The following is a 72,089-nucleotide window of genomic DNA, read 5'->3' as shown; positions in this document are numbered from 1 at the left end:
ATGAATGTTGTTGGACTCCATGTTAATAACCAAAGGGATTTCTCAACTGAAGTCTATGTCAGATGGGAATGTCCTGATACAGATTATTATAAAGTTAATTGTGATGAAGCTGCTAACAATCTTAATTTTGTAGTAACTGGTAGATTCATTCATCAAGACCATGGACAATTTAAAGCATGTTTTTCCAAACACATATTCAGGAATACAAGTAACACAGTTGAAGTCTGGGCTATCCGAGATGGACTTACTTTGGCTGTAAATTTGGATATCGGGAAGTTGGTGATCGAAAGTGATTCTACCTTCGCAATTCAATTGTGCAAATACGAAATTTTGTCCCCTTGGAACCTACGTGGATTAGTCAATGATATTAAAAGAATAATTGAGGAGTTTGATGATATGAAGTTTCAACAAAGGTTTAGAGAAGCAAATATTCTCCTAAGGAAATAAGAAGATATATATACTGACTTTTACTCGTTTATACTATTGGAGGCGTCATTATATGATAGATAACTGTACAAATCCTTGTCGGATTGCACTTGGGTTTGAGGCAGATAAAGTAACATTCTCCTAAAGAAATAAGAAGCTGGAAATCAAGCCACATTCAAGTTGTAAGCCACATATCCCAACATCTTTACAATTCAGCGCATAAATTGAGAATCTCGTGGTTTGATGCAGCGGCTATGTTAACGAAAGCGATATAAGGAAAATGTACATAAATGCCAGATACAAACCAAAGAAGGCTTAAAGAAGTACTGTGCCAAGTTATCCATTAAATGGTTGGTCTTTCACCGAGTTACCTAAGAAGAAAAATAAATAAATAAAAGGTTACAGAAAGTCAGATAACTTGGGGAGTAACTACACAAAATGACTCCTCTGTAGCAAGTTTGCTCATGAGTAGGCACTTTCCCAGAATACAAGATAGGTGTGAAAACGCGGGGGTATAACAACCACACCCAATATTTCGTTCGGCAATCTGTATGGACAAAACTCCAATATAATTCTGAAAGCACCAACTTAAAAGTGAGACTCAATAAACAAAGATACCACAGAGCTTTATCTCCTTCTCAATACAATCATTAAATCAACTAGATAGAAATCCATGAGACTGATTGATATGAGAATAACTCGGATGGTACCAAAGACCAATGACCGAGTGTCAATCAAGTTTTATCCGACAATCAAGGTCGGATTTATCAACTGATTGAACTACGCATAATCTGTGATATTTCAATTATATAAACAAATATAATGCAGAAAAGAAATAACACAGACACCATAAATTTTGTTAACGAGGAAACTGCAAATGCAGAAAAACCCCGGGACCTAGTCCAGATTTGAACACCAAATTGTATTAAGCCGGTACAAACACTAGCCTACTACATGTTAACTTCAGACTGGAATGTAGTTGAGCCCTAACCAAGTCTCACACCGATTAAGGTACAATCGCTTTCCTTAGCCTCTTGAATCCCAGCAGAACTCTGCGCACTGGATTTCCTTAGCCGATCTCATCCAAAACTAAGAGTTGCTACGACCCAAAGTCGAAGACTTCTAAACAAATATGTCTCCCACAGATATGTTTATCCTTTATTCTTTTTGTTTCGTCCTTTGATACAAAGATCAAGGTGAACATGAACCATCTAATAATCCGGTCTTATACTCCCGAATAGCAGCCTAGAAATATTAGTCACCTCGCGATAACCTAACTGATTAACAAAAGAAGTTATTGCGGAATCACAAGAGTCTGAGACGAAGAACTGTTGTGATTACTTTTTATATCTTACCTATCATAGATAATTGTCGAGTAAATCTTAGAGAAGATAAAACTCAATACAATAAAACAAGTAAGATCAAAATAAACAACTACAGAGAAAATAGTTGGATCTGGCTTCACGAATCCCAAATGAAGTTTTCAAGTCGTTAACCTAATAATGGTTTTGGAAAAACCTAAGTTAAAGGAGAATCGACTCTAGTTTACAACTAGGACACACGAGCGTGTCGGGATTAGGTTTCCCAGCTGCTAGAGTTCTCCCTTATATAGCCTTTCAAATCAGTGTTGCTTACAATCAAAGATAAGAAAGCTTAGTAACAAAGCAATTGATATCCACCGTTAGATGAACTCCTGATGTAAGATTCAATCTAAGTCTGCTTAGAAACTAACCAATCAATCTCCACCGTTAGATGGTATTAGATTGAAATACACAAATGAAATATACCTATATTTATATATGGTTGAACCGTACCCAAACGTGTATACCTTTTTGGCTCAATAACAGTTAACCGAAGTTAGCCATATTAACACTTATAACTTAGCCATATTCATCTAACACTTCTAGATCAAATATGATGATCAATCAATTATGATAGATAATTAAATGAATCAAAATGTGTTTCAAGAAAGTTATTCAAATGTTCATCATCTTATACGAATATGTATATGAAAACTGAGTTCGCAAACGAACCTGAGTTCATGAGTATGAAAATCACACTTTACCGATTTTAGAACCCGACCACTGTGTTCGCGAACTGAGTACGCGAACAACAGTTCCAGACTTTGGCTTTGTCCACCAGTTTGCAAACAGGGTACGCGAACAATAGTTTCGTACTTGGCCTTTATCTTGTCGTTCGCAAACAGGGTACGCGAACAACAGGTCCGGACCTTTTGGTGTGGTTTTAAAAGAACCTACAACTTAGACCTGCAAGTATACAAGGTCAGTTGTAGTGAGTGAGGTAAGAAGGGGTTTGTCCTCAGGGAAAAGGAGGGTGTAATGCTATTTCTTTGTGTTTTCCTAACTAATTTCCTAAAGTGGCAGTGACAAGAGCTAAACAATGGGAAGTATACTAGGGCCTTTGAGTCCACCACTAATTTACATTACTTGTTCTGATCCTAACACTAACCTTGTCCTTATAACTGATAATGAAAGGGATATCAATCCTCTACATATCTAAGGTCAATCTGATATAGATGATTCAATCACAACTAAGATAATCCTCTTAAGCATTAACTGTCTTTTCAAGGTACAGCTAATCAAAAGGTTCATATATACTGTTAAGTATGAGTTGCAGTTCTACAACACATAATAAATCTAACTACAATGGATGCATTACATACACTGTGAAAGTTAAGTGTTGAAGTCCTAAGACTAAATTCCATCCTAAACAATTAAGCATAACAAGGTTATTATCATGAACATGAACAACAAATAGCAAATTAGGGTTTCATCTAACCCTAGCAGAACAACTTAGAACATGAACTGTGAATTAAAATTAGAATTGAAACAAAAAAAGTAAAAACCTAAAACTAACACTATTGGTGCTCTGGCTAGCCCAGGCATACCCACACACACACGATACCATCTTCTATTTATAGTTTTACATGAAATCCCTAATTTCTAAACCCTAATTTTGAAAGAACCCGAATTTTGAAAATCGAGAATTCACTCATTGATTATCTGAATTTGTCTCCTCTGATCTCTTGCTCGTCCTTCCTTTCCTCTTCTGATACGAACCCATGCCTTCTTGGTCTTCTCTGCGCTCCTAGTTAACCCTAGCTTCTCACTGCCTAATTCATAGCATCCATGAACGATGTTAGGAATGAGAGATAAGGAAACTAGGGAGATGGGTTTTTGTCGGGTGGTTGTGGTGGTGGAACTCGAGGGATGGGAGATGGTGGAGCAGACGCTGGTGGTGTCAGGGAGAGGGATTTGCAGGCTCTGCAATTTTTGGGAAGAAGGGGAAGAAGAGATCGAGAGAAGAATGGGTTAGGGGCTGTTTGTTTTGGGGTATAGGTATTCTAGGTTATGGTGTTGAGCGGTCTCATCAAATTTTGATGTCAGCGAAGGGAAGATGTTGGATGAAAAGATGAGAGAATGATCCAACGGCGCGATGGAAGTGGATGTGGAGCGACCGTTGGATATGGAATACATCAAAACTGACGGTCCAAGATGGAGTTAGGTGCTATAGTGTTAGACAGGAACATCAAAGCTCGATGTACTCTGATGAAGTGACCGTTAGATGATGGAATGGATCCAATCTGACGGCTAAGGAGAGAAGCGGGTTTGGGTTTGGATTTTGGGTTTAGGATATGGGTTTGGGTTTAGGTAATCTTGAGCCCACTTCTTCTTTAAGAACAATTTCTTCCTTGTTAATCCCATTTTCATCCTTGAGTCTTCCATACCGCATTCTTCACTTCTTTTCCGCTAGAGTTTCCTTCGGCTTTTCCCCGTGTCTTTGCTCTTTTCGCTCCGTGAGTTAACCAGACTTTATTTAGTACCTAAAAATGCAAAATTAATTTAGAAAAGTATTTATTCTTGAAAACAACGAAAACACAGAATATGGGATAAAATGGAGTGTTAGTGCACAAATGATGAGTTAAATGCCAATAAAAAGGTGCAAATATATACAATATTTGGCACTCATCAAATACCCCCAAACCTGAATTTTACTTGTCCTCAAGTAAAACAAAACTAAGGAAATCCTACCTATACCACTGTCGCTGGTCTCTCGATTGCATTTAGCGAATGCAATAAGCCTTTTAAACCACTAAGTGTCCCTAGTGGACGAGTTGAAGTCTCGTGAAGGTTTGCTTAGAACGTACCTACAAATTTTTAGGACAAAATATAAGCCCAGATTCCATGAAATGTGACATGTGCAAGACAGTAGAAGCTCACAGCAAAATGGAGATGTCAATCTAGCTATCAAAGGCACAATCCTAGCCCTGATAACAAATAAAGACATGTGATAAGAGTGTAAAGTGTATCTACACATGTGTAAAGAAAGATCGGATGTTATGACTACTAATCACCAAGAGATAGTTTCTCAGGCTAAGAACCGAGGTCGAAATCTAGCTAGTTGTCCGGACTTTGCGAGAAATGTGAATGAGTTGGAGGTATTTCACAATTACTCGCGTTGTACATCACTGGCATACACCCTTCCTTGCTTATAACACAAAAACACAAAAGATGACTCTTTATATGACTCTTATTTACATTAACTACTCTCTTTTATTTTTGGAACAAGAGAGGATGGAATTGATAAATACTTGATTTTTTTTTTTTTTTTGATTTGATTTGATTTTTTTTTGATTTTTTTTTTTTTTTTTTTTGAAACAAAAATTACAACATGGTAACTCTTTTGATACATAAGCAAAAAGAAACAAAAAATTACATGACACTTTGCAAGAGGTAGCCCTTTTTGATGTACCCAGTTAAATTCGATGGTTGTCTTTCTTAATGTAACCTCCACCTTCTATCCCAACCAACCAAAGAACAAGCTAGTCAAGTCTCGTTAAGTATTCTAAAGTGATTGGCAATCGTGACTTCCGATAGAACACCTCAAGGATGAGGCTATACATGTATTGGTAGATCGTGCGCGTGCAAGTTTCTTATCACTATGTGAATTGTGCTAGAATCAGGGTGCCTAAATATCTAGACTAAGAATCCTTATGTTTACATACATGCACAAGAGTCAACATTTCAAGGTAAATGAGCTCAATTTTTATGTTTTTTTTTCCGAATTTTTTAATTTTTTATTTTTTATTTTGATTTTTTTATTTTTTTTTCAAAAAGAAAGAGTTATGTTTTTCAATTATAGCATGTTATCAAAGTATCTACTTTTCACCCCCAAACCTAAACTAAACATTGTCCTCAATGTTTCAAAAGATAAACATGATTATAACACATACCATGAGAACGATGCTAAGTGTAGAAAAAGGAAAGAGATTACCGGATATTGGCGAAAGCAAGTTTTGAACTCCATTATTCAAGGCAAAACCCAACAGTAACTCAACTGAATTCACATTGGGTTAGCACAATATATACAAGAAACATATGATTCCACTAAACATTACCTACCAGATTATATACAAACAATTCACTATATACATACAGTCTAAAGAGTTGAGGATCAACCCAAAAGACAAAGTGTTGAAACATAGACAGTTTCAAACAACTATAGTTGGACTGAAATGGGAGCGAGAGTGAACAACCGAATGAATCACCCCTAAACCTGAATTTTTCAACAGATTTATTTTTAAGCACAAAATCTAGCAATTTTGGGGTTTCGGGATTCACCAGGTCTAACTCAAAATGGACTTTTTGCGGGATGGGCAAAGAAATGTATTCCAATTGTGGCTCCTTAAAAGTATTGTATTTTGCTGCAAAATAGTCCAAAAGGACTTGGGAGGCACACAGTTCCAGGCCTAGATTAGGTATTCTCAGAAAAGTTGGTTTTACAATATTGTCACAAACCAAATCTAGGTTGGGTGGAAGGCTATCAGATTGTGACTTAAGTAGGAAGGTGACATCTAAGTTTCTCACATGCATGAGATCAAGAGTACCAATATTATCAGTCACATCAGCATTTTCTAAGTCATAATCAAGTTGTGTAACATGGTTATCATCACAAAACAATTGCACAAGTCCAAATTCAGAATCATGGTTATCCGAAATATCCAAATCAGCATCAAAAGAAGCAATATATTGTGGCTTAAGTATGAAATCAGACACATCAACTATATTTTCATGCATAGGATCATTAGTGTCAACAGAAGATTCAACAATACCTAAGTCATGCTCTTCACAGGATAACTGCACAATATCTAAATCAGTAGCCTCATCACATGTATATGGAATACTAGAAGAAACATCATTCATGAAGGTCGGGGTAGAAAAGCCTAATGTATTTGAACCCAAAGGTTCCATAACATTTTCAGCATAGACATGTTCTTCTAACATAACATCATCATCATCATCATCATCATCATCATCACAAATACATGAAAATCATACTTTGTCAAAACCATTAGTGTTTTTCGTCCATACATCTGCCTCTAAAATAGGTGAATATGGATTGACATTTTCAGCAATAGGGTATGAAACACTATATCCAGAATTAAGCTCATTGGGAAAATCGACATCTGACTCATGGTGATTACCCATATCATGTGGCATGGTCCTAGTTTCCCTATAGGTTTCCCACTGATGGGTTTTCTCTGCAACTTCAGCTAGAAATGACCATGCATCGTCCACGGTTTTATCAATGAACTCACCATTACACATAGATTCAACCAAGGATCGAGACTTAAAGTCTAGTCCTTCATAAAGAATGACCACCAGTCTCCACTTCTCAAGGCCATGATGAGGACACTCAAACAACAAATCATTAAACCGTTCAAAATAATGAAAAAGTGTCTCTCCATCTAACTGGACAAAAAAATTAATACTTTGACGAATAGAGATGGTCCTATGATGTGGAAAGAACTTTTTGACAAATTGATTTATGAGTTGGTCCCAAGTGGTGATTGATTGCGGTCTCAGATTGTAAAACCATGTTTTAGCCCTTTCCTTTAAAGAAAATGTAAACAAGCGCAATTTCAAAGAGTCTTCGGATATATGGTCAGGTTGTAAATCCCAGACAATTTGTTCAAACTCTCTTACATGATTATAGGGATTCTCAGAATCGAACCCTCGAAATATAGGAAGTATTTGTATCATGCTTGCGTTTAGTTCAAATGGGTCATCAGTCTGGGGTAAGACGATACATGATAACTGACTTATTCTGTTAGAGTACACGTATTCATGGAGACTACGGGGTTTATTCACATACTCGCCCATTGTTTTCAGAAAAAATTGGTTTTGATGGGTTTTGAAAAGAAAATTTGGTTTGAATGTGGGAGAAAATTTTTGGTTATTGGGAGCAAATTTGGTTTTAAAATTGGGAGCAATCCCACATTAGTGGGAGAATGCACAACCCACTAGGCAGTTTGAAAAACAGCCTACAACTGTGAATTTGGATGAAGTTTGAACAGGCCCAGTTGGTATTTTAACAGGTCCCAAAGCATAGCCCAGTAGTCTTCAGGAGGCCCAACAGGTTATTTGGAAAGTGAGGAGCCCAACAAGAGTTTTTGAAATTGGAAAACTTGATAGATTTTCAAAGATTTTAAGCCCACTGTTCTCAAAGTTCCAAAGTTGCTGTTTTGAGTACAAGGCCCAGTTGATGTTCAAAGTTATGAGCCCATAGTCCAATTAAAATTACAATCCCAAAAATCCAAAAGCACAAGCCCACTATTGGGTTTAAAATAATATTACAAGCCCGGAAAAAAATATAAACCCAACAGACAATAAAGAAGGCCCAGTTGGGCTTTGCTAATGGGTTCAGGCTTACTTGTTTTTGGAGGAAGCCCAGTTGGGCTTTTATCCCCTTTTCTTTTGTTGCACAACCCAGTTGGGCCTTGTTCAATCTTTCAACTCCAACAGCAGCAGGATAACCTCTTCAGTGGCAGTAAGCTAGCTCACAGCCCACAGCAGCAACAGGTCATGGTCTTTGGCCCACCAATGCAGCACCACAATTCAGAATTTCTTCAGCTCTTTTCTTCACAGCACCACACCACCTGTTTGAGGCACTAGAACAGTTTTGTTCTGCTTCTCCTTCTCCTTGTTTTGCACAGCAGTTGCAGGTACCTGGTGGTTTTCAGGATAGAGAATTAGTTCTCACAGCAGCAAATTTCATGCATTCAAGATGACACTTCTAACTCAGCATACAACTCAGGCATTCACAACATTAAATTTCAGCAAATTTCACAGTTGACAGCACCACACCACATTCACAGCAACAGATTTCAGGCATTCAAGATGACAGCAGCACATTCAAGCATTCACAGTATGTTAAACTTCACAGTTGCACTTGTTATAGAACCAAAAATGACCCAATGGTCAATATGCAGACTTAATGCTCAAGTACTCCAAGAAAATGCAGTAACAGATGCAGTTGTGGCAAGGCCAAGACTGGGACGCAGGCAGTTACAGGGCAGGGCAAAGCTACAGACGATGAAAAAATGAGCAAAGCCACAGATAATGGGAAAAGCCACAGATGCAGTGATGCTTTGAAGGTATGCAGGTGACAGAACAAAGAGAAAGATAACACATATATACACAAGGTTACTGTTTGCTAAGTATGCAAATGAGGCAGACTATGTTACATGGCAGACTAAGCTAACACATGGCAGACTAAGCTAACATATATATACAAACAATAAGCCAAGATGAAGTGGAATGCAGGGAAAATGAAAGTGCAATGAAAATGAAAATGCAGTGATGCTAAGTTAACAACTACAAAATGGCAGATAAACTACAGCTAAGATGAAGTGGAATGATGATGTTATTAAACTATTACAAAATGACAGATCAAATAAACTAGTTACATCTAACACTATTAACAACAGAAAAACCAAAAATCTAACACATATGTACAAGCAGTATATTAAAAATCAGTAAAGTGGAAGAAAAGAAACAATCACACCGCTACCGATTCCCCGGCAACGGCGCCAAAAACTTGGTGTGGTTTTAAAAGAACCTACAACTTAGACCTGCAAGTATACAGGGTCAGTTGTAGTGAGTGAGGTAAGAAGGGGTTTGTCCTCAGGGAAAAGGAGGGTGTAATGCTATTTCTTTGTGTTTTCCTAACTAATTTCCTAAAGTGAAAGTGACAAGAGCTAAACAATGGGAAGTATACTAGGGCCTTTGAGTCCACCACTAATTTACATTACTTGTTCTGATCCTAACACTAACCTTGTCCTTATAACTGATAATGAAAGGGATATCAATCCTCTACATATATAAGGTCAATCTGATATGGATGATTCAGTCACAACTAAGATAATCCTCCTAAGTATTAACTGTCTTTTCAAGGTACAGCTAATCAAAAGGTTCATATATACTGTTAAGCATGAGTTGCAGTTCTACAACACAGAATAAATCTAACTACAATGGATGCATTACATACACTGTGAAAGTTAAGTATTGAAGTCCTAAGACTAAATTCCATCCTAAACAATTAAGCATAACAAGGTTATTATCATGAACATGAACAACAAATAGCAAATTAGGGTTTCATCTAACCCTAGCAGAACAACTTAGAACATGAACTGTGAATTAAAATTAGAATTGAAACAAAAAAAGTAAAAACCTAAAACTAACACTATTGGTGCTCTGGCTAGCCCAGGCATACCCCCACACACACGATACCATCTTCTATTTATAGTTTTACATGAAATCCCTAATTTCTAAACCCTAATTTTGAAAGAACCCGAATTTTGAAAATCGAGAATTCACTCATTGATTCTCTGAATTTGTCTCCTCTGCTCTCTTGCTCGTCCTTGCTTTCCTCTTCTGCTACGAACTCATGCCTTCTTGGTCTTCTCTGCGCTCCTAGTTAACCCTAGCTTCTCACTGCCTAATTCATAGCATCCAGGAATGATGCTAGGAATGAGAGAGGGGGAAACTAGGGAGATGGGTTTTTTTTCGGGTGGTTGTGGTGGTGGAACCCGAGGGATGGGAGATGGTGGAGCAGACGCTTGTGGTGTCAGGGAGAGGGATTTGCAGGCTCTGCAATTTTTGGGAAGAAGGGGAAGAAGAGCTCGAGAGAAGAATGGGTTAGGGGCTGTTTGTTTTGGGGTATAGGTATTCTAGGTTATGGTGTTGAGGGGGCTCATCAAATTTTGATGTCAGCGAAGGGAAGATGTTGGATGAAAAGATGAGAGAATGATCCAACGGCGCGATGGAAGTGGATGTGGAGCGACCGTTGGATATGGAATACATCAAAACTGACGGTCCAAGATGGAGTTAGGTGCTATAGTGTTAGACAGGAACATCAAAGCTCGATGTACTCTGATGAAGCGACCGTTAGATGATGGAATGGATCCAATCTGACAGCTAAGGAGAGAAGCGGGTTTGGGTTTGGATTTTGGGTTTAGGATATGGGTTTGGGTTTAGGTAATCTTGAGCCCACTTCTTCTTTAAGAACAATTTCTTCCTTGTTAAGCCCATTTTCATCCTTGAGTCTTCCATACCGCATTCTTCACTTCTTTTCCGCTAGAGTTTCCTTCGGCTTTTTCCCGTGTCTTTGCTCTTTTCGCTCCGTAAGTTAACCAGGCTTTATTTAGTACCTAAAAATGCAAAATTAATTGAGAAAAGTATTTATTCTTGAAAACAATGAAAACACAGAATATGGGATAAAATGGAGCTTTAGTGCACAAATGATGAGTTAAATGCCAATAAAAAGGTGCAAATATATACAATATTTGGCACTCATCACCTTTTCACAAGTAAACCAGTTCGCAAACTATAGTTCCAGACCTGAACTAGACTTCCACAGTGCAATACAAAGTATACATACTGTGATATATCTAGGTATTGGTAATCGTTCTAAACTCTCATTTAATCATTGAAACATTCTTAGAAGATGACAACGGTAATCTTACACATACCACTAGCTTCAAGCAATTTTCAAGTGATTAATCGATCAATACGAAACTTCCCAAGTTAACATCAAATGATTATCTCACACAAATCATGTAAGATGTTCAAGGTAATTTTCACATGACCATCTTTGACTTAATATTTAGTTTCCAACTAAACTCATCAAGTATATGATGAACTTAGTTAAAGCTAAAAGCTTCCAACACATATTTCAAAAAATAGATAACCGAGATAAACTCGGTTCGAAATATCAAATGTGTATAATGTAAAAGTATATATAGTTATACGACTTAGTCTCTTTAGAAGATAGAATAGAATAGACTTCTGAGTGATAGATAAGTTTTAATCTCCACATACCTTTTGTTGATGAAGTTCCTCCAAGCTCTTCAATAGATCTTCCTCTTCAATTAGTGAACGACGTGAAGTCTAAAGCTCGACTACACACTTCTATCCTGGTCCGAGACATAGCTATAAGTAGAATAGAAATCAAGTATATAGTTTTGATCAACTAAACTTGACAAACAAGCTTGAGATAGCAACACTGCGAGTTCGACCGAGCAGTGCTCTAACAAGGTGGTCGAACAAGTTTTTAAGAAATTAATTAGCTCCAAAAAAATTGTTGTCTCTGGCATCGGATTGAGCGTACTGGTGTGGATAGTAAAGGCTGCAGACAAAGCTCCATGTGCTCTCCCCTGACTTATAAACCTACAAATCAGTTCAGCGATCCTTTGTTTAGACCTATTCAAAATGCTCATCACGATGGATAGTCAAATAAGTTGGATATGTCAAGCAATAATACCGGATGCATCTGGATACATCCAGCGTTGCTATTGTTGTTCTTATTTCAATTTCGGTAACCAACATATGATGTAACTGGATTTATCAAACAATACATAAATCTTAGTTATTCCAGATTCAACTCAATCTAAAGTATGATGAAACCAATTTCTTCCTAGCTTAAACATGGAGGAAAACCAATTCAACCAAATCTAAAACAGGATGAAAATGATTTCATCCTAGTTTAAATATGGATGAGACAAGTTAAGCCAAACCTAAAACATGATGATACCAGTTTCATCCTAGTTTAAACATGGATGAAAACAAACTCAGCCAAATCTAAAACATAATGATACCATTTTCATACTAGTTTAACATGGATGAAATCAAAACCATCCAGGATGATACTAGTTTAATATCAGTTTAAACATGGATGAGAACAAATTCAACCAAATCTAAAACACGATGATATCAATTTCATCTAACTGAACGATACCAGTTTCATCCTACTTTAAACATGGCGGAAAAAAATTCAACAGAATCTGAAACAGGATAACACCAGTTTCATCCATGTTTATGCAAGAAAAAAATATTAGAATTTCATCCATCTCATAAATTTTAGGTCTAATACAGGATCATACTAGTTTCATCCACGTTTACCCACACAAAAAAAAAACTAAAATTTCACTCATATATAAAATGATTCATCTCATAAAATTAAGGTAATTAAGGTTAATACATGTAAAATTGATGAATTCAGATAATACAATCAAGAAAAAAAAAAACTTAGGATTAGGAACTTAGGATATATTGTGAAATTGATGGCAAAATATCTTAGTTTCAATGATTTTGAGAAATCTTCGTTTCAATCTCAATGATGTTGTAGGTATTTTTTGTGGTGGAGGAAGACGTTGGTGTTGGTTGTAGTTGTTGTAGATGATGATAGAGGAGTAGTGGTGGTGGTTATAATTAATGACGGTGGTGGTGGTGGTTATAGTTAATGACGGTGGTAGTGGTTATAGTTAATGACGGTGGTGATTGTGGTTAACCGTGTGGAGAAAGAGAAGATCGAGATTGTGGAGGGAATATTTCGACAATGGTACTTGTGGTTTTGATGTGTTTTGGAGATGATGAAGAAAAAAAAAAATGTTATTTGTCATTTCTTTACGTAATGTAAAAAGAAAGAAAAACTAAGGTATATTTTTTATTAGTTTCACATTAACTTATTTGCTGGGCATTTGACCCAGACGAAATTTTACTCGTCCATTACAACCGAAATTTAGAGATTTCTGGACATTTGACCCATTTTATGAATATTTGCATTCCCAAATGCAAAGAAGCATTCTCTCTTATATTTTATAGTTCTTTACACTTTTCGATGCCAATGATTGGCCCTTATCTTGTGCATCCATGCACAAGATAACAAAATCCATATTATAAAATGTTACGCGTTACAAAAAATTATTTGAAACTGCTCAAAGTCTTAAGGTCCAAGTATGGGAATTGCTGGTATTGGTGGTTTCTGGGATTGCCCTCCACCTGATCCCGAACCGATCCCCGAATCGTTCAACATTAGTTTTTCACTTAAACTATGCTCATTTTGATCAATTAAAGACTTTTCTGGAATCCGGATAACAAATTTAATTAAGGCTCTTTCAAGAAATAGCCAATTTTATAATCATATCAATAACCAATTTGGTGATTAATAAACTAAATATACTAATCAAAATTTTAAAATACAATATTCATTTTACGAATCTATGTTATGAACTTCATTAATTAGTTTGCTCAATTTAGGTTAGTTGAATATAGAAGGTTCTAGGAAAAAACTGAACTAAGCAAAAATTGACACGTAGGCCGATAAACAGTACCCTTTCCACTGTGTTATACCCAAGGTAGTTAATTTCGGATTCCGGTTCATCTCGGTTCCGAGCGAGACACTGGTACAACGTTGTCTCGGGGAGATTTCGTTTTCAAATTTCGGTTCCAACTTTTATAATAAGAAATGTTTGTTGACAGATTTAATTAATTCCAATCCTAGTTTGAGTCAGACTAGAAGATTGAGGGAGTATTGACCCACTTAAAAGAAACATAATATTAGTAAATCTGGTTGTTCACCTTCCTCATCATCAACACCAAATGATAATTTTAGGTCAAGAAATTCAAACACAACAACAAGCAATAATACTAGTGAGTGAATTAATCTGTTTAATTTTTGTACTTGAGATTAATACACTCAATTTTAAAAAAATTTATATATATATATTCCGGCCGAAATTCCGACCGAAAAACGCGTTTCCGGCCGAAATTTTCACAAAGATTTCGTCCGGCCGAAATTAACAAAATCTCGTCTTCATGGACCTTACAGCAAAACGTCCACTAAGAGAAAACCATTATCGGTCGCTAAACCTTACAGCAAAACGTCTGTTCATCTGTGTTCATCTTGCTAATTAATTATCAATAATCCATTAACTAAGTATATAAAAGTATACCATTTAACTTTTAATCTTCATTACTTTAGTTCTCATGTAAAGGAATACACCAACAATTACACACTAAGAAATCAGAAAATGTTTAGTCCATCACAAAAAATTAAACCACTAACTGTTTAAGAAGATAAAAAAGTTTTTGTTAAAAAAGGAGAAATTATTGAGTGTCTTCCCAACAGATATTCTAACAACCCCTAATTTTCTCTGACTGTCACGTAAAGAATCATACAGATGTGCATGCGCATACATCCTGGCCTCTCATGGGTATCCATCCCCACGTGTGTGTATGTACATACATCTTTTGTCTTGTTTGTTTTCTGTCCTTTTGCATTTGCATTACCTGTCTTATTCTTCTCAACACCGTATTCGTGTGCATGATAAAGCGTACTTTTAGATTCCCTTTTCTAGCTAGCTCGGCTCGCTATATTCTCCTTACCAACTCACCTCCACCCAACTCATGAACAACACCTCAGACTTGATAATAATACTGCCGGCCCTATCTAATGATCGGAAACTTGAAAGTCAATCCTGACAGTCGACGTTGACCGTTCATTCTATAGTTGAGATTCATTTTTTATGTAGAATTATGGGTCATGTTAGGCGATAAAGCAAGTCTGGACTAGTTTAAAGGGAACATTAGGGGACAATAAAGGATCGATAATATTTTTCTCAACTGCTTTTTACCCAGTAGATTAGAAAGACACGTCTACTTTCAAGACCAACTCAATTACAGATAGTGGGGATGGCCCATAAATGTTGATCAGGCTTTAAGGTTAGTGCAGATTAGAGTCACAATCTCACGTGTCACAAACAAGAAGTTGGATAATTACCGTACTCCTAGCTGTACAAAAGTAAAGCTCCATTGAGATATATAAACCCCAAAACTAGATACGAAAATCTCTCATTACTCATCTTCTCCATTTCTCTCCTTCTCTCTAAATTTGGGCTGTCTCTCTAATGGCGACGGAGACCACGAAATCGATGGTGAAACTCGACCTAAAAAATCTGACTGTAGTCAGAGTTCTGGGTAAAGGAGCTATGGGGACGGTTTTGTTGGTCGTCGATCTTCTAAATGATCCATCTGCTCGTTCCCCATTTGCTCTAAAAGTAGTCGAGAAATCAACATTCCATTCAAAATTCGATGCTGACCGCCGTGCTCGATGGGAAATGACGGTACTTTCTCGTCTATCTGATCCTTTCCTTCCTACTTTATTAGGAACCTTAGAAACAGATGAATTCTTAGCTTGGGCAGTTCCTTATTGTCATGGAGGTGATCTTAACATTCTTCGTTACCGTCAGACGGATCAAATTTTTTCACCAACTTCTATACGTTTCTACATAGCTGAAATCGTTTGTGCTCTTGAATCTCTACATCGTATGAATATCGTATATCGTGATTTGAAACCAGAAAACATTCTTATTCAAAATTCGGGTCACGTCACCCTTACAGATTTTGATCTTTCTCGGGTTCTGACACCAATTTCATCTAAAACGACAAAGCCACCAGAGATTCCTACTGCAAAACCGGTGCCTCGTCGGAAACATCGTCGGAGTCTATCACGATTTATGTTGGTCGTCGCTGAGAAAGGCTTACCTAAAGCCAAGTCGGCACGGGTTTCGCCAGTGAGCCGGAAAAGACCAAGTTTCTCAAATGGTGAGCGATCTGACTCGTTTGTTGGAACGGAAGAGTATGTTTCTCCTGAGGTTGTACGCGGCGATGGACATGAATTTGCAGTCGACTGGTGGGCCCTGGGCATTTTGATATACGAAATGATGTATGGGGAAACACCGTTTCGTGGTAAAAATCGGAAAGAAACGTTTCGTAATGTTGTGATGAAGTCACCGGAATTCATTGGGAAGAAGACGGCTTTGACAGATTTAGTCCAACGATTATTAGAGAAAGATCCAAGGAAGAGATTAGGTCATAAAAGGGGTGCAGCTGAGATTAAAGAACATGCTTTTTTTAATGGGCTGAGATGGGATTTATTAACAGAAGTTTCACGACCACCCTTTCTTACGATGGTAGAGGAAGAAGAAACCGTTCAGGAAAGAATAAAGTCAAGTGGAGTCAACGTTAAGGGTTATTTCCAAAATCTGAGAAAACATACGACGCCCATTCCACCAAGGCCGTCAAGCTCCACATTCAGTTCTCCGTTATCCGAACATTGTCGGAGAAATGTGTCGTTTGAGGAATTCTAATTCTAACTTACTTTAGGTAGTCATTTTAGGGGAGCTTTTAGTAGTTTAAAATGTAAGCTGATTGTTGTATATAGGGAAAACATATCAATAAGTTTGTGATAACGAGCATAATCAAACTTAAGAGGTTGACAAATTGTACGAATAAAATAAATCTTTAAGTTTCTAACTCTATTTTTCGATTGGGAAATTTTGTACAACAAGTTTTTGATACAGCTAGCATATGGTTTATATGTCAATGAGTCAAACCAGTTAGCTTAAAGTCACTCAAGTTTCTTTGACTTGTTTTGCTTTTCAAAAGCAGGCATTGGCGATTGAGTCTAACTATAGTGATATTAGTTTCAACTAAAAAAAATATATATAAAAGACCCGAAGAAAATCGAAGTTTTTTTTTCCTTTTTTTTTCCTTTTTTTTGTGTATTTGTTATATTCCCGGAAATGATTAACTTACCGTAAGTTAATCCCGCAAAAAAATCCCGCCTTAGATATAGGATAGGGTCCACTTGAAATCCTTTCTAATCCCAATGTAGAGAGGTGATTCTTGGACCGCACGATCCCCTCGCGGGATGCATTGTGGGATTTTTTTGCGGTGAGTGTATCACTACTGTTATATTTCTGGAAAACAATGGTACAAGGAGGAAATAAAGTTCGTTCATGGGAAGACAAATGAAATGTTGTTGGTGTCCAGAATTTTTGAGTCCTGATTTTTGTTAAGTAGGTCCAAAAACATTTGGATTGAGGAAACATATTGTGCGAAGTTTGTTGGTTTCTCTTGGAATTTTGGACACACTCGTACAAGATTTACTGATATTGAAATAATGGACTTTTCAACGCTCGATTTTATAATATTTTATTCTGAAGAAGAAGAATGTTTGGTTTGAGTTTGTTATAAGTGTGAAACTTTTTTTCGTCAACTCTGCTTACAACAAAGTTTGCTAATGCTACATCTGCACCTTTCCCTTACGTGCTAGCCTGGTCTAAGGATTGTCCTCACAAAGTTGGATTCTTTTTATAGCAATTCAGCTTTTGTCACTTGCATGCTTCCTATGTTAGACAATCTCTTCATTCAGAGCTTATCACTGCAAGTGACGTTGTTATAGTGAAATTTTATTGTCTTTACAAGTTCAATATTGAGTCTAACGGCCATGTATTCCTACATTGTTTTTGTTCGAGGAAATTTTGGTTTTATTTTGAAAAATGTCGCCTCCAGACCGGTTACTCTTTCAGTATTTACTGAGGATTTTATTATCAATTGGATAACATCTTGGTAAGAAAATCGGAAAGTGTTTTTATACTGCAACTTTCAGGGTCCTTTGGCTAGTGTAACTATTGTATTCTCAGTAACAAAGGACGCAAAGTCGAAGATCTGATCAATGATATAACACTTATGATATTTTAATGAGTAGCTTTATCTCCAATAGTTGCTGGTATTTTTACTGTGATAATTCTAAGCGGGAAGGGTTATTTTTAACCCTCGTTAATTGTCTTTTCTCCTTTTTTGGGGTTTTTCCTAGTTTGGCTTAGTCTATTTCTTTTATATGTTTTTGCTTCGTTAGTTGGGTGCCTCTTTAACATTCCTTTATTTTTTGATAAAGGGCTCTTTTGTTTCCTTCCCTATAAAGATAGCTAATTTGCGTTTCCTCCCCAAAAAGATTAAAGTTAGCGTTTCCTCCCATCGTTACTTTTTCCATCCAAGCTTCTGTTAGCTGAGTCAACACCTATGCACGCGTGGCATAAATTGTACAGTGTAAATGGAAGTACCAGAAACACCCTCCCATATTAATTTAATCTAACGGTGGTTGATAAAGTGAAATAATGAATGGTGGAGATTTAACTAAGAATAAATCAAAACAAATGTTAAATCTAAACAGCCCTCTTCTCCGAACGAATGGTGTTGATCATGGTAAGATAAGTAATAGAATTTGGATGTCTATTGTATTCGGAGAGACCAGCTAATGGAAATTAATGGGTTTGCTGCTATTCAGAGTCGTTGGCAGCAAAGAACAAATAAGAAATTTATGAGGGTTCGAAATTACAGTGGATTTGGCTGATTTACAAAGAGGAGGAGATTAATGAAGTAACTGGAGAGATGGGTTCAACGGATTTTAAGGGTTTTAGATCGAGAGCAACATGGCAGAGCTAGGGTTTGTAGTGGATTTGAGTTTTCAAGAAAGAAGAGATGAAATAGGGATTGTTTCTGAATAGATGAAAAGGAGGATGTTAGGTTTGATCTTGATTTGAAGATGAAGGAGATCTGTTGATGCTGCCGATTTGAAAAAGAAATTTAAAAAATGATGGTCACCAACAGACTCCAACCTTCCGTGTTCTTCATCAATTTAAGACAACAATCTTCTTCTGCGCCTTTGTTTGCTTAAATCCTTTCCTGACCCATCGAAACAACATCGATTTGACCATCAACTACATCGATTCTTACTTCTGATTCGTGATTCAGACTTGATCTAAACTGAAACAGATGAATAGGATTAAGCTGGATATGGGAGGGAATTATTGGGGTTCTTCTTCGTCATTACTCCAATTCATATAAAAAAAGGTTTTAATTAATTCGTAAAAAAAAATTCTTATGGTTCTGCACTTTTAATTGATTTCATGTTACATCAATATCGAATGAATTTGAACAGATTATCTCTATGGTTTCTATTTGGTTGATTATTAATTGGTACAATCTAGTGATTATGTGTGTTTGTATTAGATAGAAACAACAAATTAGAATGATAAGTGTATTTTTGGTAAATTAAATTGAGTTGTGGAATTTGGGTATTTTGTTCTGTTGTTGCAGGTGATATACCGGCAGGATCAACTGAAGAAATTTCAGATAAACTATCGATTAAGAAGACGAGGGTGTTTTAGGAAATTTAGTAAAATAATTCTTATATATGCCACATGTAAAGTAGTGCTGACTCAGCTAACTGGAAGTTGGATGGAAAAGGTAACGATGGGAGGAAACACTAATTTTAATCTTTTTGGGGAAGAAACGCAAATTAGCTATCTTTACAGGGGAGGAAACACAAAATAACCCTTTGATAAATTTATCTTTATCGAACAACAATAAAGAAAAAGAAAAGATCATGAAAAATTAGATAGGTTGCCCCTCCAATAGATAGGTTTTCGTCAACTCGCCTTCATTATGTGAAATGACGAGGGTACCAAGTATACCACATTCTTTTCGATATCAACCTATGCAAGACCCACCTTGTGTAATCTATTACATACAAGAACTGCCAAGGAGATTACTTAAACAAGATATATATTTGGTATAACCGAATCAATCTATGGGATTAAACCAAGTGTTTGATTATACTTTAACTATAGATACGAATAAATATTGTAATACCCCGATATCCGGCAGTGGTTGGCCGAATGGAATATAAGTAATGGTTTTTCCTTTCCTAACACCGAGGCCTTTTCAACACAATTGGAGTTGGCAGAAAACTCTACAGTTAAGCGTGCTCGGGCGGGAGCAATCCAAGGACGGGTGACCTCCCGGGAAGTTGCTGCTGGATTATCGCATAAATTCCCGTCGAAAACACCACACTGCCGAATAACCGCAGTGGCTAAGTGGGTGATAGTAAAGGACGAGTCATTACAAATATAATGAGGAAGTAAAGTAAACCACACAACACACAAGATTTTGTCAACGAGGAAAACTGTAAGGCAGGAAAACCCCGGGGCTTGGTCTAGTTCTGAATACTCTTAGAATTAAGATGCTATATAAAGGCTACTACAACTTCGTATATTTGAAACCAAGTAAACTAACTCTAAGTTACTCAATTCCCTCAGTATCCCTGCGCCTACATTCAATATGGTCTTTTCATGTGAATCCTAAGATAAAATCCATTATCTTAATTCGTTTCACCTGCTGTGAATACTTCAACCTCTCAACTCCTTTGGATCGTATTCTGAAACAGTAAAAAACTAATCTGTTTCAGTAACCACTCTACAAATATCCCAGATCAACAAGCTAATCAGAGATGTAGTTGAATACAAATGTTCTTATGTTTAATCAATATAAAATCCTTTGTATCGGTTAGATCAACTAAGATCAAGATTACCGAAATAATCAATCTTAGTTACAAACTATAAAGTAGATCTCAAAGAGAAACACAAAGACAGATTGATGATCTACACAACTCTCTTAAGAAGTCTATACAAGATAAACAAGCTTGTCGGATCCCAGTCAATAAAATGTGCACGAAGTTATCACAAAAATCAAAATACCAAAAAGAAAACTTTTACTCTTTAATCTTCAGTGTTAAAAATGCTTGCACAAACAACTCGATTCCACAAATAATCGATCACAAACAGAATAAAGTCTGTTAATATGGATTATCAAAAGTCCTATCTTCAGATCTAGATACAATAAAGCAGATCTGAAATCGTTGATCCTTGAACTAGTTCGAGTGACCTTATATCAGAAGAGAAAGATCACAGAATAAACAAACTAGATCTATCAAGGTTCAACTTTACCGTTAATTAATCAAATCAATAATCGAAAACTAAATAACATCACGATTTATCAGTTTCCCGCAAACAATACTACTAGAGCTTCTTTGATCCACATAAGTATTTGATGAGGCACACATAAGAGATTTCTCCTAATTAGGATACTCTCGTCTCGAACGAGTATTTTAAGAATGCTCTAGTGGGCTTCCCACACCAAAAATTAAGTAGCTTGTTCAAGGGATGAGTTTATGAGAATACAAGCTCCACTATTTATAATGACCAAGCCTATTTGGATAACAAGGAATTATCAAAACCGAAAATCCTAAAGATTTGCAATAAATGTAAATTTTTGGTTTTGTTTTCTCCCAACTTGTAATCCAACATATGTACCAAAATCTCTCTTGGATGACAACTAATATTAGTTAGCATACAACATATAATTTATTAATATAGCTACGAGAGATATGTTTATTGTTAGAGCAATACTCGGTTGAATCCACAAGTTTCGCTATTTCAAGCTTGTTTTCAATGTAGTTGAAATAAACTATATCTTGATTTCTAGTATATTAAGTCAAGTCTCGGACGAGGATATGATTTGGTAGTTGAGTATCAGACATCACCCTCAAAGACTGAAGATCGACGAAGACATTTGAAGAACTTCATCAATAAGGTATGTGAAGACTGAACCATTTTATTTTACTAACTATCTTACATTCTATCCTATGAGACTTATTGCAAATAAGAAATTTCAAGTCATGTTTGTCTTGTTAAACATCTCGAAATATGATTCAAACATTGGATGTTCAAAGGTTCTTAATAATATTAGTTCGAAACAATTTATTGTTCAAGAATTAATTAGCTGATCATTGAAATTTTTCCAAGCAATGATTCCATCATTTTGTATTGTTTCAAACATCACGAGAGAAATACAGAACTTTTGTTATTTCGGCTCAGGGTGGTTAACCAACCATCTCGCAAACCATAGATATCCGAGTTTCTGAAATACAGGGAAGGTTGGCGAACCAGTTTGCAAACCGCAAGTTCATAATAGTGCAGCTCACAAACCATGGTGATCTGAATTTTTAATATTGAAGTACAAGGATAGCAGTTGGGGAACCTGGTTCACGAACCGTGTCCATTGATGAGACATTTTAATCGCAGATCGCAAGAGCACGGATGTCGATTGGACAGTATGCAGGCACAGGTTGTTTCCGGAGACTAAACAATTGTTACTTCTAATTCTCAATTAAATTATAGGCTAAAATAGTAATAAAAGCAAATACATTAAAACTAATGAAATAAATAAATAAATATCCAAACTAAAGGGAACTTGGTTTTCCGATTCCACTAATTTAATTAAGTAAACTACTCATGTAATCTCTAGAAAATATTCATATAATAACTCAAGACTATCAAGACCAAACCGATACATCTCGGATGATATAACAATTAAAAACTAATATACAACTTATGTTGTACCAAAATAGTATAACTTCCTTCGCCTATAAAATCTCAATAATCGGAGATTATTCAGAACCAATAAAGAACAAAGCAATTAATGAAGAGAAATTTGTAAACAATCAAACCTCAAAGAATATTTATTATAAAAGAGTACCCGAGTCTTTTACATATTAGAGCTGGTTTCATCTTCAACCCAGTGAAGAGGGTTAACTCTCCATTATTATAAAGAACAAAAAGAAGAAAATAAATAAAAGAAGAGAATAAATAAAAGAAGAGAAAATCCTAAAACTATAGCTCTCGGTACTGGATACCGGCATTTAAATATTCACCTCCTTTTCCATCTCCTTCCACCATTATTTATATAAACAAGTCTACCAAATATGCCCACAATATTCTCTTTTAAACGGTATGATATAAAACTTATGTGACTTATGTGGATTTCCAACTAATGTCTTTATTTTCTTTTTTATTTATGAGATTGTCTCTTCTTTCTTTCGATGAGTAGAATATATTATATTAATCCTCCAAATGATGTCGACATAATTATCCATAGTTGTGAATAAATGGGATCCAAACTTTCTACAATGCCTTGGCATATTTACCACACACCTTGACATGTTTACCACACGCCCATATCCAAATAATTGGACCAATGAAATAATTCTCCATGTTCGTTCTATTGGGTTACCCCATTCAATCATAAATCACTTCATTTTCTCCATTTATGACCACAATTTCGCATTTAATCCACCGAGCTTTATTTTCTAAAAACTGCAGAACTAAACAAAAACCATTAAATATGTACAAAATAAAGAACTAAATAAATATAAATCAATACGTAAAATGACGTGTTTGCACCCTCATCAAGTACCCCGAAACCTGCATATTGCTAGTCCTCGAGCAAAATTAAAAATGAAATAAAAATCCCAACTCACTTTGGCAGGAATTGCAAATATATTTGGCATATGCAACAATCCTTTAAACCCCTAGGTGACCCTAGTGGTGGAGTTATAGTCTCAGGAGGGTTTACAAGAGGTGTACCCACAAAATCTTTACTCTGAACTCTAGCTACCTTCAAATAATTTAGGAACAAAAATAAACAATCCCCTTAATTGGCATGATACTCATTGGTTATGGGATGAATTAGAACATACACAGGCTTAAGGAGTTTAGTTGATGGTTACATGACACTCTTATCGATCTTTAACTTAGATTCATCAAATTGATATCTCCGTTTACTGTATATATTGTTTCATAAACATCAGTGTATATTAGCAATGTCATATTTCATAAAGATGATTGAAACACAGTAACGTGCAATGTAATTTGATATCCCATCTAGATGTGACAATTGATTGAGATCGGTATGAACTACCTTTACCTTAACATACCCTTCATTTTTGGATATTTGCAGTCTTTTGGTTCATCAATTATTTTAAGCCACTTTCAAGGTTAGTAAGTTCGCCTGTATTTCCGCCACGCCAACAAATAACCACTTGCGCAATATTTCCATCCAATAAGAATAAACTTGTGAAGACAACAAAGTTTAATTTTTACTTTAGACCCACATACGCTTAAAAATGTGACAAGTTGTGGTGTTTGGCATAAGTTTTAAAAATTTTATATGATTTTCAACAATACTTCTAATTGTTAGAGCACTGCTCGGTCGAACTTGCAAGCGTTGTTATCTCAAGCTTGTTTGTCAAGTTTAGTTGCCAGAACTATAAGTCTTGATTATAAGACTATAAGTCTACTTATATCTATGTCTCGGATTAGGATAGAATGTGTAGTTGAGCATTAGACTTCACGGCGTTCATCGATTGAAAACGAAGAACTACTAAGGGGAGCTTGTGGAACTTCATCAACAAAAGGTATTTGGAGTCTTGAACTCATCTATCAATCAGAAGTATATTTATATTCTATCTCCTATTGAGACAAAAGTCGTATAGCTATATAGACTTTATATTATATAGATTTGATTTTTCGAGCTGAATTTAACTCGCTTACATATTTCTTGAAATATATTTCGGTAAGCTTTCACTTTAACCAAGTTCATATTTATTCTTGACGAAAGTCAAAAGATGATCATGTGAAAATCGCTTGGTAACATCTTACATGATTTATGTGAGACAGTAATTTGATGTAGACTCGGAATTCTTCGTATTGATATATTGATCACTTGAAAAGTGCTTTGAAGCTAATAGTTTGTGTGAGACAGCTATTCTCATCTTCTAAGAATGTTTCAATGATTAACATGGAGTTTAGGACAATTAACTATTGATTGGATATAACACAATATGCGAACTTGTATGCTAACTGTTGCAAGTTATTCAAAGTCCGGGAACCATAGTATGCATACCCGTATGCGTATTGGTTCGGTAGTTGAAGTCCGGGAACTTAGTATGCATACCCGTATGCGTACCGTCTTAACAGTCCAAGTCCGGGAATTCAACTGAGGTTGGTCATGTACGACAGTATGCGTACCCGTTCGCATACTGGCGAACCCAGACCAAGTCTGAAGCTCTAAGTATGCGTAACCGTTTGCATACTTGAGTGGGTTAAGTTCTAAAATCGGTTTGTTCATGAACAAACACATTTATATAATAAAGAATGCAATCTTTTGCAAACCGTGGATATAATGTTCATGAATTGATTCGAGTGAATCAAAATCGATTTTGCTTCAATTGTGTCTTGTTTAATTCTATGAGAATATAAACAATTGAACAACTCTAGACTAGTTTCATTTGAGTCATTTGAACTAGTTGTGATTAAGATGAACAAGGTTGATATGAAAGTGTTCATATGGCTAACTTCGGTTAACTATTGTTGACCAACCATGTGCACAGGTTTGGGTACGGTTACTCATACCTAAATGAAGTCACATTTCATTTGTGTATAACAAGCTAAGTTCGATCTAACGGTTGAAAGATATTAACTTGACTCTAATCAGGTTTTCATCTAATGATGAATATTGAATGCTTTGTTACCAAGGTAACATTGATTACAAACCTTGTTTTGAAGACTATATAAGGGAGAACTCTAGCAACTGGGAAACCTAATCCCCACACCTCATGTGTGATACTAGTTGCGACTAAAGTCGATTTTCTTTTAACCTAGGTTTTTCCTTAAACCGTTATAGGTTAACGACTTGAAGACTGCATTGGGATTCTGAAGACAGACCCAACTATTTTCCATGTAGTTGCGTGTTCTGATAATAAATCCCCAGCTTTTGATCTAGTTTGCTTTTTGGAAGAAAAAAATCCCCAGTGAGTCATACGAGTCTGCGTTTTACTAATCTGACTAGTTTTGTTTCCAATATTCCAATTTTGAATTCTTGAATTTTGAAATTCGCCATCTGTCTCCTTTACGAATATTCCTTGATCAATGGTGTTGTTCCATGCCGGATAGAAACGTCACATTTTATTAGCCAAAGTGATGAGTTTCTCGTTCAATTCCATCTCCATTGTGAATGCTATTTTCAAGAATTTTTCATCCTACAAAATATATGATTTCTGCTAAGAGTTCCTATAACAATTCACTTAAGCTTCCTGAGTTTGAAATTTTTCTTGGACCACAAATACATCAGTTGTCGCTTGATTTTTATCCATGAAGAATAAGGATTTAATGGGAGGTGAAATGCGACTGATTCTCACGTCTCCACATGTTGGCCTTTATGGAAGTACCCCATACCATCCATATATTTGCTAATTTACTTGTAAATTGCATTGTATTACATATATTTTCTATTTTGTAGATCATATTAGATGAATTACCCCAAGAAGAGTGAAAATGGTTATACGAGAGCTAGGAAGTGAAGTATTTCAAGTATCTAAATGCCTAGAGACGGTAAAAAAATGCGATAAAAAAGAGAGCAAAGGAAACAAACAAAAAAAATTGCTACCGAAGTATAATGATATGAACATTAAAAGTCGTAAGTTTTTAAACCTATTTTGATGAGAATGAAAAGACAGATCCAACACGGAAAGAATGAGGTCATTCCGTGGTCGTACCAAGAAGTTATGAATATTTTTATATTATTACTCGGTCAACAAAAAATTGTATTAAAAAAAAAAAACTTTATTGCTTTCATTGAGAGTTGAACTCAAGACCTCCCGCTTACTAAACGGGTGCTCTGACCAACTGAGCTATGAAAGCTTATTGTATTGTTATTTGCAGAGAGAATTTGTTGTTAGGATCAAAGGAGAGAAACAAAAACCATTTTATCAATAAAAAAACTAGCCCTTAACCCGTGTCGTAACGGCACGGGCCTTGATGTTGGTTCGTTTTTAATGTCGTATAAAATGTATCTCGAATACTTATCAACTCCTTCTGGTCCGATGTATGTTAAATCTGGCTTGGTTATTGATGTCGTAGGGATATCCCCTGTTTTATTTTCTCTATTCTATCAGGTAAATAACTAATGTTACTAACACACTCCATTAAATCAGAAATGCTTTCTAAAATTATACGCGTTGTCGCCATATAAAATTCAGAAAAATATATACTACAAATAATTTTAAAGGGAGTTTGTATGCGTTTATTATCTTAAATTAAGAAAATGAGTTCACCTACGTGATTTTCTACTTCCTTCCCCATTTCCGATTTTAAAAATCCGTACATAATATGTACTTTCTCTGATCTTTTTTTTTACTTATTGGAATACATGCTACTGAAATTTTACTTCTGGAAATATATCTCTTGATCTGTAGGACTATATATACTCTTATGTTGCGAGGTTTCTTTGGAAGATAAGTGGATATGGTCACCTCCAGAATCGTCAGCCTCTTTGGCAGCCGTTTTCCGTAACCAGCATGGCCTTTTATGATCGAGGAGTATGCGGCTTCATTGCAATATGTATTTTTTTGGAGAGAAAGAAATTTCAAAACCGACTAATATGTAATTGGGGAGGCAAGATCGAAGTTCCCTTATTGTCATTCATCTTTCAATGATCGAGTACATATTTTTTTGTTACTGATCTGTTTAATAAGACCATATACTTACCTTGCAAAGTCGTTCATACAATCCGGTCATCTCTTACACCTGACAATAGGTTCCCATTGTCTCCTTTAGAATCATCAACCTCTTTGCTAGGCGTATGGCATAGCAATTTTTTGTCTTTTCAATGTGGAGCAGTCAGGTGACCAATTGGCGCGGTTTCGCTTCTTTTAATTTATACTACCTCCGGTATTTTTGTACACTCAAAAAGAAAAAATTATAAATAACTTGATCTGCCAGCATTCGTGATGGTCATCGTAATGACATTGTTTGATTTTTCATTCCTTATCGCATATCAATCCGGAGAATTGCAATCAATAAGAAGAGTAGAACACGGAGACGTTATAACCTATTCAAGAAAACCGAACAATTGTAGAGTAAAACACATAATAAGTCAGGGTGCATTATCCGAAACCATAACATTTGCTGGCGTCTTTGATTTTTTTTTTTCCAAAAGTGCAACCTTTAATGATTTAATTTTTGCCAAAAGTGAAATCATCTTCTTAGTAAGTTGAAATATGCTAGCTTGGTGATGCCATTGTCAGAACCACTATGGATTAAGATCAAGATTGAGAACATAAATTAGATTATCATATCAGCACGGTTACGCAGGGGATAAATCAGATCCACCAATGCCCATTGTAGATCATGACAAAGGGACTCATACTGAAATGCAAAAAAATAAATAAGAGGAAATTACACGTCAATAAAATGCAGTAAGGGAAACACACCGAAATAAAATGCAGAAAGGGAAACACAAAAAAAAGAAAAAAAATGCAGACCTACAAAGAAACACGATATACTATTCCCAGGTATTGTTTTATTTGGTGCAAGGCTTCATAATGCTTAATCTTCGGCAATGGTAGATGCCGAGAAACCTTCAGGCATCTTCTGAATCCAGGGTTTCTTGCGAGGTGGATCATTATCGGCCACAGTCTCATCTTCAGCGCGGATGATTCCGGTATTCTGGAAAAATATGGTTGGAGTTGGCGCAGCAGGGAGTAAAGGCAGCTTTGCTACAGTGAAGATTTTGGGTATCAAGATTTCTAGGATAAAGGATTTTGGGTACCTGTACAAACCGATTGAGCACCAACGGTGACTCATCCATCTCCCTAAAACCTAACGCACACGTGCAGAAAATGGGTGTGGTCTGGATAATCATGGTCATTGATTTATCTTTCCCCAGGACAAATCTGTACCACCACTAACACATGCAAAATTAGCCAAATTATGGTTTTTAGTATATTAAAATAAAGGGCTATTTTGAGTTTCCTCCCCTCCCAAGATCGCTAATTAGCGTTTCCTCCCCAAAAGGATCAAAATTAGTGTTTCCTCCTATCGTTAGTTTTTCCATCCATTGCTCGGTTAGCTGAGTCAGCACCTGTGCATGCGTGATAAAAATTGTCCACGTGTAAATAGAAGTACCTGAAATACCCTTTCATACTAATTTGATCTAACGGTTGTAAATAAACTGAAGTAATGAATGGTGGAGATTTACCCATCTTCCCTTCACATTTGCAAATTCACTACGACCAACACCATTTTTGTTCATAGTTGTTCACTTTTCTTCATTGAAAATTAATCCATAAACCAGACAGGCTAACAACTCTATCAATCAACCGATACGTCTTTGTGGTAAGCTCATGCTCGATTCACATCGAAAACCCCCAAATCGTCGATAACAACGACTGCATCTCCATCAATTTACGACCACCAACGGACTCCAACCTGTTGGTTCAGGGTCAATCAAAATTTAATTTCATAAATCATTATTCAACATTCTACAGTTCAATTATCACTGCACAACATCACCATTAATCCCTTCTTAACCATTCAATTAATTAAACCTAAACCCGTACCAAAATTCAATTTCCACCACTGAGCTCATCAATTCATCTCAACTTCGACATTCCTGAATCAATTTCAGTACTCTAATTCATCTGAGATCCATCAAACCCCATCAATTTCTCTAAACCCCTAACAGTTCTCTGTCTTCCTCATCTCAAATTCATACTCATAACCATTTTGATTTCAGCTTTCTTCATGAGAACATCAATTTCTTTTCTGAATTACAGCCGCATCTTTGATAGAGAAGATTTGGGTTTGGCTATAGGGCATCTGAATTACAACCGCATCGTTTTGATTACAGTCGCATCTTTGACTAGGGCATCTGTCAAATTTGGTTTGAATTGAGATTGAGATTGTTTTGGATTTCACGGTATTGGTTTCAAGATAAGATTTTGGTTTAATTACTCGAAGAAGGAAGGGACATTTTGGGTAATATACGCAACACGCATACAGCTTTTGCCACGGGTGCACAACAACTGACTCAGCTAACCAAGCAGTGGACGGAATCCCTAACGATGGGAGGATTCACTAATTTCAATTTTTTTTGGGAGGAAACACTAATTAGCGATCTTGACAGGGGAGGAAACACAAAATAGCCCTAAAATAAAATATATTAGATTTCAATATAAAAGAGAATATAACAACAACAAAAAATAAATAAAAATATTTATTGAAGACTTAAGTTTGTTCGATCTAAGCTTTATACATGACGTTTGTGATTAAAAATTAAAAGCACGCCCAACTGCAGAGGGTGGAAACAATGGTATCATGTGATTTTGTTGTGGTGGCGTGTGACAACCCGGATTTTCGGACTTCTCGGCCACAAGTTCGACCTTGTGGGTTGGGTCCAATCTAGCTAGCAAGTCCAAATTTCCGGAGCCACTCGTGTATGACCAGATTTTTCGTTTTAAAATATTTCAATAATTCAAGTTCAATTAAATTTACTGAATGAAATGTAATCTTACTTTTAAAATAAGAAAACTTTCAAATAATAATTATAAAATAAAAAGTATCAAATTAAAAAAAAATAACACTTCGATTAAATTTAAAACGCGATACCCAAATCTCCGTGATATATAATAATTTCTTGGCTGGTAGTCTTTCTTCGTTCTCTGTGGAAAGGGAGGAAAAGGGATGAGCAACCACAACCTAGTAGGAAGTTTTCAAAAATAATATAGTGCAAGAAAAACAAACAAATGTAACAGATACAATAACTAAAACCATGCACGGAAGTTCACAACACTATTTAAGCCATTCTCAAAAACAAATACTTAAAATTTTCTTACTCAAAATGTTCAATTTTAAATTCTAGAGCCTTAATCTAAAAATATTTATTAATAGAGATACAAATTATTAATTTAATTAAGAGAAAATTTATAATGAAAAAAATTAATAAATCATTTATTATGAGTAATTAGTGAAAAAAAATTATTATGAGAAATTAACAAATTATTTATTATCAACAATTAGTGTGAAACACTAATTAGTTAGGCATTTCTTATATTAATCATTTATTATATTAGATTTTCTTAATGGGCTATTAAATGATAGTCTAATAGGAGAGTTTATGTATTGAGAGAGTAAATCTCAACCACCACTTACATAGGCTAACTTAGCCAAACTGTGCTTTATATTCTTGACAAGCGAGACAAGCAAAACGTCGGCAAGATTGCAACCATGACACTATATCGGATTAATAATTTGGTTATTGTCCCTAAAGTCGGCATTGTACATTGGGAATCGACCATGCCAATAGTAGCAACTTTTGAGCTAAATAATTTGAGCTATTTTGGTCCTAAAGTCGGCATGGCTCATAGGAATCGACCATGCCGACTGTGAAAACTTATGTGGTCTGTTTTGACGCATTTAGACTTCTAACTTGCGGGAGCTTAGTCCCAGTGAGACAATAATACTAGATTTCGTGGAATCTTATTAAGAAAACCTCCTAAATTCTTAGGAATAGTACAAACACTCTACAACAACAAAGAGAACGAGTAGCTAGTGTTTGGAGTACGATTGATCATAACAATCTCTAGGATTTACTTACTTGCTTTCTTGTACATTTGTCATGGATTTGAGAAATTCATGATGAACTAAACCTCTCTTATCAATTTAAATGTAGTCTGAAGTTTGAAAATACATTATTAATTGAAGTAACCATTCTCAAATGTTCATGATTTCTTTTATATTATTTATGTTCCACCATTAATATCACCATGCATAATTGAATGCTAGGAATGTTTAAGTCGAGAATTTGATAAACATGTTAACATATCTATACCGAAACTAGGTTTAGAGATCATGGATAGTCGAAAAATCCTTGTTCGACTAACATAATATAGTTGTTCACTACGGGATGTTGCCATACAACGATGTATAGAAGCGTAAACTAGGTCAAATCGGTGTGGATATTGCGGCGGATTGATTAGAATAACCTCAACTCACAGAGATCATTTCTATCATCGGCTTAAACTTGAGTGACTTTTGTGCCAAGTTATTTAGCGAAAAGGATTTAGAGAGTGTTTCTTAATCCTTTGATGATAACGAGAGTTTTGCCGGAGTAATTCTGCGATTGAATACTTTAGGGTAATTAATATTGGAGAGAATGAATGTTGAGTATGGTTCGGTTAATAACATGTTGGAAGATGAAATCTCTAGTCAGAATTCCTTACTTCTGATTAATCGTATTATTTACTTGCTTTAGTTTAATTTAGTTTTAATCACAGTCAAAACCCTATAATTACATAAGCGATAAAAATATTCCGAATGTAGTTTGTTTCTACTACTACACTCTAATCTATATTTTTGAAGAAAGGAACTTGAAAACAATATTACTTGGCTGACAACCGACCAATCAAAGTATCAAACTATTCATCATCATTAATGGGGTAGAACAATGCCATAATCTTGTGAGTGACATTTGATTTCAGAAACGTGTTCACCCTAGTTTAAGAATAATCGATTTTGCCGCTATGTTCCGCGAAAGAGTATCATTATTGGATGCTTAGTTGTATTAGTTAATTTTGATGGAAAGCATTTACATGTTTCCATCTATTTTAAATAACAACCAGAAATCTTTTCATAGGCTCATTCTTGACTAATTCACATTGGTCCGGTATACAGATACTCACACTCCTAATACTTTTCTTTGAACATTTGAGCAATTCCCATGTTAAGTACATGAAAAATCAGAACCTTGTCAAAAATTCTTAAATTTCTCAGTCCCTCTGGCTCTGGACGTGAACACCCTGACATTTTGGATTTTTGTGGAAATCTTTTGTTACACTATTTTTTTAACGCTAATTTATGTTATTTTACTTCTTGATCCGTAACTAGCATTTATCATGGAAGGTTTTGCAACTCTCTACTTTCTTTCTCACTCCTCCTTATCTGCTTAGGCATGATCTTTTTGTATGAGTTTTTTTTTCTTTTGAAGCATGTATCTTTTTTATAGTATTATTTTATTAGTTTTTACTTTTTATTTTTGTTCTTAAATTCATCGTAACCTCGAATCATATTAATGAAAATGCTCTTTATTTATCTCGAAAAAACAACAACTAGAAGGTTTGCAACTAAATTGGTGCACGCTATCGGTCTCCCCACTAGTTTGTCAGGAAGAGTGTTTTTGTTTGCAAGTAAAAAATGAGAGTGACTAACATAAAATCGCACTTAAAGCAAACCTCGCTCTTTGCAAAATGAGAGTGACCAACATAAAATCGCACTTAAAGCAAACCTCACTCTCATCTTTGTTTCCTGTTTCAGTTCATCTGTCACCTTCACAATCCACCATGGGGCTTTCTTGCGTTTCCGGATATCAATTGCAAATGGCAACCCTAACCGAATGCTTCTTAGTCGAGGAAGGGCTACAACAATCGATCTATTACTAGTAAGTAGATTAAACAAACCCTTGATGAATGATAGCTGTTTTATCTATTTCCAAAACTTTTTTATTGATATTTATCTCAAAGTTGGTGAAGTATGTTATGATTCTAGTGAAGTTTGGAGAGATGGGAAAAATCAACATCATGATTCTGACAAACATACAACAAATGGAAAGGAATAGTATCAGCACTCCACACTCGGCAGTACCAATTTTACACTGCTTACTGTCATTTCCTTTATTATTGTTGTGGAAATTTTCGAAGGCAAACAAGAAACAACTACCGCTTTTCATTGCATTTCTAAACTTTTATTATCAATTGATGAATTTCGATGAATTGGTTAAATTGTAATTTTGTATTTCTATCTGAGAGCCAAGCCAAACTCCAACTGATCCTTGTTTGTTTTTTTTTGTCTATAAATATAGTCCAAATTTGTTTGCTCTTCACATTCTCACTTCATACACCCCCATAAACAAAATGGAAAATTATTTTAATTCGTTGAAGTTGTTCTTGATTTTAATATCAGTGTTTTCTAGTACTGTTTTCGTTGTTGGAAAAGAATGTACGAATAAACAACTATCTTCGCACTCTTTGAGACATCAGCTATTATCTTCAAAAAATGAATCATGGAGAGAAGAGATGTTTTCTCATTATCATTTAACACCAACTGATGATTCTGCATGGTCTAATTTATTTCCCAGAAAGATTTTAAAAGAAGAAGAAAAAATGGATTGGGAAATGATGTATAGGAGTTTGAAAGGTCCTGATGGTTTTAAGAAGGGAAACAGTTTCCTTAAAGAAGTTTCATTACATGATGTGAGATTGAATTCAAATTCATTTCATTTTCGAGCACAACAAACAAATTTAGAGTATTTGTTAATGTTGGATGCGGATAGTTTGGTATGGAGTTTTAGAAAAACTGCAAATCTGTCTACTCCTGGAAAACCGTATGGAGGGTGGGAGGCTCCAACTGAAGAACTTCGAGGTCATTTCGTTGGTAGGTTTTTTCAGATTATATTTTGAAGTTCCTTTTACTTTTTATTACAACGGTGTTTGCTTTAGTAATTAAGTGTAAGTATTTGAGCTGAAATTATAGTATTTGCAGAATAGGAATTCATATTGGTTACTTGATGAAGCTTGCAAGATCAGCGCTAAGTGCTTTGTATCTTTGTTTGCCAATAGTTATAAACTAAATGTTACTAAAGATAGCTGTTCCTTCTCGAGCAGTGAGCACCATGTTTGGCAATAGTTATAATTCACTGCTGACAGCACCATGTTTAGCTACACAGTCTGCATAAGCATTTCCTTGTCGAGTTCTATTTTTTTTTTTGGAATATTTCATGATCAAAGTGATTCCAGTTCGATGACAGTATTTTCATGCCACATAACTTTCAGATTGTCTAAGTAGATGAGGTTATGGTTTTGAAGTTAAGACATTTTAAATACAAAATCATCTCTTGTTATCTTTGAAGGGCATTACTTAAGCGCTACTGCACAAATGTGGGCTAGTACTCACAACTATACTCTTCATGAGAAAATGTCTGGTGTGGTATCTGCACTCGGAGCCTGTCAGACAGAAATGGGTACAGGATATCTCTCTGCATTTCCATCTGAGTTCTTCGACCGATTTGAATCAATGAAGGAAGTTTGGGCACCATATTACACCATTCACAAGGTAGAATCTACACCCAGGTGTCATTTTTACCGGGCTTTTATCTTTCCAGTGAAATAATTTTACTAGGCGTTAACTTATGTCCTTTAACAGATCTTGGCTGGACTTTTGGATCAATATACGTTGGCCAACAACAACAAAGCATTGAGAATGATGATTTGGATGGTTGATTATTTCAGCAATAGAGTGCAGAACGTTATAGCAAAGTACAGTATTGAAAGGCATTGGATGTCACTTAATGACGAAACTGGTGGCATGAACAAAGTCCTTTATAATCTCTACAGTATCACGGTACATCTTTTCCGTCTAGTCAGATAAGGCACTAATATCGGATGCGTTAAATCTTGTACTTTTACTTATTATACATAAGCTTCTGTTACCACTCTAATTTATTCATGAGTTTTGTTTGAACTCATACAGGGAGATCTGAAGCATTTAGTATTAGCACACCTCTTTGACAAACCGTGTTTTCTAGGTTTGCTCGCAGTGCAGGTAAATAAAAAACGACTCTTCTTTTTACTCTGCTATTATTTGAGGATACCATACAAATTGTGAATATATGCTAAAGCAACCGTGAAATAATTTCTGGAATAAAATTTTGCTTCTAAAAATATTGATGCGCAAGTAAACTACATTCATCAGCTGTATATTCTTCACCCTAAGCTATACTCCGTTAACATGGTTTGACAAGATCTCTCTTAATTTGTTATAGGCTGATAGCCTTTCTGGTTTCCATGCCAATACACATATCCCTATTGTCATTGGAGCTCAGATGCGATATGAGGTTACTGGTGATCCACTATATAAGGTAAAATGCTTCAGGATGATTTCTTTACCTTCATTTATCAGACCCTCATTCACGCTCATCTTTTGTTCTGTAAAGTTCCTTACTCGTTCTAATTTTTTTGTGAAGGCAATTGGAACATATTTTATGGACGTTGTTAATTCTTCTCATACCTATGCAACAGGAGGAACATCAGTGGGTGAATTTTGGTATTGGACTTGGGGATTTTTTTTCTTCTGAACTTTGTATTACTTTTCTTAGATCAATGAAGTATTTTTTTTCTTTCTACCTGGTTACCTCTCTTTGTTTTACTATGTACTTTGATATTTCAACTATAAGAACTTGTTGTCCGCATATTTATGTTGACCTTCCTTTCATAATCTATGTGCAGGTCTGACCCAAAACATTTGGCAAGCAGTCTAGCGAGAGACACTGAAGAATCGTGTACTACATACAACATGCTAAAGGTCTCTTGCTATCTAGCTTCACACTTTAAATATGAGAATGAGTTATATTTTCTAGGTTGTTTGCTCTATCCACGATTTTTACGTAAAGCTCTTTCACTTGATGTAGGTCTCTCGCAATTTATTCAGATGGACCAAAGAAACGGTGTATGCAGATTATTATGAGCGAGCCTTAACAAACGGGGTGCTTAGTATTCAGAGAGGAACTGATCCTGGAATTATGATTTACATGCTTCCCCTCGGTCCTGGAGGATCGAAATCCCGGGCCCTTCATGGGTGGGAACAAAGTTCCAATCATTCTGGTGTTGTTATGGAACAGGTCTGTGCTAAAACCTTTATTATCACGCTGAATGTTAATGCTGACACTTCTTGTTTGTTAATTTTATGTTAGTGTTTTTATGTATTATTTTCCGGGTCATATTTTGTTTCTCCAGGAATCGAGTCCTTCTCAAAGTTGGGAGATTCTATTTACTTTGAAGATGGGGGAAATATTCCTGGTCTATATATCATACAGTTCATATCAAGTTCACTCAATTGGAAATCTGGAGGGTTTATCATAAATCAAAAAGTAGAACCTGTTGCTTCATGGGATCCTTACCTTAAAGTGACATTCACATTTTCTGCTATCGAGGTTTGTTCCTTCTTCTGTAATATTGAAACGGATAGTGAATGAGACTGCCTTCTAACATTTTGTAGATTGAGAGTTTATGTTTTTATTACCTATTCCAAAATACAAAACCTATACAGTCTAGAAGGACTATACATATCATCATGCTCATCAAATGAGTGTAACGTCTATCAAATTTAAACACATGTTACAAGTTCTATGTCTGCTTTTATCCTTGGTATCAGTGAAATCACAAAGGCGACTGCATGACATCAACCCATGCATTACTAATTTTAGAATAATACGGTTCCTCACAGATCCTAGGAGGGTTATTAGTGTTTTGCATGGTTAAACAGAAGTTTTTATTTAATCTTGTCTACAATTTTTTTCAGAAGGCTTGTATGTTATCAACTTTGAACCTGCTCATACCATCTTGGACATATTCAAAAGGTTTTAAGGCAACACTGAACACCGATGATTTGCCTCTATCTTCTCCAGGTGCATAACATACATTCCTTCTGTGAATCTATATATTCAGAGTTTATGAACCCCGAATATGGGTGGTTTGCTCAATGATATATGCTTTAATAAACAGGGAGCTTTTTATCTATCAGTAGAAAATGGAGGCCTGATGATAAACTAACCCTTCAAATGCCGATGAGTCTTAGAACGGAGACAGTGCAAGGTAATCTCTCTCTTTAATTTTGTTTCAAGTGGTTTTATATTCTTATGCTATTTATCGATACATTGCGCAGGTTTAGAAGTACTATAATGTTGTATTTTCAGGCTACTAACAATTGGTTGTTGTAAAATTTACAGATGAACGACCAGAATATTCTTCTGTACAGGCAATTCTTTATGGCCCATACCTTCTCGCTGGTCTCACAAGTGGTGACTGGGAAATCAAGAAACGAAGAGTGAACTCTCTTTCTGATCGGGTAACTCCAGTTCCCAGTTCTTACAGTTCCCAACTGGTCTCTGTTTCTCAAGCATCGGGAGGAGAAGAATTTGTTTTTACGAGTTCAAATAGTTCACTTACAATGGAGAAACTGCCAGAATCAGGAACAGATTTATCTGTGCATCCTACTTTCAGACTAATATTGAAGGACGTGAACTCCTCTCATTTGTTATCATTGGTTGCTTACATTGGAAAATCCGTCATGATAGAACCGTTCAATCTTCCAGGAATGCTAGTTGTGCACAACGGAACAAATAACAATTTAAGGGTTACAAATTCCGAGGTAGCTTCCAAAGAGGATAATAAAGCTTCCCTGTTTCGAGTTGTTGAAGGATTGGATTTGAAGGACGGAACAGTGTCTTTAGAGTCAGAGCATTAGAAAGGATGTTTTATATACAGTGGCGCGACTCTCAGTGAAGGTATGAAAGTTAAACTGAAATGTAAGTCAGCTTCTACAGATTTGGATTTCATCAAAGCGGCAAGTTTTTCATTCAGAAGAGGGTTCTCTGAGTATCACCCTATCAGTTTCATCGCCAAGGGTGCGAAAAGGAATTTCTTGATGATGCCACTGTTAAGCTTGAGAGATGAAGCTTATAGTGTGTATTTCAATTTTGGTTAAAGTTATTAAGGCGGAGAGTCTCAGTCTCTGGTTTGTAGTCTCTACCATTCAGAGTTGATAAGAATACGCCTTTTTTCATTCTTTCCTTCTTTTTCTTTGAAGGTTGAGAATTAACTAGAGGTAGGGATGCCAATATGATATCTACTGTATTGTGAACAGAAGTGTTTCTGTTTTGAGGAACTCTTCAAAGATTGCTTTTTAATCATGCTAGGTGTGTTGCATGGTTGTAACATTGGGCTCCAGAACTGCAACAGCTCTGAGCTCCCTCTCTAGCAGTGAACCCTGACATGGCTGATATTTGCACCGAAGCTGCTACACTTCCCCCACTCCCTTCCCCTACACCCTTCCCCCATTAGGTGGCAGTGATCTTAGCCCGTGATCCCTTGGATTGGAGTTAACAGGGGCTCTTTTATGTGGCATCACACCACTATCTGCTTGACACGTAATGGGGGAAAAGGGTTGGGGTAAGGGAGTGGGGGAGGACTAGCATTTTCGTATTTGCACTATAAACTAGGTGCTTTGCTTTTCTGGATCCTGTGGAAGGCTAGGAATAGGGAGGCTTTGCACCAAACAAATTTTTGTGAGGATAAGACACTTCATACGTGTTTTTCAAAAACTGCCTAGGTTAGTAAGAATTCAGCTTTACATTGGAACAACCCATGAAATAACTAGAGGACAATACGGCATTAGAGATCTAACGGAGAAAAACTAACATAAAAACTAAGTTCCTTGCGGCTGCAAGGCGGCAAACATAACATAAAAACTAGCCGGAGAAACGAAGTGAAGTCATGGAATTTTTTTAGGATATGTGCGAAAAAGGGAAAACATCCTTTTAGATGTATCTTCATGTCGTTTTCGTACGCGTCACTCACAGATCTGAGTACCGATTTCATACCTTTTATTCGCCTAGGTTTGTCATTGCAGCTAGACATATATTTTGGTCAAATGCCATGCATATACATGTGTCCGAATATGGAAATACCATATAAAAACATCATCCTGCTGTGTTTGTAATCTCTCCTACAGATCTCAATACCATTATTACGTCTCTGTCTGTCGCTGCAGCTAGAATATTGTCGTTCAGTACCATCTGCATACATGTCTGGAAAAGATGTTCTAGAAATCTTTTTTCTTTCTTTTACTGAAAAAAACACAGCTATTTAAATGAAAAGGAAAATGCAGAGGGCTGTGATAGTTTTTTTTTTGCATACAGTAGTATCCAAAAGCGGTATATCAGCAAACATGATTGATTCAATAATGCTAACAGTAGCATGTGATAGGTTTTTTTGCATACAGTAGCATCCAGTAGCATCTAGGGCTCTACAAGCTAACAGACTAGATGAACACAATAAGCCAATAATAACGCTCTTGCAGTCACTGACACTCTGACAGAAAGACGGTGTAGCTTCAAGGCCCAATGCAGAGCAATTTTTCATGCTCTTGTAACCATAATTTATGTCTCAACATAAGAATCGGCTCACTGCCAATGAAATTACCCCAGATGACATGGAAGTCTAGGCATATAAATTTCTATATGAGATATATTGAGAGTTGCCCGCATAAGACAAGAATTAGATCACCAGCACACAACAGTTTACCATTCTCATTGCAAACCTCTGCACACGTCCTTCAAAACTAACAAACAGGGACTTGCCTATACAAAGAGTGATTAGACTTAAGTTGGAACAATTCATGGTATCCCTCTTCCAAGTTGGTTGCTATCATGATCATGGACGAGCACAAAGCGGCAAGTGAGTTGCCTCTTATCTCTATGCCGTTGTGGTTTAAGATTTGACGTTGTAGGTTACATTCCGAGGTGAAGACGTCATTTAGGGGCATGTAGGAAGCCTACCATATCTTCCACTTTTTTTTTAGGATGTACTGGTAGATGATGGTAGATGGACACCATAAAACTTGCTCTTAGATAGAAAAGACGAACCAAATCAGCTCATTTTGAAGAAGGAAAGTGCAAGTATCATTTTCCTGTAGCTGTATTCATAAATCTCATATTTGAACTTCAAAATAAGAAAGCAGGTCCCATCCTTTTACCCTACTTCCTTTTATGACAGATCACATCCCTCTTTGTACACTACTTTATGACAGAAACACAATGGGGATCCCCTCCTTTTACGCTACTCAATTTATGCCATAAAAGATCACAACGGACATGGTAGATGTGCCACTGAATGTAAGTAGATTTGTTATCAGTTTCAGATCACAGTACATTATGGGTGTGAAAAACGCTTTAGAGAATTTATCTCAAAAACATTTAAAAGTTGAGATCTGCCTGTTTGGCTATACCAAATAACAAAAAGCCTCTCTACTATATGCTATCCACCACACCAACCAAACCAGCATGGCCAATTATTACCAAGGAAATTGGTATAAACAAAGTATAGCTTCCAACGATCCGAGATTTTCAGCATCAAGCTGCTACCTTCTTGCAGTGGTTCTCAAGCCACTCCATGGTGACACTTTTTGGCCTTTCCAGGGGTAAGCCAAGGGCACGGTCCCATATAAGCTGTGCAAGACGAATATAATTTCAAAGATGGATGTTTTGCTAATAGTATGACAGAAAGATAAAATATTAACACGTAGGAGAGCAAAAGAACCTGAGAACAAATTCCAATGCTTCTAGAGACCCCGAAAAGAACGGTGTAATATCTGCAGAAAACAACATTTAACAGGAGGCAAAAGATAATTACTATCCATTATAGTGCAAAGCTAAAGCCAGCAACTTATCTCTCACATCAAAGATCGCCCAGGAAGGAATTTAGTTCACTTAAGTGATTTGGAAGTAAAAATCCAATACACCCAAATTAAAGAAAAATGCAAGGCAAGTATATGGAACTAGGTTGATTAATGTCCTTGCATGTCCAGGGACAGAGAGAGGATAGAGATGTCACCTTGCTTCAGTTAAGCCAAAATAGTTCAGTAACACTCCGCTGTGAGCATCGACATTGGGCCAAGGATTCTTAACCTACAACCATTACCAAAAATAAAAAATAGTCAGTTCTAAGTTTGGAGAAACCAGGAATTCAAGAGCAGTACATCAGACAAACATTGCCCCACACAAATAATTAATCCTAGGAACAAAATTTGAACTTAATAATTGGCCCGCTTTTTTAAAAGCAAATATTTGGAAAAATCTAAGTTCATCTGGTCCTAAACTATCAACATCTCTTTTTGTAATTCAAAGAAAAGTCAACAAGTGATTCAATGTAATATTAAGAACAGAAATTCGTCTAATAATTCAAGCATAACTTTAGTTAACTATAGAAACTCAAACATTAACAAATTACCTTTCCTAGCTCAAGAAGAATGGGAGGCACAACTTCATAGAGATTCGAAACCTGTGCAGCAAAATTAAAATACTTGTTGTAAGTTGCAATACAACGGAAGAGGATCTTCTAACAGCTGAAAAGAAGCCACAGGGGAAGAAACCAACCAGCTTGAAGAGAGGATCCTCAGGCAAATGTTTTAATGCAAACTCTCTCTGACATGTGTATCTTGGATCTGTCTTGCGCAATACCCCGTGCCCATATCCAGGAACAACCTGCATAGTGGACAAGAATTGGGAAACAAAACCAGAATCTATTATCGACAACATAAACGTAAAAACACCCAGTGACTCCTGTACCAAAGATTGACAATATGACTTAACAGTTACTGAACCAAATAAACGCTTCTCAGTAACCCAAATAAAAATTGGAGGTCAGTAGGGCCAGTGAAATATCTGCTGTTAACTTGATAATAATAATAGACTTTAAATTAGAAATTACATTTTGGAAATGTGAAGGAGTTGATGTAAGAAAACAACAGTTTGCATGTCCCCTTTTTAATTAAAAGGAACACTACTTCACTGGATAGACTAACCTTGATGCATCAAGTACAGTAGCTGTACAAAGTAATGAAACCATACCTTGCCACTGTTCAGCGTTTTCCATATATAGTCCTTCAACTGATCCTTGGATACATTCTCTCCGCACTCGCTAACCACAGATTTGATCCATAACAAAACCTCCTGTATGAACGGAAATATAAGAATCATCAAACTGGAAGAAACAAATTCAAAGTTCATATCTGAGGATTAAGTAACATAAACAACAAAATGATCATATGAACATTTATCTCAATAAGAAGTGGATGAGATACATCAGGAGCTTGAGCATTTCCTTAGTCCACATATCAAATTAACACTTACACAACTCAACCAAATAATGATTTAACCTTCATCCTCGTAACTCGGGTGTTGAGGTTCACAAGTCTATCTATGCTTAAATGTTCAACTTTTTAGGAAAAAACTTAGTGATCCAAGAATCCTATCACTCTAAGTGCTACTACTATTGCAGGTGTTGTGTCTAACAGTCAGCACACACTCTGTAAAACTTCTACAATTCAACAGATTTGGAAGTCAAAAAAGAATGAATGAAAGTGGAATACCTGGTTAGCCAAGCCATGAAGAGGACCAGCTAACCCATTTAAGGCTGCAGCAAAGGAAAGATAAGGATCTGAAAGGGCACTGGCAACCTGCAGATTGCATATAGAAATGTACATAATAATGTTAGAATTCAGTGGAGAAGGTGTACACTTCTGAGTCTAGAAACATAAGCAAGCGTGGTTCAGCAATACATAATGGAATGAGACGGAGAACACCATTACAAGCAGAATTTTCGGTGTTAAACTATCATGGAGGTCCCAACACATGAATTGAACTATAATCAGCTTAAGAATATGAGAAACACAAATAGATGTCCATACTGAGTTAGCAGATTCTAAAGGTAAGACCACTTACAAGATGAGCTGTATGAGCACTGACGTTTCCACCTTCATGATCACTGTAAGAAACCAGTAGCATGCAAATTTAATAAAAAGTTCACAGAATTAAGCTGTTCAGTTCAGCGTGCCCCCAATATTTTCAAAGGGAAGAAAAATATATGCTGTACTGATATTAGTTACTTGATACGCTGAAGTGAACTATACCCACCTATGGATGGTTACATATAGTCTCATCAGCTCTAGCATTTTAGGATCATCAAATCCAAGCATGTGAGAAAAGTTTGCACCATAGTCCAGAGAAGCATCTGCAGGTATGACTTTTCCCTCCTTATAAATCCTACAGTGACGGGAAAAGAAGTCAATCAAACAAATCTTGCTGAAAACACCAGTATATCTAATTGCTAACCCAGTGTTATAACATGCATTCAAAAACATGTGAAATCGTTTAAAAATTCAAAACAGAACTTTGGAAAGGGAGCTAAGGTACACTGAAACGATAGACGAGGTACTGTAACCCCAAATATGAATCTTAATATATATACATATATGGAGGAGATTCATTTGTCATGTTACCTAGATATCTACAATCTACCTTTCTTATTACACACTAAGGTTTGTCATGTGAACAGATAGGATACAGATTTCAGCACAAACATATGCACCCTAAGGAGTGAAAAATAGAGGCAGCTCCATTAGGAAAAGGGGTGGGTGGGTAGCTCCATGCCAGCATTAACCCATCATATAGTAAGTACAGAATGCAGCACTGGAAGAAATCTTGACCTGCAACTAAGGTAAATATGAGGTATGGATTTTATTAGCTACCTTCGATAAATATAAGCAGCTACAACTGGAAGTTGAGCAATCAAGTTTAAGGAGTCCTCATAGGTGGGTTCCCAGTACCTAAAAACAATATATCATATGTTAGAAATTCCGCATCATGACAAAGGAAAGCCAGGAAAATATGACCATTATATCGGAAACATACTTTGCTTTTGATATACCCTTCTCATATGCCTTCTGAAATTCACTCTTGACCTGAAAACGCAGCAAACAGATAAAGATTACTGCTTACTCACTTGACTATATTTCCCAATATGGGATATAAATGTGCATAAATTGATCAATGTTAGCAGCTGTGGTGACTACTAGTTAATACTCGCCACTACACATAAATTATGAAATTGCTTGGTAATTACAACACCTACAAGGGGGGAATTTATTAGGAAATTCAGGACCGCGGTTTTAGCAAATAAACAAACGCATCATAGCAAATAAACAAACACATCATTTTGAGTGATATTGCACTCACTTACCAATCCACTTGCCTAATGGATGAGAGAAGTTGCATGCGCGTTACAGTCTCTCCAGAAATCCTAGCTATTCAGTTTCCAAATACTATTTACACCTCGACATACATGTTGCATATTATTTGAAATACCGAAATTACAACATAACAGAACAAAGAGATAATTTGTCATGTGTGAATCATATTCTTGGAGAATTTGAAAGGTTCATCTTGATCAACCAAGGAACAAGCATATTCAAAAATTTCCACACGAGGGTGTTTTTCGCTTGTAAGTGAATTATATAACCACATCTTGTGATTTACAAGCCCTTTCAGCTAATCTTACGCCATACATATACAGAGAACAGGATTTGTTAAGTGTCCTGCAAGGACAGTAGATGAGCGACAACTAAAATTTTCCAACACGGTGCTAATGAATGAACACAGACATTAACTGGTGCTGAAAATATAATGCAATTAAGCAGAGATGGATTGGTATGACAATAAAAAACTGTACCTGAAGTGCCATAACTCCTGTTGTAAATTGAGTCATTGGATGAGCTGCAACAGGAAGTGCATCGATGGCATTGTAAACATAATCTGAAAAACAAAAGAATATCATCAATTAGAGCAGATTTCTAGTTTAAATGTTAACCGTCGGGTGTACATAAGATGACAAAAGAATTTTCTCACCACATGGATTTCCTAAACTGGTATAACTTGTAATAAAAGAAATAACTCTACTTTCCTCATTTAATTTTCTCAAACAAGCTATTAACTAGCTTACAACATACTATCAGTATCAGCATGCATGAGGTGCAGTCTAAAAAATAAAGCTTTATACACCAGCTTTAAAATGATGAAATTAAATTACAGATTAAATATACGAATAGGTAATCTGTAACTATTGCATCAGTCGCATAGAGCAAGCCAACCTAGGTCCAAGAAGTACACCCATGATGGTTGGATATATCTTTAAAAATATATGAAGAAAAAAAATGCAGGTTTGAAAACCAAGAAACAACTCTCAAAATGAGCATATGCCTAAGCATCTGCCATGATATGAATCACATAATAAGGAACTCAAATTAAGCGATTTTAAAATTCTTCAAAAAAAAGAAGCAACTAAAACAAAGAGATATGCAATCAAACCTGGAACAGTAGCACGGCTTCGCAATTCCTTCGATAATGCATCTACTTGCTCTTTGCTGGGTACCTATGATCCATTAAAGAATCTGCTTATTATTCTGAACCTAACAGAAGTCTTGTACGCAATCAAAAATTAAGATGATAATGCTAATGAACAGACGATTAAGAAACCTTTGCCGATAATCTGATCTTAATGTACATGCAGTCATGCAGGCAAAAGACTTGGACGTCTGTATCAGAAGCAAATATTACCTTCCCAGTTAAAAGAAGCCACAGGAGGCTCTCAGGCAATGGTTCTCCACCAGGCTGTACAGCGGGTAATACCTTCTGACATTCTGGGATTGAAAGTCCCCTAAAACGGATTCCCTGTGAAGCGGTAAACCAAAAACAGTTGCAAATCAACAAGGCAACGTCCAAATAGAATAATCTACCTCGAAACAAAGAACACAAATACCTAAACACTGCATCACAATAACTAATTATATTACATAATATACCTCATCAGGATCGAGTAAAGAGGTTTCCCACAGCAATCCTGTCATTCCCCTCATTCCACCAATTACCTTCAAAATTGCAATTCACAATTCAGGCAAACTCTTTAAGCAGAATAATTACTTACAACTGATTATAGTTTATTGTAAAGGATGCATTCTGGAATTTGGAAGAACAGAAAACATAAGCCTCGGTAAGGGGTAAACATGATTTCCTCCTTAGAAGTTATTATCAGCATTGTAAACCAAGTACTAAAAAATGTAAATATCTATAAAATTTACCATATCAGCAGTAATGTTCCCGAGTTGAACTTTTCCATAATCTGACTTTATTTTCTTTAGGCGCTCCTGAAAGAGAATAATATTGGCTCAGAATAAAAAACTCCATATCTTTTGCTTTTGTTAATATTTTCTAACTTTTAAACATACACAGTTTTCAAATGTCTAAATTATGCTTGTATATTCTAGAATTATACACTTGAACTTGACATAGAGCAATATAACATTTCAAACAGCTATAATGAAAACCAAATATTTTCCACATCAAAATGTAAAAGGCTAAAAGAAGCTCTAATAACAAGGCTATGGACATTTCAAATTTCACAAACACCACCAATAATAGAAAAAATCAGAAATCAGAACTAAAAGATAAAATCGTCAACATAAATAATTGACAAGAGAATGGTTAAAAGAAAATTCTTTCGAGACCTGTTGTTCTGGAATCAACTCCTTCAACTGAGAATGAAGATCCTACAAGAACAAAGCAGAATCTAGTCATGCTCCCATCCTTCTGGAACAATACATATATACATATGGAGAGAGAGAGAGAGAGAGAGATCTTACAAGGTTGGAAGAACTCTGGATTTGAAGCCATCGGACAGAATTGTTGAGACTGGATGGCTGAGTCTGTAATCAAAAAAGTTAGATAAAAAACGCAACAAGAGAAAATGAACAGAGAAATCAAATCTTCTAACAATACTACTTACAACACGAGTCCGAAGCTTCGACAGCAACGAAACACTTCTGAAGAATACCATTTCTCAAACTATTTCCTGTATCATTGACATAAGAATTTCAATTATAAAATCATAAAAACTTAAAATCAAACTAAATCGAACAAGTATTCAACATCAGAAACTGAAAACTGATACAGAACAGTGAATAAAGAAAATCTAGGGTTAGGTTTTGAGATGATCAACCACCTGAATGATTTGATTTCGGGATAGATTATCAAAAATCTTATTGAAAAATAGATCTAAAATTTACAGAAATGCAGAAAAAATAAATGGAATTGAAGAGTAATATTAATTAGGCGAAAAGGGAGGAATAACATACGAATGGCAAGGACTGATTAGAGGGAGAGAAAAGGGAGCATTTACTTGGAGAGAAAGAAAAAAAGACACGGAAGAATCGTAGCGAAATGGAAGAGAATTTCGTTTATTTAGCGAAGAAAAACCAAACAACATAAAATGATTTTTTTTTGACGAATTTTCCGGGTAAAAAAATACTCCGTACAGTGGAGATTTTATACCAAATGTGCCCCTCTTATTATTGGGTTTTCTTGATACTGCTCAACGGTGGAGATCATTGCCCCCTAAGCGGAAGGGCGATCAACTTTTGCTGTTTTCGGTGGTCAAAAAAACCGAAAATTTTATTTAAAAAAGTCGGGAAAAGGCCAAACACATCCTCGCTATCTCAAAGGTCAGACACCCACTTTGAAATGGGTCAAAGAGGAGAATTCTCGTAAGTTATACAAACTGCACGTTTTGTTTTGACGGCCGACTCTTTAGGTTAAAAGTTGGTCATCCAGCTCCTAATTGTGGTCGCCAAACGTCGAACTGGAGACTTTTCCAGAGTAGTTTTTCCTAACCGGATTTTTTTTATGTGCAGCTTAATCACCAATGTCTTGAGCTGTACATCAAGTCTAATGGGTTTTTTTCTTTACGAAGTGGTGATATATGAGAAAACGTGACATTCCAACCATCCCACTGGTATTGTTCCTATTTAGCAAATGTAGTCAGTCATCTATCAGTATGAAGTTTTCAACACTTATTTTGCGGTTTTCACAAAAGCTATTTGAGAGATTATTTCTTTCCGATACTGACTCGTACAATTTTTCAAATTTCAAACTATAATGAGCTGAAAACCAACTTTCAAAAGCTAGTTGAGCTGAAAAAGATCTCGATGGAAATATTAGATATTTCATTCGAAGAACCACTGTCGAATCAAGAGTGTAATTACAATCCTTCCAAGTTACAACATAATACAAAGATATTTACTGTTCTAGTCCCTCATATAATAAGCATCTGGCCTTACTGTTCTAACGTACCTTCCCACCTTTAATAAGTGGCCCGTCGTCAGCTTTCATACAGTCTATAGTATCTCGGTTTGGATTGTGATCATCCATCAATGTGGGGTTTGTACATGGGACAAAAACTTGAAACGAAGCGAGTACAGCTTCTATCATATTTGTGGATGTCAACTCAACTGTATGAGTATTACAAAAAACAAGTATCAAAACAATAACTCTAATCTATCTCATGGGCGAGTTTTCAGCTAACATAACTCTTGAACTACAAAATTTAAGAAAAAATAACAGTTATATTGTAGATTTTAGTGTCTTTAAACTCCTCAAGAGACCTATAAACATGATATCGTTTATCAATTAATTAGTCCAGATTTTTGGTTTTTATCGAATTCTTAAAAACATATAAAGGGTAAACTTGATTTAATAGAAAAAACGGGGGTCTAACAACCATACCCAATATTTCGTTTAGGCAATCTGTATGGACTAACTCCAATATAATTCCAAGAGAATCAACTAGATAGTCAGACTCAATCAACGGAAATATATCCAAGAGCTGTATCTCAATTTCTCAAATCAATCTGCAATCGAACAAATAGAAATTTGTGAGCCGGATTAATATGAGAAATAACTTGGATGGTACCAAAGACCAATATCCAAGCGTCAATCAATTTCAATCAACAACCAAAGGTTGGATTCACCAATTGATTGAACTATGCACAACCTGTGATATTTCAACTATATAGAAAATATAATGCGCAAAAGAAATAACACAGACACCAGAAATTTTGTTAACGAGGAAACCACAAATACAGAAAAACCCCGGGACCCAGTCCAGATTTGAACACCACACTATATTAAGCAGCTACAGACTCTAACCTACTACAAGTTAACTTCGAACTGAAATATAGTTGAGCCCTAACCAATTTCACACTGATTAAGGTACAGTCGCGTTCCTTACGCCTCTGAATCCCGGCAGGACTGTACGCACTTGATTCCTTAGCTGATCTCACCCACAACTAAGAGTTGCTACGACCCAAAGTCGAAGACTTGATAAACAAATATGTCTCACACAGAAAAGTCTATTGAATAGATAAACCTTTCTCCCACAAAAATACCTACGAGTTTTTATTCCATCTTTTGATAAATCAAGGTGAACAGGAACCAATTGATACACCGGACTTATATTCCCGAAGAAAAGCCTGAAAAAGCGGGGGTCTAACAACACCACCCAATATTTCGCTTAGCAATCTGTATGGACAAACTCGAATATACTTTTAAGAGAATCAACAAGACTCAATCAATTAAAAGTATATCAACGAGTTTATATCTCTCTCTTGATTTGATTTCCTCAAACAGAAACTGCGAGTACTAATCAAATACAAGGAATAACTTGGATGGTACCAAAGACCAATATTCAAGTGTCAATCAATATCAATCAATCGGATTCTCCAATTGATTGATCTAATGCACAACCTGTATTATTTCAATTAAAAAGATAAAACAATATAATGCGGAAATTGAAATAACACAGACACCAGAAATTTTGTTAACGAGGAAACCGCAAATGCAGAAAAACCCCGGGACCTAGTCCAGATTGAACACACACTGTATTAAGCCGCTACAGACACTAGCCTACTCCAATCTAACTTCATACTGGACTGTAGTTGAACCCCAATCAGTCTCCCACTGATCCAAGGTACAGTTGTACTCCCTACGTGAAAAAGCGGGGGTCTAATAACACCACCTAATATTTCGCTTAGCAATCTGTATGGACTAACTCTGAAATACTTTGCTATAGAATCAACTAGACAGTCAGACTCAATCTAGATAAAATTATCTCAAGGAGTTAATATCTCTCTCTTGATTTGATTTTTACTCAAGCTAAAAACAATAGCGAGTCTTTATCAAATACAAGGAATACTTGGACTGTACCAAAGACCAATGTCCAAGGATCAATCAATATCAATCAACAACCAGAGGTTGGATTTCCAATTGATGATCACGAACGCACAACCTATATTATTTCAATTATATAAAATATAATGCGGAAAAGAAATAACACAGACACCAGAAATTTTGTTAACGAGAAAACCGCAAATGCAGAAAACCCCCGGGACCTAGTCCATATTGAATACACACTGTATTAATCCGTTACAGAAATTAGCCTACTGCAAACTAACTTCGGACTGGACTATAGTTGAACCCCAATCAGTCTCCCACCGATCCAAGGTACATTTTTACTCTTACGCCTCTGATCCCAGCAGGATACTGCGCACTTGATTCCCTTATCTGATCTCACCCACAACTAAGAGTTGCTGCAACCCAAAATCATAGACTTGATAATAAACAGATCTGTCTCACACAGAAAAGTCTATAAAAGGGTAAATCTGTCTCCCAAAGATAAACCCTTGGTTTTGTTCCGTCTTTTGATATAAAATCAAGGTGAACAAGAACCAATTGATAATCCGGTCTTATATTCCCAAAGAACATCCTAGATTAATCAATCACCTCTCTACAATCCTTCCTGACTACACAAGCGGATTGTCGAGGAATCACAAACAGTGAGACGAAGATGTTTGTGACTTCTTTATCTTGCCTATCGGAGAACTCTCACGATCTCAAGCCAATCAATCGATTGTAATCGTACGATAGAAGATGCAAGATCAGATCACACAACTACGATAAAGTAGTATCGGTCTGGCTTCACAATCCCAATGAAGTCTTTAAGTCGTTAACCTGATTTTAGAGAAGAAAATCAAAGGTTAATGGAGATCGACTCTAGCGGGCGCACTAGTAGCACACAGACGTGTGGGGATTAGTTTTGCACAATGCTAGATGTCTCCTTTATATAGCCTTCAAATCAGGGTTTTGCCTTAGTTACAAAATAATCCTTGTTCACCGTTAGATGTAAACCTGATTTAGATTCAAGCTAATATTTCTAAACCGTTAGATCGAAAACTTAGCTTGTCACACACACTTGGGTAGACGTTTACCGGGTTCGTGAAAACCATGCCCAAACGTGTACGTGTATGTTGGTTCAACATAGTAACCCAAAAGGTTAACCATATGAGCATTTCATATTAACCTTGTTTTTCTTCACCATAACTAGTTCAATTGACTCAAATAAACTAATTAAAGAGTTGTTCAATTGCTATGAGATCTGATGTAACTACACAAGACACAATTTAAAAAAAGATGATTCGATTCGATTGAATCGGCTCATGAACATTATGTCCATGGTTTGCATAAAGCATTCCTTAGTAATTTAATGTTTCATGTTCAGAGCACGTCTTTAGATCATAACCTCTTAAGTTCACGAACAAGTTCGCGGACTTAAGTTAATCGGTTGAGTTTTCCAAACTCAGCAGAAATTCTCGGAAAGAGAACTTCCGCCAGTTCGCGGACTGGCTTCACGGACTGAGTTCGTGGACTTAGCACACAAACAAGTTTTGGAAAATCCAGCAGAAATTCTCGGTCAAGAACTTCCGACAGTTCGCGGACTGGGTTCGCGGACTTGGCAAGCCAATTCCACAATCTTCCCGATTTCTCTTGATCAAAAAAGTTCAAAAACTTCGGTTCAAGGAATACATGGTTATGTAATCTAAACTCTCATTTCAATCATTGAGACATTCTCAGATGACGCTATGTAGCCGTTATTCACAGATTCGATTCACGTCAGAGCAATTCTCAAAGTGATTTCATGACTTTCGTCACCATGTGAAGATAAACTTGTTCAAAGCGAAACGCTTTACCAACACACGATTTCGAGATAAAAGATAAGCAATGAATGCTCAGCTCGAAATATCAAATGTGTATAATCTAGTCTATATTGCATACGACTTTTGTCTCATAAGAAGTAGGAGATAAAAGAGATAGACTTTTGAGTGATAGATCATTTCAAGTCTCCACATACCTTTTTGTTGATGAAGTTCCACGGTTCCTTGTATAGATATTTGTCGTTGTATGATGAATCGCCATGAAGTCCGTGAGCTCAACTACACTTTTCTATCCTAGTCCGAGACTTAGCTATGTAGGATAGAAATCAATACTTATAGTTTTGATCACTAACATTGACAAACATGCTTGAGATAGCAACGCATGCGAGGTTGACCGAGCTATGCTCTAACGCTACGCCTCTGATCCCAGCAGGATACTGCGCACTTGATTCCCTTAGCTGATCTCACCCACAACTAAGAGTTGCTACGACCCAAAATCGCAGGCTTTGAGAATAAACAAATCTGTCTCACACAGACAAGTCTATCAAAGGATCAATCTGTCTCCCACAGAAAAACCCTAAAGTTTTTGTTCCGTCTTTTGATAATAATCAAGGTGAACAGGAACCAATTGATAATCCGGTCTTATATTCCCGAAGAACAACCTAGATTAATCAATCACCTCACAACAATCTTAATCGTATGGTAGCGAAACAAGATGTTGTGGAATCAAAAATAATGAGACGAAGATGTTTGTGATTACTTTTTATATCTTGCCTATCGGAGATATCAGATCTCAAGCCAACCAATCTGATTGTAGTCGTATGATAGAAGATGCAAGATCACATCACACAACTACGATAAAAGTAGTATCGGTCTGGATTCACAATCCCAATGAAGTCTTTAAGTCGTTAACCTGGTTTTAGAAGAAGAAAACCAAAGGTTAAAGGAGAATCGACTCTAGTATGCAAACTAGTATCACACGTAAGGTGTGGGGATTAGTTTTGCATAATACTAGAAGTCTCCTTTATATAGTCTTTCAAATCAGGGTTTTGCCTTGGTAACAAAGCAATCAATATTCACCGTTAGATGATTTAGATTCAAGTTAATATTTCTCAACTGTTAGATCGAAAACTTAGCTTTGTATACACAAATGAACTGCACACTTCTAGGTTTGTTAACCGTACCCAAACGTGTACATTGTTGGTTCAACAATAGTTAACCAAAAGGTTAGCCATATGAGCATTTCATATCAACCATGTTCTTCTTCACCATAACTAGTTCAAATGACTCAAATGAACTAGTTAGAGAGTTTTTCAATTGCAAGGAAATCTTATGTAACTACACAAGACACAATTGAAGCAAAGATGATTTGATTCACTTGAATCGTTTCATGAACTTTTATATCCACGGTTTGCAAAATGCATTCCTTAGTCTTTTTAAAGTTTAAGTTCATAAATCATCTTCAGATATATAACCTTCTTAAGTTCGCACACTAGTTCGCGGGCTTAAGAAACCGAACAGAGTTTACAAACTCCAACAAAAATTTATCGGGATGAGAACTTCGTCGGTTCGCGGTACGGGTTCGCGTAAGTAGTTTGTCAACTCCAGCAGAAATTCTCGGATTTGAGAACTTCGGCAGTTCGCGGACTGAGTTCGCAAACTTGGCAACTAGCCATTCTTCCGGTTTCTCTTGATCAACAAAGTTCGCAAACTTTGGTTCAAGGAATAAGACTTATACATAAATGTGTTTCCACAACAATGCTTATGTCCATCATTGGTTATGTAATCTAAACTCTCATTCCAATCATTGAAACATTCTTAGAGGACGTTATATAGTTGTTACACCATTTCTCGTCAAAGCAATTTTCAAGATGATTGAAACATGTCATGACTTTCGTCACTAGGTAAAGATAAACTTGGTCGAAGCGAAAAGCTTACCAACACATATTTCGAGATATAGATAGGCGAGGTGTACTCGGCTCGAAATACCAAATGTGTATAATCTAAGTCTATATATATAGCATACGACTTTTTGTCTCAAGAAGTAGGAGATAGAGTAGATAGACTTTTGAGTGACAGATAAGTTCAAGTCTTCACATACCTTTTTGTCGAGAAGTTCCACCAGTTCCTTGAGTAGTTCTTCTACTTGTATGATGAATCGCCATGAAGTCCTTGAGCTCAACTACACTTTCTATCCTAGTCTGAGACTTAGCTATAATAGACTAGAAATCAAGACTTATAGTTTTGATCACTAACATTGACAAACATGCTTGAGATAGCAACGCATGCGACTTCGACCGAGCAATGCTCTAACAATCTCCCCCTTTGTCAATTTTAGTGACAAAACTATGAATACATATGGAATACAAAAAAGATAAAGAAACTTAAGTAGCTCTTATTCCACATGTCTAATCTTCAACATCCTTCGAAATCTTCGTCACTTCCAAGTACTTCAATGATCCCAAAGGTTGTATGTTTTGCATCACCGATGTTGAAGATCCGTAGCTATAACAATGAGAAAGCATCGGTCTCGATCATTGTTATATAGTGTCATAGTATTATTACACAGCGTCAAAGTTCAGTTGTATCACAACTTCAACAATAATACGATGGTGATTGTATCAATCCCCCTTAGTCAATACTCCATCTCACATGGAAACCACTCCCCCTTACATAATGACCCGAAGACCATATGTATTTGTAGTGTGAACTACATATTAATTCTCCCCCTTTTTGTCAATAAAATTGGCAAAGGTACAAGAACGGGATCATAATGAAATTTCCGTAAGAGACATTTCATGACTAAAAAGAAAGAACACACATCATCTTATTTAGATGAAATCATATAGCCGAAGCTAATAGCATTCATCAAAGAGTTTAAAGATACAAGATAACCCCTCTAAAATTCCACAGCCGCACACCCCTCAAGATATGACCATTAAGCACAAGTTCAAAAAAACTCTCCCCCATTAGATGTCATTCCCGAAAGAACAACAAGAGCGACCTTAATTTCGAAAGAAAAGAAGGATTTTATTGGACACCAAAAACCATAAGAATGATTTTTTATATCCAAAAACTCAATCAAATTAATCACAAGTAAAACCCGTGACTAATTTAATCGGTATACGCAATCAAATCAAACACAAAAAGTGATCAATTCAATTGTTTGTGCTCAACATAAGAAAACTCATGGAGACACAAAAATACTCAACTAGATTAATTACAAGAGAACCCATAATTAATCTAATTGGAATGCACAACCAAACTAATTACGAAAGTAATCAATTTAATTGTCAATTGTTTTGCTCGTCATAAGAAAACTTACGGAGCAATAACTAAATAACCAAACAAGATGATTAATTTAGTTCAAAATTCTCAACATAAAGTATCTTACGGAACAACCAACAAAGCTAATCAAAAATAATCAACTTGTTTGTATCGTGCTCAACATAAGACACATTACGGAGCCTCACAGTAATACATACGAATATGGACCAGGGATGATCAATACTGCGAAATACACAAGGATTCATTCGATCTTCAATCATTATTTGCATAAAAACAATAATAGACATAATCCTTGAAAACAAAAGATTTTAACCTATCTTCCATCAACATAATTGACAATATAGGCTGAACTTTTGTATTTGTCAAAAGTCCATTCATCCTTTTACCAGTACGTGAATACCGAACACGAACGACTTTACTTTTGACAAAGTATGGGACCTTCAAGTTCACGGACGCAAACATACATATCCCATAACAAGTTGCAATATCACAAATCATAAAGATTAATACTGCAAAAACATCATCCTCCAAATATTTTTAGAATTTTATACCAAACAAAACTTAAAAGAACACAAGAAGATGAAAAATAATAGCTATGTGTAGTCACAATCATTGCTATTCAAGCACTAGTTATTCTTCCAACTAATCAAAAAGAATACATCCTAGGCAACAAATAAAACTCAGTTTTCCTTGATGATTTCATACCTCTGGAATGGTCCATCGAAATAGGAGTCACTGATATCCTTGATTTTGTTGACTGTAGAGACACCATGTTCATGAATCAGAACGTTAGTTTTTCGATCAACAATGCGAACAAAGTGTCGAGCCTTAGTGCAGTCAAGAATAACTTTATTCTGATTCCTGATCAAGATATTCTGAGTACCAAGGATTTTTGCCTGTCCATCAATAAGCTAGTTTATCTGCAGTTGAAGATTAGCAAGTTCGTTCTTTACTTCATTCTGAACGAGAATTAAATCCTTGACCGATTCTCCAATACAAGAGTTATACTCTTTTATTTCATGCATCTTCTTCAAAATAAACTCTTGAGCAGGATCACTTCATTTGAGATCGTCCTCTACAGTAGGTTTAACTTCTTCGTTGGGAACAGTTTCCATCGAGTTCCTTTCTGAAGATTAATGAACGCATATATGAGATATATATATATTCAAAAGTACATCCTGGATAGAAACCCTAGAGTTCCTTGAGGAGATAAGGACGTTTGTGGACTAAGCCATAAAACAAAACGGACCCAACCGGGAAAATTGCATACTGTGTCGCTTTCAGCCCTAAAAAGAAGGTCAGAGTGAAAGAAATACTAAAAACTCACATCAAGAGATATCAAACATACACACTAATGAAAATCAGCTAATTGCTAGAGCATCTCTCAAACATCATCCTTGTATCTCTCAAGCTGGATACAAGAACAGAACTTTCTGCTACTAGGTAGCAGAGGGAGACATAGTCTCACCATAGGTTTTGAGAGGGTAGTTGTGGTTTCCACCAGGATATCTGATCTCAACATTTCTTGTCTTCCCATGATAGTTTCCATTTTTAGGGAAATTTCTCATAGCTCTTCCTGAAAGCTCAAGAGAAGGAACTTTCTGATTAATGAGTCTAGGACCTCTAGAGATCGGTTCAAGAGGATTTTCCGAGATGGGTTTCCAAACTCTGGACTTAGATTTACCAGAGTTGTTCTTATAAGCACATGTCATGCTTTCTTCAGCAGCATAAGAATTTAAACCACTAGAATGCACAGAAGTTTTGTAATGATTCCTGGGGAAGAGATCATTTTTATAAGATGTCTAGTTTCTTGTGAGCATGAGGTTCACTGCCGTAGTCGACTGACTATTTACTCCATTGACTGTGGAAAGAAGCAAATTACGAAGTTTAGAAATTTGTTTCTTCGTGGCAAAGCAACGGATAACATAGTGATTCCCTTTTCCACAGAAGGTACAGTTTTGTGGAGAAGACGCAACGGACGACATCTGTTTTAACTTTACAGCCCTGTGAGAAGATTGTAAGTTATATAAACTTTTCTCGACACAATCTTCTTTTGGAGGATATTTCTTCATGTACTGTATGTCAATAGAAACAGTTGGAACATAAGAACTTTTCCTTAAAACAGAGTTTTCCTTTTCCAAGGTCACACATTGTTCATGGGCTAGTGAAAGTGATGCTTCTAGCTTCTCTTTTTCAATACGAAGTCTGTCAAGGTTGAATGAATGCGTCTTGATCAACCGTTTTTCTCTAATTGAGCCTTCTTTGATAATCCTTTTAAGATCACAAGTCTTTTCACGCTGTAGATTATTCTCTTGAAGAAGTTTCTCAATATCCTTAGAGAAGGACTCAATAATGTTATAGAGTACACGTTCTCGATCAATAGACTTTTCAAATTCTTCGATGATTTGATCATGATTCTGAAGATCAACAAACTCAATAGAATTTTCTGCGATTCTGGTGAGCTCTATTTCAGCTTTTGCCATTGTGTCTAATGTCTCATTGGAGGAAGAGTGATCATCACAGGATGAGTCAATCTTCTTACCTCGGGATTCGGAAGAATCAACTAAGGAGCAATCCTTTGAGGTATTCCTAAGACAACTGACATAATTGAAAGCTTTGGGAGGAATCTTGGTATGCGTAAGAGATTCGGTCCTCAGACTCAGATTGCTACAAACACAGACTTGTAAGGTCCTGAACGTGTTTGCCTACTCTGATACCAATTGAAAAAACGGGGGTCTAACAACACCACCCAATATTTTGTTTAGCAATCTGTATGGACAAACTCGAATATACTTTTAAGAGAATCGACAAGACTCAATCAATTAAAAGTATATCAACGAGTTTATATCTCTCTCTTGATTTGATTTCCTCAAACAGAAACTGCGAGTACTAATCAAATACAAGGAATAACTTGGATGGTACCAAAGACCAATATTCAAGTGTCAATCAATATCAATCAACAACCTTTAGGTCGGATTCTCCAATTGATTGATCTAACACACAACCTGTATTATTTCAATTATAAAGATAAAACAATATAATGCGGAAATTGAAATAACACAGACACCAGAAATTTTGTTAACGAGGAAACCGCAAATGCAGAAAAACACCGGGACCTAGTCCAGATTGAACACACATGATAGACACATTTTTGTGTCTAATTTGTCTCGATTCTATATATTGATAGTGCTTATTTTTGTACTTATTATGGTGTTTTATCTGTGTGTAGGTATTTTTGGCCAATAAACATTTTTGGAAAAATCGGCTCGAAAAGTTATCCAAAGCACCCGGAGGAAGTGATTTTTTCCCCCAGACTTTGGATAAGGGGCACCACCAGGGCACCCCTAGACAAATGATATCAGCACCCCTACTCTGGATAGGGGGCGCCTCTTCTTCTTCACAATTCAAACGAGTTCTTTTTTGCGGGAATTAATGCAGCGGCGAAGCAACATTTGGAGTTGGATTTCTTGGCTGATTTGGAGAGATTCAACTGCATATTTCTTTTGGGATGGACTTCTTGGAGCATAACAGAGTTGGTACAAGGGATTGGACCAAACGAATTGGGCTATATAAGCCGGGAGAAGCAAACAGAGGCGTCGGAAGTTTATCGGGTTCTGTTGCTGACTAGGCTTAGTTTTAGTCGGAGTTTGGCGTGGAGATGGATTGGGATTCAGTTGATTCATCAAACACAGGATTGGTATGTGTCTCAGATTCGCAAAAATAGTAACAAATCTTCGAATCAATCAAAACAGAGGAGGAGAAGATATTACGGGCTCTGGTGAGTTTATATATGGCAGTTACATGATTCTGTTGGGTTTAATTCGAGATAGAATATTGCTCTAGCCTATTTGGAGTGTATACGGCTCATCTAAAAGCGTAAAGAAGATTTAGCATGGAAAGAAATCCCGAGACTTGAGGTGGAGGAAAAATAAGAATAACCGAAGATTTCTTGAGGTTTAATCGACCCGTGGGTTATAAAAGGAGCAGGGATAGGTCAAGGAAGGGTTACATACACTTTGGGGAAGTTTAGGAGAGAACAAAAAGCTGAAATCACAAGTTGAAGTTTTGTTTCTGCTGCTGCAATACCTAGAACACGAAGAACATAAGACGCACAAGCATCTGTCGCAGACAAATATCGCTATTCAACAACAGAACCTATTTATCGTTTATCAATTGTGATTGCCTAAGATCTTTAGCTACTATTTCTCCTTTGTAACAGATATTCTATAACACACTCACGCTGTTGCAAATCGGCTGTGTTATTACTTTTCATCCTTTTAATCATCTTTTGAGCCATAAAAAAATATTTTAAGATCATGATTAATACAAGGAGCTAAACCCCATTGCTGAGGTGATAGAGGAAGCTATTTTTCCAACAAGAAGTGGTATATTCTATTTCATCTATTTATTGCAATTATTATTATGATTATTTGCCTTGAGCTATAATTGAATATGATTTTTACTTGAGTGATTGTGATCTATTTTGATGAAGTATGCTTAGTTTATAGACTTTTGATGCTTCATACTTGATATTTACAATTATTGCTTTTGAAAATCTACTTGTTGCAATATTTTAGAATCAAATTGAACGAGAAAATTGCATAAATATAAATATTGGATTAAATCACTTTGAACTTGGAAAATAGTGGAATCTTAGCCTCATGTGTCTTTTAATATTGATATCAACTTTGTCAGTGTTTGCTATAATTATTAGTGAGTTTTCTATTTTAGTTTTAGAATTTAAGTCTATATTTTATCATTCGCAAGTCTGAGAATCGAACCACTTTTACCACTATCTATTAAATACATCAATTTTGGCGCCGCCGACGCGGATTTGCTTTTAGGGTTTTAGACTTATTTTTCTTTTATTTTGTTAGGTTTTTATTATTTTTTTTGTTTTTTACGTTTTTGGGTATTTATCTTTTGTCTACAGGTTTTGGATCATAAAGAAAATTGAGCCAAGGAGTTTGGTGATTTCGTAAAGACTGGGTCTTAAAGCATAAAGACTTGGAGCGAAAGATTAAAGCGAAAAGAACGGAAAAGAAGACAATTTCTTTTAGTTATTTTATTTCTTAGGGTTTTGTTTATTTTTCCTTATTAAAAAAAAAAAAACTGTATTAGGTTTTATTATTTTTGTAATTTTTCTTTTCTTTTTGGACACTTTGGACTTTAAACTTTGGGACATTATTTTTAAACCCTATGGAAGGGTAGTTTAAATATAAACTGTGTGCAGAGAAGGACGGCGATTACGATATCGCCTTGGCCCCTCGGGTTCGTACATGACATAGGAGTTGTGGCCCGAGTCAACTTCAGCGGTTCTTCGCCCGTCTGGTACGGGAGGTAAGTTTTTCGAAACACCCGTGAATCCCCTGTCAGCGGGTTTACTGTATTCCTTCGTTTGCATATATGATGAGGACTTGAAAACGGGTGCTTTAATTTCCAAGTAAAGGGCAAGGACTGGCCATACAAGATGAGGGTTCGGATTTCATCACCATTTGCTTCTTGCCCGCCTTAGGAAAACGAAACCAAACGCGAACCTAAGCCTAAAATTTTGACTAGAACGAGACCTATAGGGTAACGAGCTTAATAGGAAAGTCGTTCGAAAAATATTGGTTACTCTTTTGAGCATACTTCGATGTTTATGATGGTTTCTGTGAGTTGAATGCGTGACTGCGCCGCCCTATAATACCGGTGAGGCCTTTGGGTATCAAAGCTCCACCGAGCTTCCCTCGCCTCTATTCAACTTACTTTGACTCGGATTGATTCCAGAGGGGTTTTCTCAGATTGTAACGAGTTCTTTTTCGAAAGAATAGAAGATGGTCTAGAAACAATCTAAGTGGAGCCATCATGCTTTTCGTTTGCTAGAAATTAATAGGTTTGATTTGGTTGAGTCAGCCTTGTTTTGTGATTGCATAAAATTCCCTACCTTATTCTTTTGGATGCCTGAACGTAAAAGAGACGCCCTAGGTAGATTTGTTAAAGAGAAACCTAGTAGTTCTAAGCGTCTCGATTACCTCAATTTAGAAAGCCCGATTCTTGAAGATTCCGTTTTCGAACGTCCGTTTGAGGAGAAAATCCCTGATATTCCAATAGTGCCAGAAATGGCAACTTTGAAAGCTTTGTTGAACCATACTAGGACTACTCGTCCCTCGTGTATCAGGTTATCTGAAACTGAAGCAAATTATGAACTTAAGCTTGGAACCTTACAGTTGCTCCCAATATTTTTAGGGAAAGAAAATGAAAACCCCTATTTCCATGTTAGGGACTTTGAGGAAATTTGTAGTACCCTAAAAATTAGAAACCTTGATGATGATGCTTTGAAACTCAGGTTATTCCCCTTTTCCTTGAAAGATAAAGCCAAATCGTGGATATATAGTTTGGCTTCCGGATCAATTGAAACATATGAACAACTTACATCTACCTTTTTGAACAAGTTTTTCCCTAGGCACAAAACATCGTCTATTAGGACGCAAATCTGCACATTTCTCAACAGGAGGGAGAATCCTTGTATAAGTATTTGGAAAGGTTCAATGATCTATTAGCCCAATGTCCTCATCATGGTTTAGAAAAGGTTAGGTTAGTTCAGATCCTTTATGAGGGTTTAGATTATCCCACTACAACCACGGTAGAATCTATGTGTACAGGTGGGTTTGAAAACCAAACAGTTGATGATGCGATGACATATTTGCATGAAATCGCCGAAAAGACCCAATAATGGGAAAGTAATAGGGGACCCCATAAAACAATTCTTCTAGGCAGAGGAAATATTAATAGGGTAGAAGGAAACTTTGAATCAGATGCCAAAATTGCTGCTATAGCGAAAAGGTTAGAAGCTTTAGAAGTGGGTCACACTAGTGGTAGATTAGAGCCTTTTGGGGAAGGCCAGAATAATGAAGAGCAATCCAATGCTCTCTATAATAACACTAGATTCGATAACCGTCAGAAGTTTGACCCATATTCAGAAACCTATAATCCTGGTTGGAGAAACCATCCGAACCTTTCGTGGTCTAAGGGCCAGAGTCAAGGTCAGTTTAGTAATTCTAATGCTCCCCCAGGTTTTGGTTCAGATAAGAACTCTTCAGGTCAGTTTCAGAACTCTTCAGAGAATAGAATGACGAGCTTAGAGGAATCTCTTAGTATATTAAGAAAGATCCAGGATATGTTAGCACAGAGCCTGGACATGTTAGTAAAGAGCCAAGTTAGTTTTCAACAGGAAACCAAGCAGAACTTTCAAACTAATGCTCAGACTCTTGCTAAGTTAGAACTTCAAGTCGGCCAAATAGCTAAGACCTTAAGTGAGAGAGATAACAGAAGGTTCCCTAGTCAGACTAATCCCAATCCTAGAGGAGTTCATGAAGTAGGTGCAAAACCATCGAATCAATTGAATGCTGTTAGAACCCTTAGGAGTGGCAGAGTAGTAGACAATCAGGTAACCATGCCCGATAGTGGACGTACTGTAGTTCACCCCTCGGGATCTCATTCCTCAGGATCTCATCCCTCAGGACCACTAGCTGAGGGGACTGATAAAATTTCCGATGATGCCAACTCGGTTCCTGAGAGGTCTGATTCTGCGCCTAGAGCCCCATTTCCCCAGCTATTAGTACTAACAAAGAAGGAATCGAACTTTAATGACATATTGGAGGTTTTTAAGAAATTTACCATAAACCTTCCTTTATTAGATGCAATTAGGCAAATTCCTTCTTATGCCAAGTTCCTCAAGGATATGTGTACGCGAAATCGAAAACTTAGCGTCCATAAGAAAGCCTTCTTAGCTAGTCACGTAAGTTCAATCATTTAGAACACCATAACTCCAAAGTACAAAGACCCAGGTTCCCCTACCATTGCTTGTACAATAGGTAAACACCGGGTATAAAAAGCTTTACTTGACTTAGGAGACAGTGTGAACTTACTGCCGTACCATGTGTACTTACAACTAGGACTTGGTGAAATGAAATCTACTCAGATGACACTGCAGTTAGCTGATAGGTCTGTTAAAATTCCTCGAGGTGTTATTGAGGATGTCCTCATTGAGGTCGACAAGTTTATTTATCCAGTAGATTTCGTGGTCTTAGATACCCAACCTGTCCCTGACCCAGAGAACCAGATACCTGTGATTTTAGATCGCCCATTTTTAGCTACGTCTAATGCGATCATTAACTGTCGAAATGGTGTGATGAATTTATCTTTTGGTAATATGACTATGGAGATGAACATTTTTAATGTCAGTAACCTACCTTATGAGCTAGATGACACGTGTGTCGAAGAGGTGAATATGATAGAAGCCTTAGTTCAGGAGTCATTACCAAACATCTTGTCTGAAGACCCATTAGAAAATTGTCTATCCCATTTCGGTTTAGACTTTGACGACGATATCATTATTGAACAGGTGAATGCTCTATTAGATTCTACCCCTGTGTTAGACACTGATAGATGGAAAGCTAGGTTCGAACCATTACCAGTTTCTGAGAATACCCTAATTTCTTCTTTAGAAGAGCCTCCTAAGCTGGACCTTAAACCACTACCAGATACCCTGAAGTATGTGTTTTTAGGACCATCTGAGACTTTACCTGTGATAATAGCTTCAGATTTGGATAGTGATCAGGAAAGTAGGCTAGTAAAAGTTCTTCAAGACAATAAGGAAGCTTTAGGGTGGACTATAGCAGACATTAAGGGTATAAGTCCTACCGTTTGTATGCATCAGATTCATTTAGAAGAAGACTCCAAACTGATAGGCACATTTTTGTGTCTAATTTATCTCGATTCTATATATTGATAGTGCTCATTTTTGTACTTATTATGGTGTTTTATGTGTGTGTAGGTATTTTTGGCCAATAAACATTTTTGGAAAAATCTGCTCGAAAAGTTGCGCGGGGCACCCCCGGAGGACACTTGCTATTCGGACCCCTCAAACGGATAAGGGGCGACCAATTACTAAGGGGCATCCATTTCAGGGCAGTTGCTAAAGGGAGACCAGCACAGGATAGGGGGAGGTCACTTTCTTCTCAAAATTCGAATATTTTTTTGGCGGGAAAAATAACCAGTGAGCAACCAAATTTTTGTTTGGATTTCGAAGATGTTTGAGTGAGATTCAATCGCTGAAATTTGCTGGGCTAGACGTGATTCAACTAAACAAGCCTGGTATGTGCGTTGGAATCAATCAAATTGGGCTGGATAATCAAAAATAAGGAAACAGAGTTTGAATTTTGTACGGGTCTCTGTTTGGGTTGATTTTTGGTAATTCAGGGAGACTAAACGCGTGAAATTGTTTCCTAAGGTAGTATTCTATCTAAGGAAGAGTTTAAGACAATCGGGAAAGCTCAGAATTGGCTAGGGAAGTCGGCAGAAGAGATTATTGCCATGACTTGCACGTAAAGAAAAAGCGAGAATTAATCGCTATTTTTAGGTTTCTGAGTAGTATAAAAGGTGTGTTTAAGTCCCAGGAAAGGTAACGAAGTTATTGGAGCAGTCGCAGAGGAGTTAGAAACACTACAGAGCCATATTGATCAAGTTGCAGGAAACCGTATTCTGCTGCTGCTGCTGCTGAAGAACATCCGCTGCAAATAAGAACAACGTCTCAAATTTGTAACGCTGCTACAGTGACTTCTTTGTAACAGTCAGTCCTTTGTCTTGCAACGCCAATACATCGTTGCAAACATCCAGTGTTATAGTTTTTCATGTTTAATCAACTTTTGAGCAACAAACATGTATTTTGAGCAAGTGATGAATATGAGGAGCTAAACCCCATTACTGAGGCGATAGAGGAAGCTATTTTTCCAACAAGAAGTGGTATTTTATTTATTTATTTATTTGCAATTATTTTATGATTATTTGCCTTGGTTGAAAATTGTTTGAATGATCCTTGTTAAGCAATTGTGATTTTTTTGATAGAACATACTTGGACCTAGGTTTTTGATGTTCTATGCTTTGGATTTACACTTGTTATTTTGAGAATCTACTAGTTGCAATAAGTTAGAATCAACTTGAACGAGAAAATTGCATAAATATAAATATTGGGATTAAATCACTTTGAACTTGGAAAATAGTGGAATCTTAGCCTCGGTGTTCTTTTAATATTGATATCATCTTTGATTGAGTTTGTGACAATTTTTAGTTTGTTTTCTATTTTAGTTTTAGAATTTAAGTCCTCGCAAGTCTGAGAATCGAACCACTTTTACCACTATCTACAAATCACATCACAAACCTTCTAGGGAGATGCAACGTCGGCTGAACCCTAACATGAAAGAGGTAGTTCGAAAAGAGGTGCTTAAGTTGTTAGATGAGGATATTATCTACCCAATTTCAGACAGTAAGTGCGTCAGCCCCGTTCAGGTTGTTCCCAAGAAATCAGGTATCACTGTAGTCCAGAATGATAACAATGAGTTAATCCCAACCCGAGTGACTACGGGACGCATGCCTTTTGGGGGTAGGGTAGAAACTTTTTGTTATAGTAAATAAATTCCAGAGCCTAGAAATTTATGCATATTAAGGATAGCACTAACCAACCTAAGTGGATGGAAGCATTTTGGTTGTATGAGTTGAGGAACCAATCTGATTAGATGGAAACATCTAGAAGAGTCTATTCATAAAAGCACAGAGCTCAGGTGTTAGAAATAACATGATAGTTTCACCATATCTCGTTGAGTCCTTTTCACTTCTATTTTTATTTTATTTTGTTTTTAAACTATGTTACTCTAAGTGATTAGGTGGGGCTCACGATTCAAGTTGTTACCAATGCTAGGGTGAATTAGAGTGATTGAGATAAAAAAAAAAAAAAAAAGAGAAAAAGAAACTAAGACCAGACCATTTGACCAACCACAATAAATTCAATAAAGTCGACCACTGGTACCCTTGTATATGCCAGCTGTGTTGACCTAGAATTAGGATTATCAATCACTGGTTCCCTTGTATATGCTAGTTGTGTTGATATTAGTCAGATTAGTATCTTAGTCCATTAGGATAGGTTCATTTTGGCGGAGGCCTTCAGACAGATATGAGAAACACCGTTCACTTAGTAAACATCAAAACCATCTATGCTTTTCTCTATATCCTTCTCCTTGATCTATCCATGTGATTAGTTTTGACTCCGGATACTGATGTCCATAGTGCGACTATCTGAGTAGAGCTCTGTCACTTATATATGAATTTTAGTATGCTTGAGTGCAAACTCGTGTACAACAATTAGAATTTCGCATCAGGGTACTTCCTCCTGTAGTCAATAAATATGCCAACCAAGGAGATTTTTTAGTTCTTTCCAAGGTTCTGCGTAGATAGCTAGGGTCTGGAGTATAAAGGTTTTGTGGGTATACCTCTGGTAAGCCCTCCCGAGACTATAACTCGGCCACTAGGGCCACCTAGGGGTTTAAAGGCTTGTTGCATACGCTAAATGCAATCGACGATGCCTGCGTCAGTGAGTTAGGATTTTATTTTATCTTTGCTCGAGGACTAGCAATTAATAGGTTTGGGGGTATTTCATAGACACATTTTTATGACTAATTTGTCTCGATTCTATATATTGATAGTGCTCATTTTTGTACTTATTATGGTGTTTTATGTGTGTGTAGGTATTTTTGGCCAATAAACATTTTTGGAAAAATCTGCTCGAAAAGTTGTCCAAAGCACCAGGAGGAAGTGATTTTGGACCCCAGACTTTGGATAAGGGGCACCACCAGGGCACCCCCTAGACAACTGCTATCGGCACCCCTACTCTGGATGGGGCGCCTCTTCTTCTTCACAATTCAAACGAGTTCTTTTTGGCGGGAATTAATGCAGCAGCGAAGCAACATTTGGAGTTGGATTTCTTGGCTGATTTGGAGAGATTCAACTGCATATTTCTTTTGGGCTGGACTTCTTGGAGCATAACAGAGTTGGTACAAGGGATTTGACCAAACGAATTGGGCTATATAAGCCGGGAGAAGCAAACAGAGGCGTCGGAAGTTTATCGGGTTCTGTTGCTGACTAGGCTTAGTTTTAGTCGGAGTTTGGCGTGGAGATGGATTGGGATTCAGTTGATTCATCAAACACAGGATTGGTATGTGTCTCTGATTCGCAAAAATAGTAACAAATCTTCGAATCAATCAAAACAGAGGAGGAGAAGATATTACGGGCTCTGGTGAGTTTATATATGGCAGTTACATGATTCTGTTGGGTTTAATTCGAGATAGAATGTTGCTCTAGCCTATTTGGAGTGTATACGGCTCATCTAAAAGCGTAAAGAAGATTTAGCAGGGAAAGAAATCCCGAGACTTGAGGTGAAGGAAAAATAAGAATAACCGAAGATTTCTTGAGGTTTAATCGACCTGTGGGTTATAAAAGGAGCAGGGATAGGTCAAGGAAGGGTTACGTACACTTTGGGGAAGTTTAGGAGAGAACAAAAAGCTGAAATCACAAGTTGAAGTTTTATTTTTGTTGCTGCAATACCTAGAACACGAAGAACATAAGACACACAAGCATCTGTCGCAGACAAATATCGCTATTCAACAGCAGAACCTATTTATCGTTTATCAACTGTGATTTCCTAAGGTATTTAGCTACTATTTATCCTTTGTAACAGAGATTCTGTAACACACTCACGCTGTTGCAAATCGGCTGTGTTATTACTTTTCATCCTTTTAATCATCTTTTGAGCTATAAACAAATATTTTGAGATCATGATTAATACAATGAGCTAAACCCCATTGCTGAGGCGATAGAGGAAGCTATTTTTCCAACAAGAAGTGGTATATTCTATTTCATCTATTTATTGCAATTATTATTATGATTATTTTCCTTGAGCTATAATTGAATATGATTTTTACTTGAGTGATTGTGATCTATTTTGATGAAGTATGCTTAGTTCATCATTCATACTTGATATTTACAATTATTGCTTTTGAAAATCTACTTGTTGCAATATTTTAGAATCAAATTGAACGAGAAAATTGCATAAATATAAAGATCGGATTAAATCACTTTGAACTTGAAAAATAGTGGAATCTTAGCCTCAGTTGTCTTTTAATATTGATATCAACTTTGTCAGTGTTTGCTATAATTATTAGTGAGTTTTCTATTTTAGTTTTAGAATTTAAGTTTATATTTTATCCTTCGCAAGTCTGAGAATCGAACCACTTTTACCACTATCTATAAAATACATCAACACACTGTATTAAGCCACTACAAACACTAGCCTACTCCAAGCTAACTTCAGACTGGACTGTAGTTGAACCCCAGTCAGTCTCCCACTGATCCAAGGTACAGTTGTACTCCCTACGCCTCTGATCCCAGCAGGATACTGCGCACTTGATTCCCTTAGCTGATCTCACCCACAACTAAGAGTTGCTACGACCCAAAATCGCAGGCTTTAACAATGAACAAATTTGTCTCACACAGACAAGTCTATCAAAGGATCAATCTGTCTCTCACAGAAAAACCCTAAAGTTTTTGTTCTGTCTTTTGATAATATCAAGGTGAACAGGAACCAATTGATAATCCGGTCTTATATTCCCGAAGAACAGCCTAGATTAATCAATCACCTCACAACAATCTTAATCGTATGGTAGCGAAATAAGATGTTGTGGAATCACAAACAATGAGACGAAGATGTTTGTGATTACTTTTTATTTCTTGCCTATCGGAGATATCAAATCTCAAGCCAACCAATCTGATTGTACTCGTACGATAGAAGATGCAAGATCAGATCACACAACTACGATAAAAGTATTATCGGCCTGGCTTCACAATCCCAATGAAGTCTTTAAGTCGTTAACCTGGTTTTAGAAGAAAAAAACCAAAGGTTAAAGGAGAATCGACTCTAGTATGCAAACCAGTATCACACATAAGGTGTGGGGATTAGTTTTGCATAATATTATATGTCTCCTTTATATAGTCGTTCAAATCAGGATTTTTCCTTGGTAACAAAGCAATCAATATTCACTGCTAGATGAAAACCTGATTTAGATTCAAGCTAATATTTCTCAACAGTTAGATCGAAAACTTAGCTTGTTATACACAAATGAACTGCACACTTCTAGGTTTGTTAAACTTACCCAAACGTGTACATTGTTGGTTCAACAATAGTTAACCAAAAGGTTAGCCATATGAGCATTTCATATAAACCATGTTCTTCTTCACCATAACTAGTTCAAATAACTCAAATGAACTAGTTAGAGAGTTGTTCAATTGCAAGGAAATCTTATGTAACTACACAAGACACAATTAAAGCAAAGATGATTTGATTCACTTGAATCGGTTCATGAAATTTTATAGCCACGGTTTGCAAACTGCATTCCTTAGTCTTTTTAAAGTTTAAGTTCACAAATCATCTTCAGATATATAACCTTTTTAAGTTCGCACACTAGGTTAGCGGACTTAAGCAACTGGACAGAGTTTACAAACTCTAGCAGAATTTCTCGGGATGAGAACTTCGCCGGTTCGTGGACTGGGTTCGCGGACTTAGCTCATGCAAGTAGTTTGTCAACTCCAGCAGAAATTCTCGGGTTTGAGAACTTCGGCAGTCCGCGGACTGAGTTTGCGGACTTGGCAACTAGCCATTCTTCCGGTTTCTCTTGATCAACAAAGTTTGCAAATTTTGGTTTAAGGAATAGGACTTATACATAAATGCGTTTCCACAACAATGATTATGTCCATCATTGGTTATGTAATCTAAACTCTCATTCCAATCATTGAAACATTCTTAGAGGACGTTATATAGTTGTTACACCATTTCTCGTCAAAGCAATTTTCAAGATGATTGAAACATGTCATGACTTTCGTCACTAGGTAAAGATAAACTTGGTCGAAGCGAAAAGCTTACCAACACATATTTCGAGATATAGATAGGCGAGGTATACTCGGCTCGAAATACCAAATGTGTATAATCTAAGTCTTTATATATAGCATACGACTTTTTGTCTCAAGAAGTAGGAGATAGAGTAGATAGACTTTTGAGTGACAGATAAGTTCAAGTCTTCACATACCGTTTTGTCGAGAAGTTCCACCGGTTCCTTGAGTAGTTCTTCTACTTGTATGATGAATCGCCATGAAGTCCTTGAGCTCAACTACACTTTTTATCCTAGTCCGAGACTTAGCTATAATAGACTAAAAATCAAGACTTATAGTTTTGATCACTAACATTGATAAACATGCTTGAGATAGCAACGCATGCGACTTTGACCGAGCAATGCTCTAACAAAGCCTAGTAATATCAATCGGCTCACAATAATCTTAATCATATGGTAGCGAAACAAGATATTGTGGAATCACAAAGAATGAACGAAGAGCTTTGTGATTACTTTTTCTCTTACCTATCGGAGATTAAATCTCAAGCAAATCTTAAGAAGATAGTACTCGTTAACCTAAAATGGTTTTAGAAAAACCTAGGTTAAAGGAGAATAGACTCTAGTCGCAACTAGTATCACATATGAGGTATGTGGATTAGGTTTCCCAGTTGCTAGAGTTCTCCCTTATATAGTCTTCAAATCAGGGTTTGCAATCAATGTTACTTTGATAACAAAGCATTCAATATTCACCGTTAGATGAAAGCCTGATTAGATTCAAGATAATATCTTTCAACCGTTAGATTGTCTTAGCTTGTTACACACAAATGAAATGTACCTTTATTTAGATATGGGTAACCGTATCTAAACGTGTACACTTGGTTGGCTCAATAATAGTTAACCGAAGTTAGCCATATGAACACTTTCATATCAACCTTGTTCATCTTAATCACAACTAGTTCAAATGACTCAAATGAAACTAGTTATAGAGTTGTTCAATTTTTTATATTCTCATAGAAGTATATAAGACACAATTGAAGCGAAATCGGTTTTGATTAACTCGAATTGATTCATGAACATTATAGCCACGGTTTGCAAAGATTGCATTCCTTATTATACAAATATATTTTTTCATGATTATGTAAACATACTTAACCGATTTTAGAACTTAACCCACTCAGGTATGCAAATGGGTACGCATACCTAAGTTCCCGGACTCGGTCTTATTCGCCAGTATGCAAACTGGTACGCATACTGTCGTTTACGACCGAACTCAGTTGAAATCAGTACGCATGCGGGTATGCATACTATAGTTCTCGGACTTCAACTGTTGATTCAGTACGCATACGCGTATGCATACTAAATTCCCGGACTTGGAATACACTTGCAACAGTTAGCATACAAATATGCATACTGTGCTATATCCAATCAAAGGTTAATTGTACTAAACTCCCATTTCAATCATTGAAACATTCTTGGAATACGAGAAAAGTTGTCTCACACAAACTATTAGCTTCAAAGCAATTTTCAAGTGATTAAATGATCAATACGAAATATTCCGAGTCTACATCAAATGACTGTCTCACAGAAATCATGTAAGATGCTACCAGGCGATTTTCACATGATCATCTTTTGACTTTCGTCAAGAATAAAAGATGAACTTGGTTAAAGCGAAAGCTTACCAACACATATTTCGAGAAATATGTAAGCGGGTTAAACTCAACTCGAAATTGAAAAAGCGGGGGTCTAACAACCACACCCAATATTTCGTTCGACAATCTGAATAGACAAACTCCAATATACTTTCAAGAGAATCAACTAGACAGTCAGACTCAATCTAGAGAAAAGTATATCAAAGA

At 36.4% G+C, this 72,089-nt stretch overlaps 2 protein-coding genes, 1 non-coding gene and 2 pseudogenes across 5 annotated transcripts; 2 read left to right on the top strand and 3 right to left on the bottom strand.

Annotated features, from left to right (window-relative positions):
• Window positions 1-15,436: 15,436 nt before the first annotated feature.
• Window positions 15,437-16,898, top strand: LOC113309069 (serine/threonine-protein kinase UCN-like). Its single transcript, XM_026557499.1, has one exon. It carries the CDS (start codon window positions 15,476-15,478, stop codon window positions 16,715-16,717), a length of 1,242 nt encoding a protein of 413 aa, XP_026413284.1. The 5' UTR covers window positions 15,437-15,475; the 3' UTR covers window positions 16,718-16,898.
• A 9,819-nt stretch (window positions 16,899-26,717) lies between these two features.
• Window positions 26,718-26,791, bottom strand: TRNAT-AGU. The gene has a single exon. It is a non-coding gene; the product is annotated as a tRNA-Thr (tRNA).
• A 7,036-nt stretch (window positions 26,792-33,827) lies between these two features.
• Window positions 33,828-38,658, top strand: LOC113307743 (annotated as a pseudogene).
• Window positions 38,659-40,589: 1,931 nt separating this feature from the next.
• On the bottom strand, window positions 40,590-47,649 carry LOC113309208 (citrate synthase, mitochondrial-like). Of its 3 annotated transcripts, none has more exons than XM_026557617.1 (20): window positions 47,504-47,649; window positions 47,155-47,220; window positions 47,012-47,074; window positions 46,877-46,918; window positions 46,451-46,516; window positions 46,175-46,240; window positions 45,930-46,043; window positions 45,681-45,744; window positions 45,046-45,128; window positions 44,229-44,278; window positions 44,066-44,143; window positions 43,452-43,580; window positions 43,260-43,302; window positions 42,908-42,994; window positions 42,387-42,488; window positions 41,913-42,020; window positions 41,767-41,817; window positions 41,371-41,444; window positions 41,077-41,128; window positions 40,590-40,985 (listed from the first exon to the last, which is right to left on the bottom strand). In XM_026557617.1, exons 2-20 carry the CDS (start codon window positions 47,203-47,205, stop codon window positions 40,890-40,892), a joined length of 1,419 nt encoding a protein of 472 aa, XP_026413402.1. In that variant the 5' UTR covers window positions 47,206-47,220; window positions 47,504-47,649; the 3' UTR covers window positions 40,590-40,889. The 3 variants fall into 3 exon arrangements, with proteins under 3 accessions (XP_026413402.1, XP_026413403.1, XP_026413404.1); XM_026557618.1 differs by having other exon boundaries at window positions 47,371-47,629; XM_026557619.1 differs by having other exon boundaries at window positions 47,548-47,628.
• A 14,296-nt stretch (window positions 47,650-61,945) lies between these two features.
• Window positions 61,946-62,044, bottom strand: LOC113314554 (annotated as a pseudogene).
• Between the last annotated feature and the right edge of the window lie 10,045 nt (window positions 62,045-72,089).

This window comes from Papaver somniferum, chromosome 9 (assembly GCF_003573695.1).
Source record: "Papaver somniferum cultivar HN1 chromosome 9, ASM357369v1, whole genome shotgun sequence".
NCBI classification, from domain to species: Eukaryota; Viridiplantae; Streptophyta; class Magnoliopsida; order Ranunculales; family Papaveraceae; genus Papaver; species Papaver somniferum.
The sequence above is the reverse complement of the archived record's forward strand: the minus strand, read 5'-3'. Positions and strand labels throughout refer to the sequence as shown.

Coding starts and splice junctions, on each gene's coding strand:
- LOC113309069 (XM_026557499.1), top strand. CDS start 15,476: ATGGCGACGGAGACCACGAAATCGATGGTGAAACTCGACCTAAAAAAT.
- LOC113309208 (XM_026557617.1), bottom strand. CDS start 47,205: ATGGTATTCTTCAGAAGTGTTTCGTTGCTGTCGAAGCTTCGGACTCGT. Junction 46,241..46,450: donor GGAACATTACTGCTGATATG/GTAAATTTTATA, acceptor GCAATTTTGAAG/GTAATTGGTGGAATGAGGGG. Junction 40,986..41,076: donor GCATTGGAATTTGTTCTCAG/GTTCTTTTGCTC, acceptor CGTCTTGCACAG/CTTATATGGGACCGTGCCCT.